Consider the following 60,948-nt stretch of genomic DNA (forward strand, 5'->3'; position numbering starts at 1 on the left):
GCCGCCAAGAAACAGAGAGACACGGACACAAAGGGGCAGAGAGTGTGTCCAAGACAAAGAGAAGAAAAAGGATGGATGTTTAGATCAAGAGAAAGGCACGGAGCGAGAGACGAAGAGACGAGAAATAAGAAAAAGTGGAAAAGGCGGCGGAGATGAAAAAGGGATGCCTGAAAAGGAAAATTAGAAGGGAAAGTAGAGAGAAGATAGAGAAATTAGAATTTGAGGGAGAGATCGAAGGAGCAGGGGCGCGATGGGGAAGAGTAGGAGGGGGGACAAGGAGAGCGCGAGGGGAGACGCGCAGCGATCTGAGGTGCCCTGGCCGCGGGGGTCCCGGGGGGCGGGCCCTCCTCCCGGCGCCTCTCCCCGCCGCGGCGGTCCGAGTAGCCACATTCCTCCGGGTTTCCCACACACTTGCCATCAAAGAGTCCCCAAAGCCCCGGCTTTTCCCGCGCCCCTCCCCCGCCAGGGCCGGAGAAACTATTTTTCACCCCCTCCTGGTCTTTAATCTGCTGTGGGGAAAGAAAGCGGCTTTTGTTGGGCAAGGGGCTGCGCGGAGGGCGGGGCGGGGGCGCCGGCGATTGTGTGTCCCGCAGCTGCGCGCCTGGGGCCGCCGGGGTGGGGCCGCCGGGGCGCGGGGCCGGAGCGCGGGCGCTGAGGGCCCGGAGGTCGAGCCGGGCAGGGGTGGGGCGCAGGGGCGCGGGGCGGACGGCCTGGGCAGGTCGACGGGCCGGAATGGGGGCTGCCGGGGCGCGGGGTGCGGGCGGGAGGGTCGCAGGGGCTGAGGGGGTGGAGAAAAAGGCCACCCGGGCGCGCAAGCCCATTGTCCTCTTGGCCCTGTTCTGCACCAGGGCCGGAGATTGGGGGAAGATGGACACTCGTTGAAAGGGCAGATGGGGAGAAGGCTGCACACCCGGAGGAGGTCGTATACTCAGGCAGGGGGCCATGAGAACTCTGGGAGACACACCACACATTTAAGCAACAATCAGGGAGACAAACACACACACACACACACACACACACACACTCTCTCTCTCTCTCTCTCTCTCTCTCTGTTTCTCTGTCTCTCTCTCTCTCACTCTCATCAGGGACACAGACACACAACCCTGAGGAAGGATCCCACAGCCAGAGAGAGGCCAACAACACACACTCAGGGAGGAACACACATTCAGAGAACAACCCACTTACTCAGACACACACACACACACACACACACACAGCCTAACGCCATAAAGCTCTGTTGAACAAAATGGATTTCCGATATGAATTTCCTTCTCCTTCCAGCCCCAATTTCTCCTTAAGACAGGCCCCCATTCTCCAGCATTTGCTTCCTTTCTCCCTCCAGTTGGTAGCCTGGCTCATGCTTCAAAGCACAAGCTCTGGACTCAGGCAGCCCTGCTCTGCCTCCCGACAGCTGTGTGACCTTGGGCAAGTCACCTCACCACTCTGAGCTTCAATGGATACGAGAGTTGAGAGAGATAATATAAATAAGATGCCTGACTCGTTGTTGGCACTTGACAAAAGTTATCCCTTATGAGCCTGCTGATGCGTGGGCTGCTGTAATGATGACACTCAAGGGCGGCTTTGGCCGGCAGGAGGCTCTCTCTGAGCTGCAGCCTCTGCCTCTGCTTTCTGGCACCCCTGCATTTCCACCTCAGTGCCCCATTGGGCGTGGGGGAGACTTTTCCTCTCTGACAGGGTCAGCTCTGTCCCCAGGCCAGATCCCTCCCATACCTACCCTCACAGCTTTTGAACTGCTGCTGGGATCTAGGCCAACACAAGACAATATCTGAGCAGGGTGAATGTTGCTTTTCAAGGCCTTTTTTTTTTTTTGCCTTCATCTTTTCTTGCCTTGGATTCCATCATCTTTCTAAAGCCTTTCCTGAACCCCATTAGTGGGAGCCCAAATCCAACTGTCAGCCTCTGTCTGCGACAAAGAACATCCCCTAAGTGGTCTCCCAAAAGTGATTACTGGGGTGGAACTTAATTCAGTACATCTTTACTAATTGCCCACTCTGTGCCAGGCACTGTGAGGGATACTGAGACCAGGAAGACAGATATGACATGATTACAAATCAGGTGAGCTATAAGCCCCATATGGTGGTTGGAAGTGTTCAAAGAAACCATGAATGAAAGTGCTTTGGAAACAGCAAGATCTCTGCAACATATTCGTTGCCTTTTGCTATTTGTTAAATCAGAGTTAGACTCCTACATAACTTACTGATGCTCTCCAAAGTCTAGAAGTTCCAAACTTTTCTTAACAGGGAAATGAGGTTGTCCCTGTCTGTCCTCATTAGCCTAGAAATGCTAGGATGAGGAAACTAGCCCTTGTGTGTCTGGACGCTGTGTGCAGTTTGGATGTTTGTCTCCATCCTTGTATGCATCAATGTTTGAGCCACAGGCTTGAGTTCAAATTTTGATTATTGGAGTTTTGTGCCTGCTAGCTCTGTGGACAAATCTCTTTGACCTCAATACCTTTGTCATGATATCTACCCCAAAAGACTATAGAGAAGATTATATGAAATAGAATTTATACAGCAGCAGCACAAGATAGGTTCTCAGAAAACAAACTCTTCCTACTTTCCTGTGGTTGTCCACCCACACACACCCCAGATGCCAAGCCAGCCCCTGGACATCCCATGGTCACTGCCTACCTGCTGACATAAGGGGTTAGTTAACTTCAGGGTGGTATGGCTGGACCAAGCTAGTCTGGCTTTGGGTTGAAAGAAGGAGAGAGGGAGGAAACTCAACTCCCAAGTTGACTCCTAAAAACAGGAGTAGTCAGCCTGCACTTTGTTTAAGAATAAACATCCCTGAAAGCATGGACAGGAAGGTTTTTCGGGGGGGAAAAATTTCCAAGAAATTTCCAATGCTCTCTGAGTCTCCCTACTTAGAAGAAATTTCCTAATACCTTGGTGTCTGTCTTCCAACCAAATGCATGCCCCCCCTTGCTTTTCTCTATCCGGTGGAATAAAACCCTCTCAGGTCCAAACTACCTTCCTAGGAGGTCCCTTGAAAGGGCAGAAGGAAAAGCATAAACACAGAAGGATAAAAGTTTTGAGACAGGCAGACCTGGGTGCAAATCTTAGATCTGCAACTTATTAGCATGTGACTGTGGGCAAGCACATTAACCTCTCTGAGCCTCAGTCTCCTGGTGCATAAAATGGGTCAATGAGATAATGTATGAGAAGGCAAGTGGGACTTGGTAAATAGTTAAGATTCAATGAAGGATGATGATGATGGTGGTGGTGGCAGCGGCAGTGGCGGCACCAAGACCTTTGAACTGTAGAGTAGCCCATCTTGGAGGCCCCTGAAATCCCCATTCCTATAAGGACTCATGCCTTAGATCCAGATGCTCACCATAGTCCCCTTTGCAGTATTTCACATGTTCCTGAGACCAGACTCAGCAGGAACCATTAAGCTCACTTCGTACCACCTATCTCACTCACCAGGGGCTACATCACATCATAGCACATGAAAATAACTAATTGGTTCCTACGACACTTTCCATCCCTTGTTCTCTTGATCCTCCCAGCTGTAAATAAGGTCGGTGGATATTATTTTTCACCCCACTTTACAAGGAGACAACTGAGGCAGAGGGAAGAATAAGTAGTCCATCCAAGGGTTTGAGCCTTGATTCTGAATTCCCCGTGCTCTTCTTGTATCACATGAGTCTCAAGCAGTAGTTTGAGGTCTAGCCTTGCTTGGGGGAGGAGAAGGGGTATGTTCTAAGTGTATGGCTGGGAAGTCCTCCGCACACCTTTACATGTACTTTGCGAGCCAACAGTTACATATTAAAAATTGCAGCATCTGGGGATGTCCTGAGACTACAGCAGACCACCCTAATGCTAAGGAGAGTTAGAGGGCAGAATGGACAGGAAGCCAAATGAGGGGGAGGTCTGGGTCCTGGCTACATGTCAGCAACTGACATCCAGAGTAACCTTGGGCAAGATTTGGAAGTTCCCTTGATCCCCACTTTCAACATTAATGGCAAAAAATAGAAAGGTAGACAAGTAGATAGAAGCTCAGTTTAGGCAAAAAGACATCTGCAATTCTCATCATCATTATTTTGGCTTTGAAATCGACAGCTCAGAGACCCCCGACCACTTTTCAAAATTTTAAAGACAAAGCAGTATAACTTAATAGTTCTGCCAACTCTTAAAAAAATCAGAGAGCACAACACTGACTTTTTTTTCCTTTTCTTCTTCTTCTTCTTTTTTTTTTTTTTAAATTTTGGCAAAGAAAGATTCAGTTCCTGGAAATGCTTACAAAATGATTCCTGACACTGGGAGGAGATAGTTAAAAAAGGAAGAAGACGAAAACTTATAAACATATATAGATAAAGGCAGAAGGTGGCAAGAAAGAGAATAAACAAAAGAAAGAAAAGAAAGAACTAAAAGAGATAGAAGGAAAAAAGACTTTAAAGGGCCCCAATTCAAGAACGTTATCAAGTTCTCAGCATCTGCAATTCACAAGCCGCTTGCGGGTCGGGGCGGCGCAGACCCCTCCCCTTTCTCGGGTGTCGGACGCTCATTGGTGGGGACGGCAGTCGCCGGCCGGTGACTGCCCGAGGAAAGGTTGCCTGGGACACGCATCCCTGTGTGAACGCATGACGTCCCACCCTGGCGCCAGGCTGTCTGGGGCTGAGTCTTAGATCAACACAGCTGTGGGACCGGGACCCACAGCTGGGCAAAGGAGCGGATTCCTCAACAAAAAATAGGATTGTGAGAAAAGTTCTGAAACAAAAACAGCGCAGACAAAAGCCTTAATGACATCCTTTCATAAAAATAAAAAATGCAAGAGGGGGGAAAAAGCTGGTAAAAGGAGCAGAACTGGGAACAGAAAGTTCAGAGGCATTTGGAATAAGAGACTGAGGCCCCACCACCGCTAAACAAGTTGCAGAAGGCCTGAGCTAGCCCTCCAGTCCGCTGTAGGGAAAAAGAAGTCTTTTGGGCTCAAACTTTATTCAGTGTTCTCAACCGTAACCCATTTCTTTCAGAATTAGAATCTTACATTGGAGAGTACCCTTAGAGGTCATTTGTTTCCCCCTCCCTCAATTTTACAGAAAATGAAGCCCAGGAAGGAAAGAAATTCTTCCAAGGCCACATTGCAAGTTACTGACATGACCAGGACAGAATTCTGCTTGCTGATCCCGGCATCCCTCTCCTGCCTATGTCACCCAGCTCATGGGCATTTCACCCTGAAAGCATCTTGGGAGATAATGTGAAGGTGCTTTGCAAATGGCTGCACAAGCCTGAGGCAGCAGTGGGTAGTAATGGGGGAGGGAAAAGGAGAGAGGGGAATCTGTGTGGTCCTATGGACTGAGCACAGACCACTCAACCGGCCACTTGCTGGGTCCTCGGGCACCAAGGAGACTAATGGATGTGAGGGAGAGAGTATGTCAAGCGCCTTGCAGAGAAGAGGCGTTTAGTAATTATTTGTTGAAGGAATGAGGTAGGTCTAGTTAGCTCCATTTTATAAATTGGAAAATTGAGGCACAGAGGTGACTTACCCAAAGTTCACATTATTAGTAAAAAAGAATGGGAATTTGAACATAAATCTGCCTAGCTCTGAAGGCCATGATATTTTCCAGAACATGGGCTTGACTATTTTGCACAAACCACGGAAGTCTGCGTGACAGAAAAGTGTTTTTTATTTGGTCATTCAGGAGTCCGCATAGCCACCATATTCCCTTCCCAAGACCAAATAGCTGGCATGCTCTTCACTTGACATCTGTAGCCTATATAGACTGATCTGTCCATTCATGGGATATTTTCTTATACCATAGAGCCTGTCCTGGAAAACATTTATATTTCAGGAAGAAGTCTTTCAACTCTTTCTTGGGACACAGAGTCCTGTGGTATGACAGCGAAGAATAAGGATTCAGGGCTGGCTCTACCATTACTTGTGGTGTGACCTTGGAAATATTTTATAACTCCTTTCTGTACCCTTTACCATCCCACACCTGCCTGTCCAAATTTCATAAAGCATTAGACTTCTAGAGCTGGAAAGGATTTTAAATAATCACTTAGCACCATTTCCCCATTTTGTTCACAAGGTGACTAAGGCCAGGGTACCTGGGCTTGTTCAAGATCACATGACAAATTATTGGCAAGGCTGGCATGTTGAATCTAGGACTCCTAATTCCCAGTCCAGTGTCCTTTTTACTATGACTATTTTGAGACTCTCCTAGCTCTGAGCTCCCATTGTCCTGTTAATCAGTGCCACATACTATAGAACTCTTAATTGTTTCCTGTGTTAATCTTGTCTCTCCAAATTGTGAGATTCTTGAGAGCAGGAGCCACTGTTTTATGTGAAGCGACTCCATAAATATTTACCAACTGACTGATTAAGGAAGCAACCATTGGGGGATCCCACCTGGCCAGTTCCATGATGGAAACCAGCATTCTGAGGCTGCAGATTCCCAAAAGTCCTTGGAAATGACAAGATGACAAGCAAAGAATACTGAATGCAATGTCCCGTTGCGATACGGGGCTTACTTGCCTGTCCCGTAGTCCCTTTCCTGGACTCTCAGATAGAGCTGGAGCCATTTCAGCAAGGGTAAGAATAATCCAGTCCAGGTGGCCTGCCCTTCCATAGCAGTGAGGGATAGACAATAGAGTGATGAAATTACCAAACTATTGTTTTCCGCATAGAGGTGTGTGGAGAATGGGGGAAGGGAGAAGTGAGAGTTAAAAAGAGATTTGCTGACCTAACGGGAGCTCCTAAAAAGGTTATTTAGAAATCATCCCTTCTGCACCCCCATTCAAAACCCTGTCCAAACTTCTAATCAAACTCACTTCCAAAATATAACTGGGCATATATTTGGCTCCTTATGGAGTGCATGGGGCCAGAGAATGGGAGCTCTCTTCCTTCCCCATGCAAAAAGCACGATTCAGGCTGCTGTCTTCTTTTTTTTTTCTTTCCCCCTGTTGCTCAAATAAATAGTGTTCTTTGCTCAAACCCCCTTCCCCTCCTCCTTCTGCAATCTCAGCGCCTAGCCCAAATCTGTTTTCTTCATTGTAACCTCAGCTTCACCGCAATTAATTTTTTCCCCCTCTGGTCACAAGATAATTCCTGACGCCAGTGAGTCTGGAGGTCAGACGAACAGCAAATTGGGGAACAAGGCGGCACTAATTCCTTACAAGTTTCCCTTGAAAAATCTTTTGCTTACCAAAAAAAAAAAAAAAAAAAAAGCTTCTTTGCTGTTCGGGGATTTACGACCTCGGAGGACTGTGAGTTCGAACCAGTGTTGGGCTGTGGGTGGACTGGCAGGGGGCAGAGGAGCTCTAAGATCTGGGGCGCTGCCAGGAAAAGGCAAATTCTTAAAGTTAATGGTTTTAAGTGATTTTTTAAATCCTTTCTGGCAAAGAGGCCCGCCTCTCCTCTGTATCAGCGCTTCCTCATTCTTTGAATCCGCGGCTCCGCGGTATTCGGCGTCAGACCCGCCAGAGGAAGCCTGTTTGCAATTTACCCGGGCTGTGAACGCCCAGGGTCGACGGAGGCGGGGCCAAGGCGGGCTGTTTTGCATAAAGGGGCGTGCCTTCCAGGCGGGCTCTATAACTGCGGTCCTCCGTGAGAGTGCGCGCGTTGCTAGCTGCTCAAGGGGTTCTTTGGCTTTTTTTCTTCTTTCGGCACTTCCAACCTCATTCCTCAATATGAAGGCGCTGAGCCCGGTGCGCGGCTGCTACGAGGCGGTGTGCTGCCTGTCGGAACGCAGCCTGGCCATCGCGCGGGGCCGCGGCAAGAGCCCGGCAGCTGAGGAGCCGCTGAGCCTGCTTGACGACATGAACCACTGCTACTCGCGTCTGCGGGAACTGGTACCCGGAGTCCCGCGAGGCACTCAGCTTAGCCAGGTGGAAATCCTGCAGCGCGTCATCGACTACATCCTCGACCTTCAGGTGGTCCTGGCCGAGCCCGCTCCTGGACCCCCAGACGGCCCGCATCTTCCCATCCAGGTGCGCGTGGGCGTGCTTGGAGCAGGGGCGGGGCTGAGCTCCAGGGCAGGGATGCTGCGGGACCCTTAGAACTTCCTAGCGCCGTGCATAACTCTCCCGTTTTCCTTCTCTCAGACAGCTGAGCTTGCTCCGGAACTTGTGATCTCCAACGACCAAAGGAGCTTCTGCCACTGACCTGGACGTCCTGGCGCCTCCAGGTGAGTATCCACGCCTTCTCCCGGGGGCGGGGAAGGGAGGGCAGCTGGTGCTTAAATGGCAAATCCTAGAGTTGGTAGGCCTTTTAAGGGATTACCGCGCCCCCTCGGTTTAGGGAAACCGAGTCCAGAGAGGTGCAAGTGACTTGCCCGTGGTCACATCAAATGAATGACGGAACCAGTTCCCATCCAGTGTTCATTTCAACCTTAAACACACGGTGTCCCTGCCTTCCCTAGTGGCCAAAGACGCGAGAAAGTAGGCGCGGGTCCGACTAAATAAAATAGCCAGTCTGTTTGTAGCTTGGAGTCCTTAAAGGATCCGTGTTTTCTTCAGCCCCCTCCCAGCTAGTGTTAATTCCAAGAGGGAGGGATGGTGCAAGCTCCGCCTGTGGTCCTTTGGCGCCAACTGGGTGGGGGCAGCGTGGGGCGCGGAGTTATCAGCTGGAGGTAGAGACCAAGTTTCCTCCTTGGCGCCGGCCAGTCTGCGGCCGGCCCCCGCCTCGGCGCGCTCGGCGGAAACTGACGGCTCCCTGGTCTTCTTTCCTCCCCCGCCCAGAACGCAGGTGCTGGCGCCCGTTCCGCCTGGGACCCGGGACCCTCTACGGCCGGAAGCCCGAGGGCATGGATGGGCCCCCACCTCGCCCTGCCCACTTGACTTCCCCAAACCCCTGCCTCGAGGCTGGACCTGCGCCCGGGAGCGAAGGACTGTGAACTTGGGTGGCCTAAAGAGCCAGAGCTAGCTCTGGGCACCAGCTGGGCAACCTCCCCCAGCCCTCACCCCACCCCCAAGTTTAAAGACTGTCTTTCAGTGTGTGGAGGTGTATGGGGGGCGGGGCTGGCTGCTCTCCAAACTCTGGCAAGGCAGCGGTAGAGCTGGTCTTCTGGTCTCCTTGGAGAAAGGCTCTGTTGCCCTGATTATGAACTCTATAATAGAGTATTTAGCTTTTGTACCTTTTTTGCAGGAAGGTGACTTTCTGTAACCATGCGATGTATATTAAACTTTTTATAAAAGTTAACATTTTGCATAATAAACGGTTTTTAAACACTTGTGTATGTAATTTGATTCCTTAATGCTAACACTTTCGCACAAGACTGAATTTAGGGGGACTAAATTAATGTCTTGGAGCTTGGGGAAAGCAAACTTGCTTATTCCCTTAAAAGGGAGATGGGAGAATACCCAGCTAAGGCTGGGGAAGGGGGGGAGCCCCACATCCATTGGGTGCAAAGAAGAGCCTTGTCCTGTCTCATTTAACAAGTGAGGGAAGACTGGAGAAGGGAAGTGACTGGCACAAGCTCACCCAGCAAGTTGGGGGCTCAGGATAGAAATCGGGTCTCCTGAGTCTCAGTTGTTAGGTACTTTGAGAGCTGTTTTGCTAACTAGCAGATGGCTGTCTTCTTCAATGCCATTAATTATTCATGATGTCTTTCTAGCAGGGGATGTGGAAGAGAAGCCTCACCTGGTGCCCAGGAAGGGTTGGTGGTTGATAGACCCATTTCAGAATTGAATAAATGGATCATTGGGCTTGGTTTCATTTCCCTCTTCATGTTCTCTGTTTTAATTTTCTCTTGGGCTTTCAAAGTTGGAGAAAATAGGAGAGGGGTCTCTTCCCTCAAATCCTCAGCCACTCTGATCAGAAGGATTTTGGTGCTGGTTGGGAAATATGGGAACAAATCCCTCTACCAGCAGGTAGTTGAAGACTCTGAGCCTAGACTGGGAATTTGAGGAAGAGGCCCTACAGCCCTTATTTCTGGTATATCCTTCTCATAACATCTCCATTGGGAGCCTATTCTGTAAGCATCTTTAGCCCTATTTCAGAAATGGAAAATTGAGACTCATGGATAATGGGTTGGAGCCAGGTTCACACAACCCCTTGAGAGGCAGAGATGGGATTTTAACCTTAACTACAGTGACTATGACAGTAGTGGACGGGAGCAGGGTCTGAGACTGGCTATTCCATGGAGCCAGGCCTGAGAGTCAGGCAGAGGGCAAGACTCCCAAACCATGCCACCTTTGCCCCCACCTGGCACTTCCCCAGGTGGGTTCCACCAGGCACCTGGCCTCTCTAGACTCCTGTTTATGATATGATCTCACATGTGTGTTGGCCACTGGCATGAGTTACTTCAATATTTCATAACAAACAGGTCACGTCATCACCCACCTTCATGCCTTAACCCTGGTGAGCTTTCAGGGGCGAACAGGGGCATGTGGAGAGGAGGCAACCTTTGTCTCTGCAAACCACCCTCCTAGCTGACCAATGTTCTTAACCTGTTTCCTGGTCTTCTCCGATGATCTGATGTAAGGTATGAATGCTCTCTTCAGAAGATACACAAACTTTGCCGAGCAATAGCATACCTCCAATGCCCTGGGAAGCCCTCACACCCCATGTGAGGAACTCTTGCTTCAAACCAAGTAAGTACAAGACCCAGGCTGGGTCTACCTTGGATCATTTGTTCGGTGTCCTCTGCTGGCTCTGGAGTCAGCCACACAAGGGTGCAAATCCTTGTCTGCCACATACTAGCAGTTGGACTGCAAGCTAGCAACTGCGTCTCTTCAGCCTCAGTTTCCACATCTGTATGAGACTGCTGATATTGAGAAAACAGTTCTGAGGCACCCGGCCCCACATTACACCATTAATTGCAGTAAAGCCAGGCACTGAACTCAACGTCCTGTGCCCTTTCTGCCACAATGTGCTGCTTCCTGCTTGGAAGTTGTGGGACTGTGGAAGGCTGGGAAGAGCTGAATCGCTCATCTGCCATGTGAGCTTGAGCAAGACACCTCACCTCTCAAAGCCTCTCTCCTCCCTTGCTCAGCAGCTGGTCGTTCTTGTACTGCTGCCTCCCTGGACAGAGATAATGGTGGGAAAGTTCTTTGAAATGCATCACACACCTACAAGGTATTATTAAGCTAATTCCAAGGAAATTGCCTGTAAGGTCCTCCAAGACTGAGCTGGTCAGGTGGCTGGGACAAAAGCCGAAACCAGCACACCAATTCATTAGTCATTAGGGAGTGAAAGCAATTTGGCCCTAGGTGAGAAAACTCAGAGAGGATAGTTGTCTTCTGTCATAAACACCTATCAAATGCCTACCAGGTGCCAGGCTCTATTTTATCTTAATTTTTTCTAATCCTCACCACAACCTAGCAAAGTGGGTATCATTATTCCCATTTTACAGAGGAAACAGATTCAGAGAGGCTGATTAACTTGATCCAGGTCACAAAGCAAGGAAGTGCCACAGCAAGCCACCATCCAGCACCATCTAGCTTCGAAGTCCATGTTCTTACTTCTACTTCAGGCCAATTTTTTCCCCTCACCATTCCCTTTACCTGGCACATATTTGGTCCCCAGTAAGTGCTTGCTGAATGAAAGACATAAGCCCGCCCCAGGTCTCCCTCTTATTTGTGAAATGGGATGATGGTACTCCCTTTGCAGGTGTGTGGTTCGGATTAAAAATAACATGCGTAAAGCGTCTACCAGGCTCCCTGAAAATACAAGATTCACTATTAACTGAGTCTTACAGTTCACTATTGCATCAGCTCTGACAAACGGACTTTTGGAAGAGATTCTTACTGTGTAAATAAAAAAACAGGTTCAGAACAGGCGAAGTAACTTGCCCGTGGCCACACGGCTCCTAAGTAACAAAGCAGGGATTCAAATTCATGCCTGTGACACCGGAGACGGTGCCCTTTCCGAGAAAGCCAGTTACAGCTCTCCTTAGCTGTGGATGTGCCGGACAACCGTTAATTATCTGTCTTCCCGGTCTCATCACCTCTCACGGCTACCACTCTTATCCATTCCCCAGGCTACATCCTAAATCCTCCTTTCGCTCTCTCTTTCTCGCAGAACTGCGCCTCCGGGTCCGCTCTGCCCGCTCCCTGCTCCGCTGGGAGAGGCGTTCCCCGCAGCCTCTTCTCTGCGCCGGGGCAGGGGCGGAGCCTCGGCCCACGTGGCCCAGAGCCCGGCTGGGCGGAGCCTAGCTGGCCCCGCCCCCAGCCTGACGACCCGCGCTCCCCCCGCGGGCCCTGGGGGCCGCTCGCAGGTGTTCGCTGGCGCCCGGATGTCTGAGCGCTGGCTCCGCTCTGGCTCCGGCTCCCTCCGCAGCCTGCGGGCGGGGCTCCCAGCCCATCCGGAGCCTCGCGGCGCCCCAGCCACTCTGCCAGCAGCGCGGCCTCCCGGTTCCCAGCCTCCCGGCCTGGGGGGCCCCCCACCCAGCGGAGTTGCTGACCCGACTGCTCTCCCGCTGCCCCCAGCTGCGCTTGGGCCGCTGCAGCCTCGGCGCGCCCCCACCCCGCTTCCTGCCTCGGCAGCTTTGCCCGGGCCGGGCTGCCGCCCTGGATCGCACCCCGTTCCTTCCTTCCTTCATTCTTTCAGGCAACTCGCATTCCTCGAGCGCCTGCGACGTGCCCCGCACAAGGCCTCTCCGACCTTCCGAGTGTGGCCCCAGGCCCACCAGGGTCCTCCGGGAAGCCTGTGCCCTCCGCCAAGCCTCTGCCCTCCGCCCAGTCTCCCTCCCCACCCCGCCCGACTCTCCTCCCTGTCTATTTCACTTGGAGTTTAGCATTTAATTGTTCTCTGATTATTTCTGCTGTTAAGGGTCAGTCAGTGGCAAGGTCAGGGGGTCACTTTGTGACCGAAATCAAGGGTCAGTCTGAAAGTAGAGTGAGGGGTCAGAGTGTGGCCAGAATTGGGGTTCAGCCAGACTGGCAAGGTTTGGAGATAGTGTGGGTAGAAGTTGGCAGCCGTCAGTCTGTGGCTGGACTTAATAGACAGGGTGTGAGGGTTAGTCTGAATAGCATCATCGGCCAAGGCTAGTGAGTCAGTCTTTGGGTAGAATCAGTGGACAGTCTGGATCAGGGTAGTAGGTCACCCAGAGACCAGGATTTAGGGGTTGCCTTTGGTAAGCCAGATAAGGGGAAGGGGGCGCTGTAGCTCTCTGAACTCGGATTCATATCCCTCTATGGCTGGGGGCTGACCATATAGCCTCTCCCTGCATCACCCAGGCTGTGGAGCTGCCCTTCCAACTGGGACACTCCCTGTCCTCAATGCCACCCTGCTCCTACCTTGTCCCAGAGCCTGGAGGCAAAACCCTCCTCGGGCCAGACCGTGGTCAGACTGGCAGTAACACTGGCCATGGCAGGGAGGCCTTGGGCTTCCAAGGGATCCGGCCTTGGAGCCACCCATGTTTAACGGGTAAGTTGATGCTCTTCCCTGTACCTTTCTGTCATTTGTTCATAAACCTAAAGGCTGTCAGGGATGGAAGGACCCTTAGAGGTCACACATGTGGCCCAAGAGGGGAAGGAGCCTGCTCAGGGACACACAGCAAACTCGTAGTCAAGACAGAACTTGACGGAATTCCCTGGCGGTCCAGTGGTTAGGACTCAGCACTTTCACTACCATGACCCAGGTTCAATCCCTGGTGGGGGAACTAATATCCTGCAAGCTTGGCCAAAAAAAAAAGACAGGACTCGAACCCATGCCTCCTAACTTTGTATCTAGGAAACTTCGTGTGATACTGTGCCTCCCCAGCGCAAGGATTGTTACTCCCACTTTAGAGGTGGGGCAGCTGAGGCCCTGAGAGGCTTCAGGGATCACACAGCTCTCACAGAGGGACTGCTGGGGGCTGGTGGACTGCGCAGACCCCCACATGAGGATGTGGTAATGTGAAGTCAGGGAATGGTGACTCCCTAAAGCATTGTCTCCTTGTCATTGCCACCCAGCCCCCTCCCTCGCGCCCTCATTAGGAGCAAATGAAACAAGGGTGGCCAAGTGAAGCCAGGGAGGAGAGAGAACACTTTTTAAGAACTGCTGGGGAAGAGCTCAGCTGGGTTCTTATGGAAGCATATGGAACTCATTACCCTAAGTCGAGGTGGTCGCTGGCCAGCTGGCCGTTGGTCAGTTTGGGGCTAAAAGTGTGTGTTGTGTGGCAATGGGGGTACCCAAGGCAGACTCCCCAGAATAACCTGCCCGCTCACCGATCCAGGTTCTTCCTGAACCTGGTTTTGTTTCCAGCCTATGCCATTTTTAGCATTTAAAAAAAAAAGAAAAGATTTCAAGACACTGGGTACTCGGCCACTATAGGTTCTGGGGGGAGGAGACAAGTACTTAGGGACCGTCAAGACAGTCCCCTCCACCACCGCTCACACACGTCTCTTCCCCACCAGGGCCCCTGGCAGTTCTTGCATTGGGTCCAGATGCATGAAGGATTGATCCCAGCTTCCATCCAGGGTTCATCCAGGTGGGCCCTGAGGGACCTAAATGTTGGTCCTGACTCCTGTCCATCACATTTCCCTCGAAAAGTTTGACTCCACATTCAAAGACAGCAGCAAGAAAGTGTTCAAAAGAGGCCATTCACTAGTACACAGCATTTTAGTCTATGTGGTAATGTGAGACCGGAGCACTGCCTCCATTTCACCCCTGTGAGGCTCACAGATATTAAGGGATCTGCCAAAGGTCCCTGGAGTAAGTGTCAGAGCCCAGGTCTCCGACATAGCTTCCACATCCAGTCGTGTTGATGTCTGCAGTTTTTAATTTTATTTAATTTTATATATTTTTTTGGTCGTGCCGCACGGCTTGCAGGATCTTAGCTCCCTAGCCAGGGACTGAACCCGAGCCACAGCAGTGAAAGCGCCGAGTCCTAGCCACTGGACCGCCAGGGAATTCCCTGCAGTTCTTTTAACTTTGTACAAACCAATGGCCACACAGAATTGGCCTCAGCCAGACCCCACAGCCCTCCCGTACTTTCTGTGAGTTTGGGAATCAGACAGATGCTGGCTGAAATCCTAGCTTTGTCACGTATTAGCTATGCCATCACAGGTAAGTTATTTATCCTCTCAGAGCCTTAGATGGCTGCTGTGATGTTTAAAGCAGACAACATATGTAAAGCGCCTGGCACTTGGTAGGCCCTGGGTGATGCCATCCGCAGAGCTTGCTGGGTATGGTTGTCAGATTCCTCATCTTTCCGGGTGGCAGTATTGTTGGCATAATCCAATCCCAGCATCTCAGCACTGCCTGTCTAGCATGTGTGTTCTTCAGAGGCCTTTCACATATCCACAGGAGTATCTGATCAGCAGGACAGCTTGGTGCCTTGAGGAATAGTGCAGGGGCTTAAAAAGCAGGGCTGCAGTCCAGCATCTCCACTCCCAGGCTCTGCCACCTTGGACAAGCTCCTTTACTTCTCTGAACCTCAGAGAACCAGCACAGAGCCACCACAGAGTCCTGCTGAGTATTTAGTGAGGAACTAAAGGTAAAGCACTGAGAAGCCTGCCAGCACATGGAGGCACTCAGTAAGTCACAGATGGAGTTAGGAATAGTCCCGTTTCACAGATGGAGAAACTGGAGTCCCAGAGGGGGTAAGCAACTCATCCAATGTCATAGGGAAAGGCCCCCTCACAGACCTAGAGATTAAAAACCAGATCTTCACACTCCCAGTCCATGCCCAGCTACTACTTTCTCATTATTGGGATTTGTAATTATTTCATGACAAATGTGTTTTCAGCTGGTGGAAGGACAGAGCTTTAGACCCAGGCCCAGCTTACTCATGAAAGCACCCCTTTTTAGAATAGAATGGGGGTGTGGGGTTTGGGGTAGGAAGGACATGACCCAGAGGCCAGAGGACCTGGAGGCCGAACGTGGCAGGAGATCTGTGATCAGACAGACCTGTCTCTGCCACGTCTTAGCTGTGTGACCACCTCTCTGAGCCTCAGTTTTTCATCTGAAACTCCCAATAGTACCTCTTTCCTAGGGTTGTTGTAGGAATTAAATAAGACAGCAGAGATAGAGTACCTGGCACAGATGAGATGCTTGAACTTGGCAGCCCTTATAATTTTATCAAGATCTAGTGGGGCAGGACCCACCTGCTTCTTCGTCATCATCCTCATCTGTGAATCTTTTTGGATTTTTTTTTTTTTTTTGGCCCTGCCACGCAGCATGTGGGATCTTAGTTCCCTGACCAGGGATCTAACCCGCACCCCCCTGCCTTGGAAGCATGGAGTTTTAACCACCGGACCGCCAGGGAAGTCCCTGTGAATCTTTTAGTAAACTTTCAATTGAACATACAATATTTGGCTACTGAAATGCCTATGAGTGCCTGCAGTCCCCCACAAGCAGTGTGAACTTGGACAAATTCCTTAGCTTCCTTCATCCTCAGTGTCTGCACCTATAAAATGGGGATAATAAAAGTCCCTACTTTGTGAGGATTAAATTAGTTAACGCATAGCACTCTCAGTCTAATGCTTGACACGTAATAGGAACCCCCCCAAATGCTAGCTGTCATTCCTTATCTTAGCATACCATGTGCAGTGTGTTCTCATACATTCTATAGCCATCTGTGCTTGTATATAGAATCGTAATGTCTCAATTTTTAAAAAATAAAATTGACATTTCAGGAAGAAGTACAGATAAGTAATATGGTTTTGTGAGACCCAGAGCCCAGCCAATTTCACACACAGCCACACATGGGCGTGTACACACACACATACATGAAGACACACGCACACACACTGTGAAGAAGGCCATGCTGTGCTGTGCTGCTTCCTCTTACCTTGGAGAGCTGCCTGCACCTCCCTCCCACTCACTGTGCTCTGTGTAGGGAGACAAGAAGCTGTGCTCACCCCTCAGCAGGAGATTTCCTTGGCAAAACTGACCTGGGAGGAAGCCCGGGCTCTAGCTGGTAACCTGAGTATCAGAGCCCAGGTCTCAGTCCTCGTTCTCTCCCCTCCTTGCTGTGCACTAGCTTCACCTCTCTGAGCTTTGGCTTCTCATCTGTGAAGGGGGCGCTAACCGTTTCTACCTTTCAGGGCTGCTGTGAGGATTAGAGAAATGCACAAAAAGTGCCTGGCACGTAGTCATTGCTCCATAAGTGAGAGTTCTTCAAAGCCTGGCTGGTTTTTTAACTCAGTAAGAGGTATCTTTTTTATATTCTTTAATAAAACAGGATTATGGTCTTTGTACCTTATATAATTAATACACTTTATTGCTTTGTTTTTCTTTATTGCTTTTTAAACACATCTGTTAATCCAATAAAGGTGGTTTTCCTCCTAAAACTATCTTCTTTCCTTTTTTATTCATATTTTACAATGTCTGGGCAAGTCATTGGAGCCCACTGAGCCTCAGTTTCCTTATCTCTAAAATGGGAAAAATGCCTTCCTCATGAGATTGTTTTGAGAATTCAGTGAGATGGTGCATGTAAAAGTGGTTTGTACATTGTAAAGTCCAGCAGGTGTAAGAGATTATTTTTTGCACCCTTCCTTTCCCTCTCACTAGGCTGAATTCCTCAAAGACAAGAGGGAGTTTTATTTACCTTTGTATCCCCTGCATTGAATGTGTAGCAGTAAATTTAATAAAAACAGTAGTGGTGATAAGAACTTTCATTTCCTGAATACTTACTGTGTGCAAGACTCTGGGCTAAGTGCATCTTAATGGAAGGATGAGTGATAGACATTTAAAAGTTTTTGATTCCCTCTGCTGATTATTTATTTTAGAAATATGTATTTATTTGGTTGCACCGGGTCTTAGTTGTGGCAGGTGGGCTCTTTAGTTGCAGCACGTGGGCTCCTTAGTTGCAGCATGCGAACTCTTAGTTGCATCATGCAGGTAGGATCTCGTTCCCTGACCAGGGATCGAATTCGGGCTCCTTGCATTGGGAGCGCAGAGTCCCATCCACTGCGCCACCAGGGAAGTCCCTCTGCTGATTATTTAAAGGTGAAGGGATTGTTTTACTTCTCCCTTCAGCAAGTTCTGTCTTCCATTCTGCAGGCAAATTATTTTTATTTTGGGGTCTTATACATTGGCTGGCCAATCCAGTTGAATAACCATAATAGCCATCTTTAGTTTCCTTATCTATAAAATGGGGCTAACGATCAACTTAACCTCATTTAAACGTGTCCCATAAGTGACAATAACTTTCCCTTACTCCTTCCTTTCCTCTCCACCTAGACACACCCTTTCCTTGGAGAAGAAGCTGGTGACAGGACAAGGTGATTAAACTGGGTGGCAGAGAGCTGAGTCCCTTCAGTTCTCTGTGCTTTTTTTCTTTTTTTTTTTTTTTGGCTGTTCCCTGAGGCTTGTGGGATCTTAGTTCCCCCACTGGGGATCAAACCCGCGTCCTCAGTAATGAAAAGCAGGGAGTCCTAACCACTGGACCGCCAGGGAATTCCCTCTCTGTGCTTTTGTTTCTTTTGTTAATCAGGGTGGCAGATCTTTCTGGAATAACTCCCTGATTCTGAGACCCTGCATGTCCCGCCTCCTAAATAATCTTCCTTTTCTGCCGTAGCTCCAAAGATTCAACTCACCCAAGTGCCACATGCCCCCTATGATCATGTGCTGTATATTACAAGTTCCTTTAAGTCCTGGGAGGCAGAGTTGTGTGTTCAGGGTTTGATTTCTATCTTTCCAAGCATTTTCTTATCATCATTTCATCTCATCCTTGACAAACCTTTCAAAGTCCCCAAGTCACACATGGGGCAGCTAGGGCCCAGAGAGGAGAAGGGCCTTGGTTAAAGCCACAGAGTGAGTGACAGAGCTGGTCCTATGACCCGGATATGCTATGAGCCCGTCTGAGCTCAGGTCCTCTCTGAGCATCTTGACACCAGGCTTTGTGCTTAATGCTTCCTCACAGTAATTTTATAAAGCAGGTGCTGCCCCCACTTTCCAGATGAGGAAACTGAGACTCAGGCAGGTAAAATAACTTGTCCAAGTCAGAATCATGATATAATCAGGGCTGACTCCAAAGTGTGTGCTTTTTATTGAACACCCTGTGGCCTCTGCAGCTTTGCTGTCTTGGAGCCTGAAAGATGGCCTCTCCCAAGTCTTTGCAGCAGTAGTGTTGTACCCTAAAGCAAGGAGTGATTGCCAAGGCTGACCCCCATGCCCCAGTCTCTCAGCCCCAGCAGCTGGGGTCAGGAGATTCACAGAGCAGGGCACACAAGGGCCCTGCTGCAGCAGTGATCTGCATGGAGGGCCCCCCCATCCCTAAAGCCCATTGTCTCCCCACGAGACAATACAGATAAAGGACCCAGCCTAGTGGTCTGCCGGCATCAATCTGTAACCATGGAAATCCCTAGGGAGACAATTTCAAAGCCCTCCCTGCCACCCTTCACCCTGCAGCTGTGGCTCCAGGAGCCCGGCCTCCAGCAGAAGGGGCACTACTGATAATCACCACCCCCCACCACTGCCACCACAAAATGGGACACAGCTGGGCTCCCCACAACATACATCCTCCCAGAACTGGTGTTGTCAAAGGGGCCTTGGATGCGTTTAAGGCCTAAACCTTATTTCTTTTGCAAGAAGGTTAGTTCTGTGAGGTTCTGCACTGGTGAGATGTCATTGATTACAGGGTTGGGCACAGGGAAAGTAAGGTCTCAGCGGAATTCTTAACCATGGAACCAGGGCCTGGGAAGGTATTAGGTCTTCAGCGCACGATTTCCCCCTGGTGGCCAGTTGCTGCAATTGTCAGCTTCGGTTCTAAAGAGGAACAAAAATTATTACCTCTTTTTCCTTGGTATCTAGTGTGTTCCAGACGCCCACACGCAGATCTAATCCTCACAGCCACTCTGAGATGTGGGTGTTCTTATCTTACTTATACATGCTGAAGCCAAGGCTTTCAGACGATATCCAGAAGGAAGGAAAGGTAGCAGAGTGGTTGAGAGGGTGAACCCAGGCTGGCCTGGCTCAAAACCTGCTCCACCATCACCAGCCCTATGATCTTGGGAAAAGCACCTAAACTCTCTGAGTCTCAGTTTCTTCATATGTAAAGTGGGAGTGATAACAATACACACTTCATAAGGACGTTATGAGGATTATTTATAAGCCTTAAGAACAGTGACTGGCACATAGTAAATAAAATTCTGTGCCCTGATACTTCTTAAGCTGTGTGCCTTCAGGCATATCTTGAACTACTCCTGGCCTCAGTTCTTTCACCTGTAAAATGGGGCTAATTGTGCCTTCTTCTTAGGGCTGTGGTACCACTTCATTGTAACTGAAGTGGATTTGGGGTATGAACATACTTGCTTTACCACTATTCACATCATTTTTGTCTGCATTTTGGGGGAGGAATGATCATGGGGGCAGAGGGATGGGCAGAGGGATACTTCTCCTCTCTCCATAAACCAGGAGTAGGAGATACCTGAGAATTCTGACCCTGGCGACCTCTTTGGCTTGCAGAGTCACAGAGCCTCTCACAGTGGCCAAGTGGCCTCTCAACTATTCCAAAAATCTTTCACTGAGTTCAGTTCAATAAGCAATTCTTGGGCTTCTATTCCACGATGGGCACTGGGCTGGATACTGGGGTGTGAAGATAAAGAAGACGAGGAGTGACTTAAATCTGGTGGGGAAAGACAGAACAGAAAAACAATTACAATATGAAATGATGACAGATTGAGATTCCTAACAGGAGGTGGGGAGCAGGGATCAGAGTCATCTTCTGAGAAATGGGTGCTGTAAGCTATCACCACCCATACTCATACTGTGGCCAATACCACTTGGACCCCAAAGACTGAATGTCTTGCTTATTTCAAAATACTTCTGAGTCTTATTTTTTTATGTTAATAATTGATCTGGATTCTTGATGTTGCTGTCCCAGGCTTCAATTCTGTTCAACTAAAGAGTTAAAATACACCCATTTAAAAAGAATTTTTATTTTATATTGGAGCATAGTTAATTAACAATGTTGTGTTAGTTTCAGGTGTATAGCAAAGTGGTTCAGTTTTACATATACATGTATCTATTCTTTTTCAAGTTCTTTTCCCATTTAGGTTATTACAGAATATTGAGCAGCGTTCCCTGTGCTATACAGTAGGTCCTTGTTGGTTATCTGTTTTAAATATATCACTGTGTACATGTCAGTCCCAGACTCCCAATCTATCCCACCCCCTGGTTACCACCTTCCTTCCTGGTAACCATAAGTTCATTCTGTAAGTCTGTGAGTCTGTTTCTGTCTTGTAAATAAGTTCATGTGTATCTTTTTTTTAGATTCCACATGTAAGCAATATCATATTATATTTGTCTTTGTCTGACTTACTTCACTTAGTATGATAATCTCCAGGTCCACCCATGTTGCTGCAAATGGCATTATTTCATTCTTTTTAATGGAGGAGTAATATTCAGTTGTATATATGTACCACATCCTCTTTATCCATTCATCTGTCAATGGAAAATACACCCATTTTTACTAAGCATTGTTTGAGATCACACGTGCATATGGGGTATACAGCATTCTCAATGAGCTGTGTATCTGAGAAACTTGTGTCTGAGAGCAGACCTTTTTTTTCCTGGTAGAAGAGGTGGAGAGAAGCATCCCAAGCAGAGAGAATACCGTGAGCTTACAGGGAGAGCAGGGAGGTCAGAGGGGTTGTCGGAAAAAGTGTGTTTTATGAGAGCCTAAGGTCCCTGTGTGAAGGATGCTGAAGATCAGAGGGGCTGGCAGGGGGTGGGGTGCTCAGGCCATGCTGGGAGCTATTTGCAAGACCATAAGCAAATGTGTGTTTTAAAGAGTCCCTTCGGGGGACTTCCCTGGTGGTCCAGTGGTAAAGAATCCGCCTTACAATGCAGGGGACGTGGGTTGATCCCTGGTCAGGGAACTAAGATCCCACTTGCAACGGGGCAACTAAGTCCGCGTGCCACAACTACTGAGCTCACTCACCTCAGCTAGAGAGCCCCCATGCCTCAAACTACAGAGCCCACACGCTCTGGAACCTGTGCACCACAACTGGAGAAGAGAAAACCCGCCGCCACAACTAGAGAGAAGCCCACGTGCAGCATCGAAATATCCCGCATGCATCAACGGAGATCGTGCGTGCTGCAAGCAACTAAGACCCGACGCAGCCAAAAATAAATAAATAAATAATAAAGAAATCTTTTTTAAAAACCCTAAAGAGTTCCTTCGGGAAAAGGAGGGAATAAATTGATAATCCCATGAATTGTAGGTTGTGCTTCCCCAAGCTCCTCTGGACACCTCTACAGGGACCTAAATCCGATTGTCCTCCTCCAATGAGACCCACAAGACTCAACATCTGTGAAAAACATCTACAGGGTCTGGAAACATCTGGAAAGAATTTGGCCAATCTGGTAGCCCTGGCTTTCCCAGCGGGGCTGCATCTTTCACATTCTTTTTCTCCTCCCTAAGTCCACAGGGGGTTAACTTGTTAATAGATAGCCTCGCAGGCTTTGGGCAGGTACTGGAGTTCACCGCTAGATGGCAGCCTTAACCCTTCAACCCCACCAGCTTCCACCCAAAGGCCAGAGAGAAGGGAAAATGAACTAAGAAATATGAAGGATGTGCAACCACCCTTTCAGGTGCTCGTCATCACCTCCATTTTATAGATGAGAAAACGAAGCCTCTAGGAGGTGAAGCCACCAGTCAGTCCAAAGTCACACAGATAGGTGGGCATAGTGGAACTTAGCCTCTCTAAGCTTCAGTTTCCTCATCTGTAAAATGAAACCGACCCACACGGGCAACACTAATCAACTTTCTGTCTCTATAGGTTTGCCTATTCTAGACACCTCACATAAATGTAATAATATAATATGTAGCCTTTTGTGTCTGGTTTCTTTCACTTAGCATAATGTTTTCAAGACTCAACAACATTGTAGCAGGTATCAGTACTTCATTTCTTTTTTGCTTTGTTTTGTTTTAATTAATTTATTTATTTGCCTGCCTCGGGTCTTAGTCACAGCATGCAGAATCTTTGTTGCGGCATGCAGGATCTTTAGTTGTGCGTGTGGGCTTAGTTGCCCAACGGCTTGTAAGAGTCTTAGTTCCCCAAGCAGGGATCAAACCCACATCCCCTGCATTGGAAGGCAGATTCTTAACCACTGGACCACCAGGGAAGTCCCCTTCATTTCTTTTTATGACTGAATAATATCCCTCTGTATGGATATACCATATTTATTTAAGCAGTCATCAGTTGATGGACATTTGGGTTGTTTCCAAGTTTTGCTTATTATGAATAATGCTGCTATGAAAACATCAGTTCTCTTGGGACTATATCTAGGAGTGGAATTCCTAGGTCATATGGTAACTCTGTGTATAACTTTTTGAGGAACTCCCAAACCGTTTTCCAACGTTGCTGAACCAATTTACATTCCCACCAGCAATATATGAGGGCTCCAATTTCTACATGTCCTGGCCAATACTTGTTATTGTCATTCTTTTTTTTTTTTTTTTTTTTTGCGGCACTCGGGCCTCTCACTGTTGTGGCCTCTCCCGTTGCGGAGCTCAGGCTCCAGACGCGCAGGCTCAGCGGCCATGGCTCACGGGCCCAGCCGCTCCACGGCATGCAGGATCTTCCCGGACCAGGGCACGAACCCGCGTCTCCTGCATGGGCAGGCAGACTCTCAACCACTGCGCCACCAGGGAAGCCCTGTCATTCTTTTTGATTAAAGCCATTCTAGTATGTGTGAATCTTGTGGGGGTTTTTTTTGGCCTCTCCGCGCGGCATGCAGAATCTTAGTTCCCTGATCAGGGATCAAACCCATGCCCCCGGCCGTGGAAGTGCGGAGTCCTAACCACTGGACCACCAGGGAAGTCCCTCTTGTTGTGGCTTTGATTTTCACTTCTTAATGTCTAATGATATTGGGCACCTTTTTATGTGCTTATTGGCCTCTGTATGTCTTCTTTGGAGAATTGTCCATTCAAATACTTTATCTTCTCAATACATTTTGGTAATATTATGCCAAACGTGTTCACACACACACACACAGACACACACACAGAGCACATTCTCGTACCATCCCAGATTTACTTCAACTATCACAACAGCTCTATGAGGAAGCCATGATTTGCGCCACTTTTCAGGTGAAGGAACTGAGGCTCAGAGTAGTGCAATGATATGCCCAAAAGCCCACAGCTTACGGAGTGTCAGGGCCCAGAGTTTTACTTACTTAAGAAACATTCATATAGTATTTACTATGTGCCAGTCCAGAGCACCTGTGAACCTCACATTCCAACAGTTTTCCAGTGAAAGGATCATTATCAATAGCAGAACTTCTCTGAAGCAGCAACTTCCTTCTTTTTTTTAAAAAAAAAAAAAACTTTTTCTCTCCAATTACCAAAGTAACACATTTTAGAATAGTTGGAAAAGACTTTACAGAGAAGCACAAATATGATGGAGCAGAGATTTTTTCCTTCTTCCTTCCCACAGCTCTGATTTGGCTTCTGTCTGATTTTGGATTTATGTGAACAGGTAACACAGTGGGGAGCCCCAGAACAGGAGGTCTGTGCCTTCACGAAGTTTCTATCAAGCAATTTATATTTTGAAAAGTAGGGCTTTGAGTAGAAGGTATCAGAGGCATTTTTCAGGAGAAGATATACCAGGGATGAGGTACACCAGCTGCGATGGAAGCTTGCTTTGGTTTGGGGACTTTTCTAGGGCTTTTGGGTCTGGCTGGAACAGGGCTTTCTCCCTTACCAGCTGTACCGTCTCATTTAATGTCCCCCGTGCCTCAGCTTCCTCATCTGGAAAATGGGACTAAGCATCCCTAACTTATCTAGTTGTGGGCACACTCCTCCCACCCTCAACGATGCCTGCAGCACTGGAACTCTGGGTTCACTGGCAGAACATACCCTCCTTCAATGGGGTTGGTTCTGGGGCTGAGTTCTTTGTTCAGAATGGCTCAGTGGGCTTCCCTGGTGGCGCAGTGGTTGAGAGTCTGCCTGCCGATGCAGGGGACACGGGTTTGTGCCCCGGTCTGGGAGGATCCCACGTGCCGTGAAGCGGCTGGGCCCGTGAGCCATGGCCGCTGAGCCTGTGCGTCCGGAGCCTGTGCTCCTCAATGGGAGAGGCCTCAACAGTGAGAGGCCTGTGTACCGCAAAAAAAAAAAAAAAAGAGTGGCTCAGTGCCTTGGGAGATAGAGATCTGAGTTCAGATCCTGGTCAGATCCTGGTTCCTCTTTAACCAACCCTTGCTCAAATCCCCTACATGTTTGAGCCTCAGTTTCCTTCTTGTACCTACGTTATAGGATAGTTGGGAGGTTTCAATATAGTAACGCATGTAAAGTGCCTGTCTGGTGCTTTACACTGAGGAAGTGTTCAGGAAACGTGAGCTCGTAACACCATCATCACTTACTGCAGACCTACTGTGTGCCCGGCACTCTCAGGGAGGAGGACATGAAGGTGAAAACACAGCATGGGTCGTGTTCCCAAGGACTTTGAAGATGTCTGACTTCAGACTCTTTTTTCCTGTCACGCCACCATTTGAGTTGGGCCTTGAAGGGCGGGTCAGATTTGTCACTTGGGGTTGGGAGGGAGAAGAGGCCTTGTGGATGTGGAGCCATGGAGGCCAAGCCTGGGAAATGGGAGAGTGTAGGGCGTGAAGGGAAAACTGCAAGTATTTTAATTCAGTTCCATGTGAGGGCCTCTTCAGTCCATCTCACACAAATCTCAGTGAAAATATATTAAATACCTGCTACGCACCCCTCTGAGGACTTTATATCCAATCCCTTATGGAATCTTCACGGTAAATGGAAAGGTCACTTTGCCATTCCCATTTCAAAGATGAGTAATTTGAGGCTCAGAGAGATCCAGCAACCTGACTAAGAGCCCTACACTAGGAATGGATGTGGCAGGAATTCACGTTCAGGGTGACCCAGTGCAGATCTGCATCTCACACCTCTGGCAGGAATTAGTTCCCAGGCAGTGAAACTCTAAAGCCAGCCCCAGCTGCCTGGTTCTCAACTATGGAAAGCTGGCTCACGGCCCCCTTGCTGGCTCCCTTCTTTCGTCCCAGCCCCACCCTGCTACCCCCATTTCCCTTCCTGGCCCTGAGGCCCTGCTCCTTCCCCAAACCTATTCTGCCACAATTCCTTCCAGGTTCCCTCATCTGTAAAATGGGGTTAATAATAGTGCCTGTCCCAGAGGGGTGACGTGAGGATCAGAGGAGATGCCCAAGTGCTTGGAGCCCAGCACACAGTAGGTTCTGTAAATATTAACGATCATCATCACCATCATCCTCTTAATGATATCCCTGATGTCCTGTGACATCGGCTAAGTGGAAGCATTATCGGTATTTGATGGTTGAGGAAATTGATGTTGAGAGGTAGACCAGCAGCCTGTCCAGCGGCGCTCAGATGGCAGGTGGGGAGTGGGACTTGAATCTGGGCCTGCTGAGCCTCTGACTTCAAATCTCATTAACTTCTGCCACTCTTTGCTGGGAAGATGAATGAATCATTTAATCAATATTTATTTCCCATCTTCTGCATGCCACGCCAGGCCGTAGATGCTGAGGGGCATTCAGAGAGAGATATCACCTGGTCCCTTGAGAGAGCTTAGAACCCAACAGATAAACCAGGCATGAAAACAAAGCCTTGTTTTTTGAGGCAGAACACACGAAGGGTCCTAAGAGGGCGAGAGGCACTCTGACTGGGAGAGGGGAGGCAGGCAGGGAAGGCTTCCTGGAGGAGGTGATGTTTAAGCTAGGCTATGAAGCTTTTTCCCATGTGGCCACTAAGAAAAGAAGGCATCAGAGACACCATCAGCTGTGTGGGCAGGGCAGCAGCGCCTGGAGGCCTGTCACCAGGCTCTTCAAGGTGCAACAGAGCCTATGAGTTGAAGGTGAATGAAGGTTGTCATGATAAGTGTTTTCCAAAAACTTGTTGTAGAGGATGGCTGTGAGAAAACCACTGGGAGCACAACTGCATGTAATAAGCGTATAGGGACTTGCAGATGAATGTTTAAGTCCTTGGCTGTGGTGTTTAAAAATTCATTGCCTGAAAGGTGTGGCATACAGTATTTTGGAAAGAAAAATGAAGAATTGGTCAAGAAGACATGAATTGAAGCAAATGATGAAAATTAATATTTTAGTGAACACTGATCACCTCAATAAGTTATGTAGAAAAATACATGTTCAAATGGTTTTAATTGTTGGGCAATAAAGTCTATTTTCTTTCAAATAAAATAATAATAATAAATAAACTGGGCCATGAAAGACCAGTGAAATGTGTAGACAGGAGTAAAGGGGTCTGTGTACTGGAGATAAGGCCAGAGATGTAACCACAGCTGCCATTTCTTGGGGTTCCTTATGAACCACACTCTGTGCTGAGTGCTTTACATGCATTATCTCATGAGATTTCCCCACAACCTTATGAAGTGAGTGGTAAGGGATAAGAAAACCAAGCTCAGAGAGTTTACAAAACTTCCCTGGGGTCACACAGTTAGCAAAGTGGCCAGGCCTGGATTTGAACCCAGGGTTGTCTACTTCAAGGTCTGGGCTCTTCACCACTATGCATTATTGCTACCTCATCCTCCAGATCTGAGGATCAGGTATTAAGCTGGGGACTGACTCGGAAGGGCTCTGAATGCCAGGCTCAGCCTTGCATAAAAATCACACAGCAACAGGCAGGAATCAGCAGACCTGGAATTAAGAAGCAGCTTTTAGCAGCTCTGCCACTCACCAGCCAAGGTCCCTTCTCTGAGCCTTGACGTCTCTAAACTGGAGAGATGAGGAATGTAAATGGATTATCGGCAATGAGGGAGGGAAGACCCGTGACAAAAGGATTGTTGAGGAGAAGCCTGGAGATGTTCAAATATTTACTGAGTGTTGGGCTCTGGGAATACAACTGTGAACAAATCAGAACTGTGCACCCTGGACCCCCACCCAAGCCTGCAAGGGGCACAGCTTGGGAGAGCAGGGGAGGAGCCTCTTATTGGAACAAGCAAGGGCTCAGGACCGGGCCTGTCCCAGACTGAACTCAAATCAGCGAATCTCTCTGTGTGACCCTGGGCAAGTTACCTAGCCTCTCAGACTGTCCATCTTTACCACGAAGATCATCATTCCTCTTCTGACGACTGTTGGCTCAAATTAAATAAGATGTAATCATCTCCAGAGTGCTAGGCATACTGTGGGCACTCAGTTGACATTAGTACCCCCTATGAAGAGGTATAAACGTTAGGCTCCGTCCTCAGCCCCCTTGCCAAGAAAGAGAACAGTTTCCTGGCTTTCATTTTAGCGGGGGGGGTAAAACGATATAAATACCTATATGTTATCGTTGGCTGACCTATAATGCAAACTAGCAAAAGGTCTGTGGCCTGGGCAATGTAGTGCTGGGTCTGGGCTCAGGTCAAGACTCCGCGCCAAAATGTTGCCCCCACCCCCAGGGAATTCGGGCCCAGTCCTCAGCTCTGTGAGGGAACCACCCTCCCAGTCTGTTTCTCTGGCTGTCAGCGCGGGCGGGCGCCGGGCGACAGCAGCTGTGGCGTCCCCTTTAAGCATCCAGCTCGTGTTGCAATCACCGCCTCGGGGACGGGTCCTTCCGGGGGGTGGAGCCTGTGCCTGTTGCAGCGACCAACCGAAGCGCAGCATTTTCCGCGGGAGATCCGAATTTCGCGGCACGCAGTTTCGCGCTAAAAAAAAAAAAAAAAAAAAAGCAGAAAAAAAAAAAGCAGAGAAAAGCTCAAGGACTCGAGAGCGAGGCGAGAGGGAGTCGGTGCAATCGGTCCCCCTCCCCCGTCCGAGCGCAACGCGTTTCTGCTGAGCCCGTGGGCATCCCAGAGACCACTCCCGAACGGGGCCAGACCCCAGGTGCCGAAGCCTTAGGGGGCGCGGGGCCCTTGCTGGTCGCAGCAGCCCTCGCGGCGGGGCATCCCCTGGCCGTGCCGCCGCCGCCGCCGCCGGCGCGGGGCGATCTCCAAGCGGCGATCTCCAAGCACTGCCCGGCTCGGCGGCGGGCCAGGAGGGGAGGGTCCGGCCTTGCCCGGCCTCCGCGCCATGCCGCGGGCCGTGTGAGCCGCCGCGGGCTCCGAAGCCCGCAGGTGCCGGCGGGCGCGCCAGGCCCGGCTGGGGAGGGGGGCGCTGCGCTCGCCATGCTGCGAGGGCCGCGGGCCCTGGCTCCGGCCGCGGGGCCACCCCCCAAGGGGCTGCACGCGATGAGCCCCACGGAGCTGTGGCCGCCCGGCCTCAGCAGCCCTCAGCTCTGCCCGGCCACCACCACCTACTACACCCAGCTGTACCCGCAGACTGTGCCTCCTGCTGCGGCGCCGGGCACCTGCCTCGACGCCACCCCCCACGGACCGGAGGGCCAAGCTGTGCGATGCGTGCCTGCTGGCCGGCTGCCGGTAATGCTGGGGACCACCCCGCCCCCGCCCCCGCACCGCTTTCCTCTCTGCTTTTACGGGGGTGGGACGGGCGGGAGGGACGCCTGGGAGCTGTCTGAGTGAGGCAGGTCGAGTCTGGGGAGGGAGAAGGGGAGCTTTCAGCTTCCAGAACAACCCATTGCCCCAATATCTAAGTAGAAGAGCCTTTCATTTTCAGACTTGGGATGAAATAACCTCATCCATTGGGGTGGAATGGAATGAGCACTGGATCAGGAGTGTGGAGACCCAACGCCCTACGCCCAGTGCACCCTGTGACCTTGGGGAAGTCTACGGAGTCAATTTGCTGTCATTCATTCATTCTTTCATTCATTGTTTGGCCCAGAAACCAGTACTGGGCACCTGCTATTGTCCAAGCACAGAACTGAGCCTGGGGATACCATGGGGGCTTTAAAATAGGGGGAGGTCTCTCAGGTCCAGTTTGGCTGAGACGCCTCATTTTCCATCCGGCCAACTCTTTCCCAATTATCTGCCCTAGGTCCTCCCCCAGGCCGTCTTCTGTCCCAGACAGCCAGTAGCAGGTGCAAGGTGGGGGCAGCCCTCTGAGGTTCCTGTTCAGATTGACTGTTCTTTTCTCAAAGCGGCAGGACCGTTGCCAGGGAGGGCCCAAAAAGTGTGGTGGCGCCAGGCACAGGGTGTGTTTTTTGGGAGTGGAATTCCTGGAGCCCGTGAGAATCGAAACAACCATAGGGTGGGGTGGAGTTGGAAGAGCCCTGGGAGGTGGGGGTGATAGTTAGAGAGCCTGATTTCTGGTCCTGATTGCCGCTAATTCACTGTGTGTCCTTGGACAAGTCTTGGCCCTGGTCTGGGCGTCAGTTTCCTTGTCTTGAAAATGTGTGCGTGCACGGAGTAGCTGTGGGACTAACTCATCTCAAGTCTCTTCCAGGTCCTGGGTTTTGGAAGCAGGATCCAGGAAGGGGAGATGGGGATGTTGTAGGTTGGCTTTGTTGTGAGTGGTGAGTTAAGTTCAAGTACAGGGAGAAGACCACCCCCTCTGCCCTAGAGGCACTGATCTGACCTGTGTCAATCAGCAGGCTTGGCCTCCAGCCACCGCTGGCTGCAGGCAGAGAGCCCCACTCCCTGCTACTGGAATCCTGCTTTGCCAATGCTCAAGGCTTTAAACTTTCAGAACCCCTTCCTGTACATTATTTCCAACTAGGAGGAAGGCGGCAGGAGTGCTATTCCTATTTTACAAGTCAAGCAGCCAAGGATAACCGGGAGTTTTTACTTATCTTTAGTTCAGCATTTTACAGTCTAAAATAGTTTTCTACCCTATGAAGTGGATGGTTTTAGTAGCTCCATGTTGCAGGGGGAAACTGAGGCTCAGAGAGGGGATGTGACCTGTCCAAGATCATATAGGGAAATATATGACCCACAGGGCAGGTTATCATTATTAGTCTCTTCTCTGCAGCCTTGACTTTCCCCAGTACCACCTGATTTAGGAGCTGGGTGCCCCCAGGGAGGGTGCTCAGTGGTGGGCCCAGTCTCTCCTCTGGCCAGCTGCTTTCAGGAGACCCGGCAGAGTTTCAGTAACAGCTGTGGTTTTGAACTGCTTCCCTCCCAGAGGAGCTGAGTGCATCTGTCTGTACCTCCCTCCCGGAGGGGCTCAGTGATCACAGCAAGAATGGCTCTTTTACTGAATGCCTCTCGTGTGCCAGGCACTGCTTGGCACTCTTCACATTCCTTATCTTGGTCAAGATGCCAAGATGCCCGGGATGAGGTATCTTACAGATGAGGAACCTGAGCAGAGACATGAACTCATTTGTCCAAGTCCTACGCCAAGACGCGAGAGCATCTCTTTGCATCAGACCACCCTACAGGCCTCTGGGGCCCAGAGCCCCCTTTCCTGTCAGTCCCTGGCTTCCCTGTGCCCCAAAACCCGGTGGGCAGGCCTTGGCCCCCTGCTTACTCATTTTAACAGGGTGTGACCTGGAGCAGCTCCAAACCCAACCCTGGGTGTGGCCACTTGTTTTGTGCCCAGGCTGCAAAGTGCAGGGTGAGCAGGATTTGTTGGGGAACTGCTGTTTAAAGGGACCTTAGGCACTGCCCAGGGACGGTGACCAAGATCAACGGCAGAATGAAGGCGGGAACCCAGGTCTCCTCACTCCCTGACTAGAGCTCTTTCCGGCACCTCTGGAGGAGGCGTGGGATGTTCCTGCCCCAGCCGGGCACATGGCCTCACTCTGTGTCATTCCTGCAGGAACCTGTGAAGAGGGTGGGATTCTGCAGAGTTCTCCTTTTCTTTTCATTTGTCTGTCTTTTCCAAATTTCCTCTGAGAACCAGGGAAGAAAATGAACATTTTAATGAACAACCGTACAAGGTGGGTCAGATGAGGAAATGTAGGCTTAGGGAGGCAAGGCAGAGAGTCCCTCCCAGGCCACCACGAGGCAGAGCGGGGATCTGGAAGCAAGGCTCTCAACTCCTTCCACTGGCTCCTACCCCCACCGTCTAACTTAGGGCTTAGGAGAGACCTGGCTCCACTCCCTGTGTGATTTCCGGCAAGTCACTTCCCCTCTGAGCCCCGGTTACCTCACCTGGCTGCCTGCAAGGGGGTGGTGTCTGGGGCCTCTGGCCCTCTCACTTCTAGGGCTGCCTGAGGAAGGAGCTCCGTTCTTCTCTCTCGGGGTTGGCACGGTGGGCTCGAATCTTAACCAGGCCTTTAAGAAACAGCCAAAGGGTCTGCCTAAGAGGGCCAGGTTGGAGCCGAGCTGGCCTTTGCCCTCAGCACGTCCCTGACGCTTTTCAGCTCAGCCCTGAACCTCCCCCTCGGTGGTGGCCCTGGTGCATTAGTGATCGCAGCTCCCCCGCGTGAGCAAGCGCTTTGCTGCCCCCTCACTGAATCCTCCAGGAGGGAGGAGCAGAGCACCCCCTTTTACAGGTGCAGCTCAAGAGGTCAGCGGACTTGCCCAGCTCACCCAGCCTGGATGGGAACCCAGGCAGCTCTGACTCCAAGGCCTGTGCTCAGCCTCTCCTTGGTCCTTGTCCTCCTGGGCTTGTCCTCTGCCACTTCCGTTCTGCAGGCTCAGGCCCATCCATGATGAGCTGACTTTTCTCTGGGCAGTGCTCAGAGGTGTCAGAGAGATGTCCTCAGCTGGGGGACAGTTTGCTGCTTAGGGACCCTGACAGTGCAGGATAAGGGTGAAGGAGAGGAAGAAAAGGGAGGGGGCCAGTGTGTGTGTCTGTGTGAAGTAAAGTGATGGGGGCCGGTGGACATAACCAGGCCTCGGCTCAAATTTCAGCAAGTTCTGGGGCAACGTGTATGGCATGGAGCTGAACAGCCCAATACCTGGTTTTGGAGTCAGACAGATCTGGGTTCAAACTCTGGCTCTGCTCTTTGTCTGTGTGGCCTTGGGCACGTGGCTTAACCTCTATGAGTCTCCATTTCTTGTCCACTGAGAGAGAGTGCAGTACTGAGTTAGGACTGATGAGCACGTGATAGGCCCTGCACAGGTACTCCGTTCAAGGCCCTCCCCGCCTCCCTGCTCTGCAGGTAGTGAGGTTCTTCCTGGTGTGTTCTGTGAACTCAGTAGGGGCTGGCTTCCATCAGGTGAATGTGAGTGGGGCTGGGGAGACTCTGGGCTGCCACCCCTGCCTCAGGTAGAACTCAGCCTGACTTCCCTTCCTCTCCTTGTCCTGGGCTCACCAGGTCTCAGTTGCTTCAGCTGTAAAATTGGGATTCATGGCGTTGGGAAGATTCAGTGAGGTGATGAACATTGGGGCTTGGTCTAGGGCAGGTGGAAGGTCTCAGTGAATGATTAGGACTTTTCCTCTAAACAAGATGGGACTAGAGCAGGTCACTTTCCCTAGAATCTAGCATCTCACAGGCTGGGAGGTTAGAAAAGGAATATTTTCCAGAAGGACTTAAAGAGGAATGAGCAGGGAGATGTGGTGTTTGGATCATGTCCAGGTCTGGGTGGAGGTGGAGGGGAGGATCCTCTTATCCAGGCTCCTCCAACCCAGGAGCAGGGCTCCTCAAATCAGTCCAGGAAGACTTCCTGAAGGAGGCATGAGAAGGGGGAAGGGAGCTGACAGAAGGAAGAGCCATCACTACCTCCCACACGTGTCAGCCCACCTGTGCTCAGCAGCGGTTAGAAGTCTCAGCCCTGCTGAGCATGACCTCACCATCAAAAGTTAAAATAGACCTCTCTGTCCCAACTAAGGTAGGGGTGTCTGGGTGACTGGGGGAAGGGAAGAAGGAAATGAGCTCAGTGATCCCCAGAATAGTTTGTCTAGGAAGAGGCCGAGTTTGGATTTTAGGGAAGGGACTCTGCATTTCCTGAACACCTACTGAACGCTGAGCCACGGGTTGAGTGCTTTACAAACGTTATCTCCTTGAATCCTTACAACAGCCCCTGGCGGTGGGTATTTTCCACCCCATTTTACAGAGGAGGAAACTGAGGCTCCTAGATGTGGCGCATTTCCTCAAGTCACACAGCGAGCCCGTGAAGGAGCAGGGAGATTCATGCCTGGGTCCCTGACCTGTGCCCCAGTGCCCCAGCCCTGCCTCTGCCCAGCCCTAACAAGGAGAGAGGCCCCTTCCGGGCCAGCCCAGCTTCTGGGCGTAATTGAGGCCGGGTGGCAGTGGGGTGGAGAGGAGCAGATGGGTCTGTGGTTTGATTTCCCCAGCAGGTGTTTCCCAAGCTTGGCGGGAACAGGGAGGGGGGAGCAGGGGGACCTCAGCTGCTTGTCCTTAAGACACAGGGGAAGGATTCATTGTCTGCCCCTCTCAGCAAAGAAAGAATGGCAAATAGAGTCTATTCAGGAGGCCCTGGGGCCCTTGAGCTGGAGCCCAAACGGCGGGGTGGGGGATGTTTGCACTGCTTCCCGATGTGGACACCTCCCTGGGGTGTGGCACTGAGCCAGGAAGTCCCCTGGGCCTGGGCGGATGCCCAGCCCCACCCTGATAAGGGCCAGCTGTGAGCCTGTGATGGGCACCCAGTCTGGCTGAGCCAGCTGCTTCTGCAGTGGAGGTGCGGACGCTCTCCCCAGCCTGATGTGCTTCAGGCCCTCCCCTCTCCTTCCTCACTGTATCAGCCTGGGGGAGGGGGGTAGAGAGGCGGGTGTCGGGTCCAGTTATTAAGGAAGCCTGTATTAAAACCCAGACTGGCTTTGGTAGTCTCAAGTGCCTGAGCCTCGGAAGATGGGAGTGTTGTGTGCCCCTCAGAAATAGGACTTCCTTCCCCTGAAAGCTCATTTTTCAGGTCACTGATATTTCCTTACCAGGTACAGTGACTTTTTTCACCCAGGACTGGTGGCAAATTGAGGCAGGCGGTGGCTGCTGGTGGCCTCAGTGCTTTGGCCCCAAGTCGGGGAGAAGCTAAAGGACGAATGATTCTCAAACGCTGCCTCTCTCCCCTCTCTCTCCCCAAGGCCAAAAGGAAGCTGGACCTGGAGGGGATCGGGAAGCCTGTGGTCCCTGAATTCCGGACTCCCAAGCGGAAATGCATTAGAGTGGATGGCCTCCCCAGCCCCAAAAGTAAGCCACGCCAATGGGTTACCTAAGGGCAGGCTCAAGAGACTGGAGGTGGGGTGGGGAGGGGCAGAGGGCAGCAGCCCTGCCCAGATCACCAGGGCTAATATCTGTAGCACACTTTCTGGTTTACACAGCAGTTTCCTGTGCCTTCTCACTGGATCCTGCCAGGCAGGTGGATTATCCCCCTTTTACTGATGAGGCAACTGGAGACTCAGAGTTTCGGTGACTTACCCAAGGTCACACTGCTAGTCGGTGGAGTCAGGACCAGAGCCCAGTTTCTGCCTCTTGATATTTTCGGTCAATATTCTGGTTTGGGAGGGAGTTTAAGCAACTGCGTTAGGGAGGAATTCTAATTCAGGGGGACAGAGACCTAATAAAGAAGGTATGTTATTGGGTGGCAAGCTTGAGGGTCTGGTCAGGACTCTGTTCTCACCTGACTGGTCACTCCTCTTCTGTGAACCTTAGCTGTCTCATCTGCAAAGCAAGGCGCAGCTAGATCGGGAATAGCAAGAAAGTTTCCTCTCCAACTGATTAGTAGGGGCTGCCCAGAGCTCTTTATTGAAGGACCCCAAGTGCACTAATCAGTTAGTAATGTCTGCCATGAATGCAAAAATTGACAACACTGTCTGTGTGCCAAATACTTGCTGTCTATCTATTAAGGGATTCTAAAGTCCCCTTCTAGAGGAATCTGAGACTCTCTAAAATTCAGTTTCCACAACTAGTTTAGCCATTAACTTGCTATATGACTTGCAAGTCACTAGATTGCAAAAGTCTTCTTGTGGTTTAAGATGCTGCAGCTGAGATGTGGTCTTGTGACATCGACCTCATTAAGAAAGGGACCTTTTTCATGAACCTGCCACATGTGACATAATAGGACTGATTCCTCTCAGATAATCATTGCATGACACATAGAAAGAAAGAGCAAGTCTGTATGTCAGTGCTGTATGTCAATTATATCTCAATAAAACTGGAAGGGAAGAAAAAAACATGTCTATAAACATGTTCTTGTCATTCCCTCCCTACCCTAATTCCAAATTCCTCACATAACTGGCAGGATAGGGTAATGGTTAGGAAGGGAGACTCTGGAGCCAGACTGCCTGGATTTAAGTCCCAGCTTTGCCACTTTCTAGCTGAGTGAGTTGAGCAAGTTACTTAATCTGTCTGTGCCTCAGTATTCTCACCTGTAAAATGGGGGTGGTTACACACCAAACTTATAGGGCGCTGTAAGGATTAAATTTGTTATATATGGAAAGTGCTTAGAACAGTGAGCTACACACAGTAAGCATTTGTTGTTGTTAGTGGTGGTGGCGGTATGGCTGCCCTGAGCTTTGGTGGAAAGGTGCGAACCAAGAGTTAGAATATTTGGTTTCCAGCCTCGACGCTGCCCCCGATTGTGAAACCTTAAGCAAGTCACTTTGCCTCTCTAGTTATCAGATTCCCTGTTTGAACAATGGTGGTGAATGACCCCCTCCCTCCCAGTGCTCTGTAAACTGGAAAGTGGGTGCTTACATGGAGGGTGTAAACTGGAAAGTGGGTCCAGGTCAATGGAGGAAGTCCCCCAGGGGGCCCTCTCTGAGCAATGGCTGAGCGCCTTTCCTCGTCAGCCCCCAAGTCGCCTGGGGAGAAGACTCGCTATGACACGTCGCTGGGGCTGCTCACCAAGAAATTCATTTACCTCCTGAGCGAGTCTGAGGATGGGGTCCTGGACCTTAACTGGGCTGCTGAGGTGCTGGACGTGCAGAAGCGGCGCATCTACGACATAACCAATGTGCTGGAGGGCATCCAGCTCATCCGCAAGAAGGCCAAGAACAACATCCAGTGGGTGTGAGTGCCTGGGCTGGGGCCGATGGCACCAATGAGTGCGCGTGCTGTGGGTGGAGCCAGGGGCAATACCCTGAGGTTGTGAATGTAGGGGGCGGGCCTGAGAGCAACATCCAATGGGCACAAGTGCTGGCGGGGGAAATGAAGGGCAACATCCAATAAGCTTACACGCTGCGGGTGGAGCCAATGTATTTACGAGGGGGACGGAAGAGCAGGTGTATATGCTGAAGTAGTATTAGGAGAGCATGGCAGGGTCAGAGAATGATTTATAGGACGTGTAAAGGCTAAGAGGACCCCAGATCCTCTTCAGTCAGGGGTCCCAATATTGCCCTCTTCTAACTTAGGGAAGTCCTCTGGGATCTGCGCAGTAGTAACCCAGACTCCTTCCAGCTGAGATATAAGTACTACAGACTCCGTTCCTCACTTCTATAAGGTCTTAAAGAACAGACCTGCAACCCCTGGCGTGAACTCTAAGAGAACGCAGGCAGAGAAGTCCGGAGTGAGGTCACTCCAGCTCCCTGCCATTTGGGGGAGCCTGGGGCATAGGGTGGGTAGAGTTGAAAGCCCCCCAAAAGTGGTGTCAGGCCCTGACTTGTTTCTTTTCCCTAGCCCAACCCCCAAACATCAAGTTCCAATCCCTGGCAGCTCCCTGGGAGCTAGGCAGGACCACTGATTTGTACAAGCCAGGAGGCACCATCATAGACCATGTGAATGGCCTCTTCCTGGAGTTTTGCCCACATCGTCTGTGCAGCTTTGCACAGCAGCCCTGGGGTTGGGGTCCCTGGATGTAGACTGAGACTGACACTGGGGGACTGCTCTGTCCCCAGAGGCAGAGGACTGTTTGAAGACCCCACCCGGCCTGGGAAGCAGCAGCAGCTGGGGCAGGAGCTGAAGGAGCTAATGAGCATGGAGCAGGCCTTGGACCAGCTCATCCAGAGCTGCTCTTTGCACTTCAAGCACCTGACGGAGGACAAGGCCAACAAGAGATATCCTCTTTGGTTGGGAGGAAGGGGTCCGGGAGCAGGGGGCCTGTTGCATGCTCATAACTACCCAGAGTTGATGCAGTACCTCCCTGCAGGGACTGATCCACCCTAGGGGTCTCGCATATCTGTTTCTTCCTTCCTCAGTGGCTTTTCCTCTTGGGTCTCTTGAAGTTACTTTCTCATTATAAAAATAAGACAAGTACATTTCTATAAATCTGGAAAATGGAGAAAAGAAAAAAGAGCTGCCACCCGAACACAGCCATCATTCCTTAGCTACACACAGGGTGTGTGTTATTTAAATACTGTGTGTACCTGCTGTATACAACGTTTTATATTCTGCTTTTCTCCACTTAGTGTACTACCATAGGTGGTTTTTATGTTGTTACATGTCCTTCCTAACTATTTGGTTGGTCCACATGAAATTGCTGATGTTGCAGTTTTGTATGGTTTAACATCATATATATTTTTGTTTGTTTGTTTGTTTTTGTTTTGCCACACTGCACGGCTTGCAGGATCTTACTTCCCCGACCAGGGATCGAACCCGTGCCTCCTGCAGTGGAAGTGCAGAGTCCTAACCACTGGACCGCCAGGGAATATTTAAATGGTTTGAGAATGTCCTACTCAGACCACTATGGTTTGTTGATAAGGCCTAGAATGGGCATTTAGATCAATGCTAGATTTCGGTTTTATAAAGTGACATTGTGATGAATATCTTTATTTATTTTTATTTTTTTATTTTTTGGCTGCGCTGGGTCTTTGTTGCTGTGCCCTGGCTTCTCATTGCAGTGGCTTCTCTTGTTGCGGAGCACGGGCTCTAAGCACGCAGGCTTCAGTAGTTGCAGCACATGGGCTCAGTAGTTGAGGCACATGGGCCCTAGAGTGCGCGGGCTCAGTAGTTGCGGCACTCGGGCTCTAGGGTGTGCGGGCTCCAGTAGTTGTGGCGCACGGACTTAGTTGCTCTGCAGCATGTGGGATCTTCCCGGACCAGGGCTCGAACCCGTGTCCCCTGCATCGGCAGAAGGATTCTTAACCCCTGTGCCAATAGGGATGTCCCAAATATCTTTATAGATAGAAACTTTTCTCAAGTTTTTTACTTATTTCCCTAGGTTAGATTCCTAGGATTGAAACAATGAGGTCAAAGAGCATAGACTTTGCAATGGCTTTACATATACTTTTTGCAAATGGTTGGACCATCTAATTGGTATTTGGATCTGACCTTGTATTTCTGGAAGGATAGTAGGCATTGTGAGAAATATAAAGAAATAAGACATGTCTTCCTGCCCTCTCAGAGCTAAAAATCTAGCTTGGTAGATGAAGCCTTTATGTAAAAAGCTGATATAAGGCAGCATTTTTTTTAATGATTCATACCCCCATTTCTAAAGGGGTCCAAGGTAGTTTATGAGATTAAAAGAACAGGTTACAGTTTTGGAGTGTTCAGAGTCTTTGAGAGGTGGGTTAGATCCCTTCCGAGTAGGCCGGGAGTTTTAATTTTGACCAGACAGTCACTTCTCTTGACTCTCCTGCCCCTACACTGGCCTACGTGACTTACCAGGACATCCGTGCTGTGGGCAGCTTTAAGGAGCAGACGGTGATCGCTGTCAAGGCCCCTCCGCAGACGAGACTGGAAGTGCCTGACAGGAGCGAGGTGAGAGGGGAAGCATTTAGTGGAGAGCAGGGTTAGGAACATTCCAGACAGCTCTGCAGTTTCCGTTCCTGGCACTGCCTAGTCCGAAGCTTCCCTGGTCCATGCTGGTGGCCATGGCAAGACTGATGGTCTCCAAGCTGGGGCAGAAGCGGCGGAAGCTGGAAAGGGCATCAGGCATTAGGTACCAGCTGGAGAAAATCTCTGTTCCTGGTTCCTCTCCGCATCCCACCAGCCCCTGCGTTCCCATGCGCAAGCACACGTGCACTCACGCACAGCAATGTCAGTACTCACAGTAATCCTTCCATGTTAACCTAGTTTAAAGACCAAAATTCTTACACTCTCTATGAGGCTGTCTGTGCTCTGACCTCACCCACGTCCTCTCGCATGCTGACCCCCTTCTGTCTCTACTTCAGCCACACTGAACTGCCTGCCGTTTCCCCACCACACTAAGCTTGACCTCAGTACAAGACCTTCTCACACGCTATTCCCTCCAGCCGAAGTGCTCTTCCCTCTCTCTGCCTGGTTTACGGCTATTCATCCTACAGGTCGCAACTTGAACATCACCTCCTCAAGAAGCCTTCCCTGATTACCTCCAGACTTCATAACCACGTGTTCTTTTCCATCGCACTTAACCTCCATTTGCCGGGATATATTGGTGATTACATAATTATGTTCTGCTTCATCTGTTACAGTGTAACCTCCACAAAGCCGTGTTCCACCCATGTGGTACCCCCAGCCCAGCGTCTGATAAGGGCTCCAGAAATAATCTGTTTAGTGGAAAAGCATTAAGCTATATAAGGCCCATAGGGGCCGGCAAAGGGACTGCCTGGGCGCAGGCGTGGACACCTGAATGCGATCGGCAGCGGCATGTGCGTTGCCGGTTGTGGCTCAGGCTGTGGGTACGAGGTGGGCAGGAGGCAAGGGCAGGAAAGCCAAGTGTCAGTCTCTTGGTTACAAATAACAGAAAGCCAAGTCCGACTGGCTTAAGTGAGGGGGACCCGGGGGGAACCAAGTGACAGGTCCAGGGGGAGATTTGGGGATTGCAGGCAAGGCTGGATGCAGAGGCTCAAACCGTGTCGTAAAGGTGGCCTCACACTCCATCTCACTCTGCCATTTTCTGGCCAACTCCGTTCCCAGGTGGGCTCTCCCCTTACCGTGGCAAAGATAGCTTTTATGATACCAGCTCAGGCCTGAGAGTGGGGGAGGAGTGATTGCCCAAAGGAAAATCAAGGCACTCTCCCTAAAAGAAGGGGGTCTTGGGGCCAGACAGATGTCTACCACAGACCACATGGGGCAGGCCCAGCACCCAGCTCAGGAGCCGAGCGTGCTCATGTGGACGGTGGGAGCCTCATGTGTCCGTCCATACCCACTGAGCCATGAGTAAGTCCAGCTGCCCAGAGCCATGACCTGGCTTCTCTTCCTTCTCCAGGAGAACCTGCAGATATATCTGAAGAGCACGCAGGGGCCCATCGAAGTCTACCTTTGCCCAGAAGAGGTGCAGGAGCCCAACAGTCCTGCCAAGGAGCCCCTCCCCTCCACCTCCGCCCTCAGTCCCAGCCCTGGCCCCACCCAGCCCAGCAGCAGCATCAACCCTGGAATCACGGAATCCACGGCATCCTCAGGTGAGACCCTCTGTCCAGAGGGACAAGGGATGCCGAGAGGGACCAGCCTTAGAGTTTCCCTCCTCCTTGTCAGCATTTGTTGGGTACCTACCTTCTACCCAGCAGCAGGGGATACAGTCCTTCTCCCACACACGTGTGCATTGCCCTTTACACTTTATAAAGCACATGCACGTTCCTTGTCTCAGTGGGGAGACTGTTGCTGCTCTGGGCAGAGGAGCGCCTGGGTTTGAATCCCACCTCTTCCACTTACCAGCTATATGATCTTGGACAAATTACTTTACCTTTCTTTGCCTTAATTTATGCATCTGTAATTTGGGCATAGTAATTAATAGTATCTACTTCATAGTTCGTGAACATTAAATGAGTTAATATAGGTAAAGCATTTAGAACGGTGCCTGGCAATAACTGTTAGCTATTATTATCATTATTACGGCCACCGCCACCAGTACTGCTACTTCTGTAACAGCTCCTAACGGCAGAGCTCCTAACACTCAATAAGCCCATAGTAAATGGAAATTATAGGTTTTCTGAGGAAGGCTCAGCACTTTCTTAGGAGATAATAACTAAGGTGTTTTAACCACGACTGTGTACCAGGTACATCCATTATCACATTACTCCTCACAGCGGTTCTTGAGGTAGGTTTTATTGTTCCCAGTTTAGAGATAGATAAACTGAAACAGAGGTGATGGGACCTGCCCAAGGCCTCCTAGCTGGGAGGCAGCAGAGCTGTGTCTTGAACCTTGGTCTCCACACTCTAGCCCAGGGCTCTCTCCACGAGGCACAGAACAGATCAAGGAAGGACGGTGGCTGGGAGGTGGGTGGTAGAGCTAAAAGCTGTCTATGCCGGGCAGGAAATAGTATGAGGCCGTTGCCAAGGAGTAAAGAGGTGGGAGAGTCCCCGAGGTCTCCCCAGGGAGACTGGGAGTTGGACAGGAGTAGAAATGGGAGCCTATGAAGGCCCCTCCCCCAGAATGGTTTTTGCCCTTTACTGAGATCAGGTTAGATCGGCAGGATCCTTCGAGGCCATGTAGGCCAGTGTTCCGCTTTTGTTTTCTTAGCAGCAGAATTCCCCTAAATAGAGCCCTAGTGTTTTAAACAAATGCAGAGCTAGAACTGGTCTGGTGGAGGAAGCTTTTTGTGTGTGTGGTGGTGGAGGCAGGTGTCCACAGAACCCAGATTGCATTCCATTTCTTTAACTCAAGGGTTAATAAAACTATTGCCTGCAGGCCAAATCTGGCCTGTTTTTATATGACCCATGACCTAAGAATGGTTTTCACATTTTTAAAGAGTTGGGGGTTCGGCGTAGGGCAAGTGACGGTGTGACAGAGACCATACGTGTCCTGCAAAGCCTAAAATACTATCTAGCCCTTTACAGAAGTTTGTTGACCCCTGATTTAACTCAACACTTCATTTTACACATGAATAAACTGAGGCCCAGAGAGGACAAGTGACTTTCCTAAGGTCACACAGCAAGTTAGTGGCAGAGCTCAGACAAGAGCCCAGACTCCTAGTTCTTCTCTAGCCATCTCTCCTGTGTTCCAGCCCAGTCCCAGGACCAGGGCTGTCCCTGAACCGACCATCTGTCCCTCCGGGAACCTCCCAGTGCCTATCTCCCAGTCCAGACCTGTGCCCCACCCTGTTCTCTCTCCTCCTCCCACACTCTGCTTTCTCGCTGCTCCACTGTCAACAAGTGCACGGCTCTCCAGAGTTAGAACCTTCAGTTGTCATCTGAGACCTTGGGCAGAGGTGGAGGACCCTACCTCATAAGCAAGGACAAGGATTTTACCTCAGTTGTACAAGTTAAGAGGCTGAGGCCCGAAAAGCCTAGATAGAGGCTTACGGAACAGTAGGCGGAGGGGCCAGCCCAGAAGTCAGCTCTGTGCCAGGGCCCATGCCCTTGCTGCCCCTCTTCGCCCTGGCCACGTGGTCTCTTAGTGATGTCCCTGCTGAAAGGAGCAGGAGGAAGTTTTCCAGAAGGTGTACACACACACACGTGCACTCGCACGTGCTCCATGTTCTGGCCTAAGATACAAGCACCAAGATACAAGCACCAAGGGCCTGGTCCAAAGAGGAGGCCACTACAGTCTTAGGACCCAGGCTCCCATCCTAGTTCTGACGCCACCAGGGGAATCATTCTTGTTTGGGGACCTCGTTTCCCTCATCTGTAATGGGACGAATCTGAACCTGAGTCATTGAACATCTCTCCGGGCTGTGACTTTCTGACTTAAAACTACATGTGGCTGAGGGCACAGGAGCTGAAGTTGGGACGCTCGAGTGTGAGTCTGCATCTCACCTCCTTTGATGGGGTGACTGTGGGGGAGTCACTTTAACCCCTCTGAGCCTCTGTTCCCACGTCTCCAAAAAGGGGGACACTAAATAAAACTCCCTCATGATTATTGGGTGCGTCTCAGGTGATGATACAGCGTGAATGTGACTTTTTAAAAGCTTGTGTGAACTGGACACCTGTTATGTGTGGGTTTGGAGATATTTAAGTGAACATGAGCCATTCAGGGTGCAGTGGAGGCACAGATGTTACAAAGAGCAGTTCTCTTCTGGATGTGATACAGTGAGACAGAGAAAGAGGGAGAGAGAGAGGATGGATGGATGGATGGAGGGATGGATGGGAGGGGTCGGACCTGAGGTAAAGGCTCTCACATGTGATAGCTCAGTTACTGCTTCCACAACTCAGGGCGGTGGGTCCTTAGTTTTCCTACTGGGAAAACTGAGGTGCCGGGTCCCGTAGCTGGTGAGGGGCTGGGGACTGAGCCCACAGCCTCTTCCTCACTCCCAAGCCAGGCCTCGTACTCTAACACACGCAGGCCTCTGCGATGTGCTAAACAAACACTTGATTGTTTTTCATTCAAATACTACATTTAGTTGGCTTCTCTGAGCTTCAGTTTCCTCATCTGTGAATAGACATAACAACAGTGCCTCCCCCTGGGGCTTCTGGAGTGTCCAAGAAGGTGAAACAGGCCTCTCCTTGAGATCAGAGCTGACGGAGTAAGCCCTTGGGAAATGGGAACTATTTTTAAGGACAGCCTGCAGACCAGCTGTTCTTTATCTGCACTTACCATTTAAGCCTCTCAACAACCGGAGGCAGGTATAATCATCATCCCCGTTTTAGGGTGAGGAAACGGAGACCTATGAACGTTGTCGCTTGTCCACAGTTACTCAGCTAGCTCGAGGTTGATCAGGCGGTCTGGCACACTGACATGGTTGTATTTTCAAAGCAATGCTTGGCTGGTAAGGAGCGACCCAGATGGTGAGATTCTGGGCGTCAGGGTGTATTTGGCAGGAGATTTCCGGCGCCCTGCTCCACGTGCCTGTGTAGGGAATCACGTCCTTACCTCTAAATGGAAATGAGCTGGTGTACTGAAGAGTAGGTGATAGCCAGTGTGTCTGGAGAGGTGAGCGTGAGCTATGGGAGGGAGGCGGGAGAGGGACCAGGAAGGAAGGCCGGGACCAAGTCGCGCCGGGCCTGCTCAGTCCTGGTGGGAACTTGGATTTTATTCTAAGCCACTTTTTTTTTGGCCGTGCCACTTGGCATTTGGGATCTAAGTTCCCCGACTAGGGATCGAACCCGCGCCCCCTGCATTGGAAGCGCGGGGTCTTAACCACTGGACCGCCAGGGAAGTCCCTCTAAGCCATTTTTAAGTCACAGCACAGACTGCAAAGGCCAAGAGTCAAAGCAAGGTGACTGGTGAGAAGGCTTCTGCAGGGGCCTGGGTGAGAGGAAGGGGCGAGCCGCAGATCACAGCAGCGGGACTGAAGAGAGACGGGGAGCTTAGAGGGTTGATTTGGTTGTGGAGGTGACCGAACCTGCTGCTGGGTCAGATGCGGGGAAATGGCAGGATTACAGGTGATTCTTGGGCCTTCTGGCCTAAGCAACTGAGTGGGCGGGGATTCATTAAATACAATGGGGGAAGACTCAGGTTTGGTGGAAGCCCGGGAGTTTGGTTTTGACGTGCTGAGTTCTGACCTACCATAGCCATCAAGTAGCGATGTAGCAGGAGCCCAGAGCCGGGGGGGGGGGGGGGGGGGGGGGGGGGGGGGGGGGTCTGTGCCAGAGGCATCCACTTGGGGGCAGTAGATCTGGAGACGGATTTCAAGCCATGGGGCCCGCTGAGATCACCTGGCGAGGAGTGCAGCCAGAGGAGAGAAGAATCGGAGGATGGAGCCCCTGGGCTTCAGGGCTTAGAAGTTGAGAAGACGAGGAGGATCCAGGAAAGGAGACCAGGAAGAAGCAGCCAAAGAGGTAGGAAGAAAACCAGGAGAATCTAGTACCTCCGAAGCCAAGTGAAGATGTTTCAAGAAGAAGGGTGTGAACGACTGCATCAGATTCTGCCGGAATGTCACATGGGATGAGGCCAGAGAACTGACCCCTGGATTTAGCAACATGGAGGGCACTGGTTCAGACAGACCCCAGGTTGGAGTGGGTTGAAGTGTGAATAGTGGTGGGGAAGTAGGGAGTGAGCACGGGTACCTCTTAAGAAACTTCACTGTGAAAGGGAGCAGTACAATGGGCTGGTAATTGGAGAGAGTCATGAGGTCAGGGGAGAATGCTCTTTAAAGATCAGAGTTATTAGGGACTTCCCTGGCAGTCCAGTGGTTAAGACTCCACGCTTCCAATGCAAGGGACGTGAGTTCGATCCCTGGTCGGGGAACTAAGATTCCACATGCTGCATGGTGAGTCCAAAAAAACATAATAAAGATAAGAGTTATTAGAGGATGTCTGTGTATTGACAGGAATGATCTAGGAGAGTGAGAGGAATTGATGATGCAGGAAAAAGACATAGTGACTTCAGGGGCCAGGACCTTGATGGTGAAAGCGGGTAGGGTGACTGCAGAAGCTGGGGGTGGGTGTGGAGACAGGAGAGGGGAGGGGAGAGAGTGTGGGTGAAGGAAGGGGGCTGCTGGAGCTGGGGCGGGAAAGGGCAGGGTGTCCTGTGCTGTCAGGCGTGAGCCAGGGTAGGAGAGACCAGAGGCTGTTTTTGTTCTCGGAGGTCTGACCAGAGGCTTTCGGGCACCAGCATCAGACATAACCCTTGTCGATTTGTCTCCAGCACCAGCGCTGACGTCCCAGCAGGTCCTGCCACCACTCCCGCCGTCCCTTGTCCCCCTGGAGGCCACCGACAGCATGCTGGAGCTGCCACACCCACTCCTGCAGCAGACAGAGGACCAGTTCCTGTCCCCGACACTGCCGTGCAGCTCCCCTCTGATCAGCTTCTCCCCGCCCTTGGACCAGGACGACTACCTGTGGGGCCTGGACGGCGGGGAGGGCATCAGTGACCTCTTCGACACCTATGACCTTGGGGACCTGCTGATTAACTGAATGGCCCCTGCCTGCGCCCCGGCAACCCCTCCAGTCTCTACCTCCTCACAGGCAGACTGACAGGCCCTCTGCCTGCACAGGATGTGACACGAGGTGCTGCCCTCAGGGTATGGGGGTCCCCCCTTTTCCTTTCCTACCTACCACCTGCCGGCCAGTGCTGTCGGGGGAATGTGGAGGATACGGGGAAGGAGCCTGTCAGGGGTTGGGTCCTGTCCTTCTTCATGGAAACTGGGCCTGGGAAGACCCAGCCAGTCTTCTGACCTCTGATCTCTCATGTGAAGGGCCACAGGGGAGGTGACCAGGTCCAAGGAGAGTTCCCGCAATTGCCTTTAGAGGGGCAGTTAGGACCCTCAGTTTATCAAGAAGCACTTAATGCCTTTGTATTTATTTCAGGTTGAGTATTGTTTGTTTGCCTTCCCTGAGTTTTAGCAGGGAGGTTGTTCTAGTTCCTAGGAAGACGTCTCCTCAGACAGGTCCAAGGGCAGGCCGGGGCTTGCAGGGGCCCAGGCCAACTCCCTGACTCCCCCCAGCAGTGGGGGACCGGGCCTCAGGGGCCGTCCAGTCTGCTGGAATGCCAGTTGCACTTCAGCCTCCTAATTCTCTCGAGCGGGGGCTGCGGGATTCCTGGTCTCCTCTGTCCCAGAGCTGGTGCCAGGGAGTCAGCCCAGAAGAGCTCCCGGGGAAACTGGGGCACGAACATGGAAGCAGCTGTCCGCTGCTGTGGGCACCTTTCCTCCGTTGTTGCCTCTTGCTGGGACAGGGGCTGTTTTACACTGAGGACCTGGGCGGTAGAGACAGGCCCGCTAAGGACAAGGGTGAGCAGAAAATAAGAAACTGCCAGGAAGCACCTCTGCTGGGAGCTGCTGGTATCGTCCTCCCCTGCCCTGGAAGGATTTTTTTTTGCCGCATCTGTTGAAGGGGGTGATTCTTTAAGGACCTCCCCTTCCCCCCAGCTCTCACACAGACCCCCAGGGACAGAAGTGACCACGGCTTGGTGGCATCACAGGATGCTGAAGGGGTGACAGGGAGCGTCTCCATGGCAGACCAGACATTGGCAGCTAATGGGGAGACGGGCTCATGTTACCTCTTCCGGCTTAGGGTCCTAAGAAGGTCTTTTGGCCTCACCCCATCCCCCAGAGACTTGACCATCCCACATTGTCCCCGTAGCCCAGCTGGGTATGGGGCAGTCAGCTCTCCTCCCCCGCCCAGCTTGGGGTGGGTGGGGGGCTCTGGGCTGAACCAAGGCTGTACCTTCCTGAGAGAGGCAGCCAGGGGTGGTGGTCTGAGAGACCCACCACCCACCCTCAGGGAGCTAGGTTTCCTCAGGGGCTCAGCTGGGCAGCACTTTTATTTTTTTAAGTTTGTAGCATTAAGTTGGTCTCAAATATGAAGTTGGCTCCATGGGATTGCTCCTGAGCTGACCTACTGGCTTCTGAAGCTTGGAAGGTGGGCTTCTTTGGGGGTGGGGTCCAATGTGAGCTAATGCCCAGCCGGGGACAGTCAGGCCTTGTCATTGGCTCAACTTCCTGGGTCCCCAAGTTAGTGGCCTCTCAGGAATGGTCACAGATACCCTGCTCTATAAACAGGGCTAGTTTTGTTGTGCTTTACAGAAGTGACTTTGGTCTCTACTCTATAAACACTCACAGGGGTCTCAGCCGAAGGCAGTTTTGAAGCCCAGGATGCCTAGGGCCAAGGGACCACCTTGGCCCTTGGGTGGGGGGAAGGGGTGCTGCCTGGGATGTGGTTTGGGGCGGGTGGGGCTGGAGATGGCATGGCTGTTGTGAGGTCTCTGCTGGGCTGCCATCTAGCCATGCGCCATCATATCTGAGGACAGAGCTGTCTGACTTCCATGCCTTGGGCTCTGTCTAGAGCTTTCTCCTAGAATTAAATCATAGAAAAGGGAAATGAATTTAATGGTGAAGTCCAGCCAGAATTGAAGCTCATTCCCCAACGCCCAGCCAAAGGTCTGGACAGAGAGGCTGTCCCTTGGGCCCATGGCCTATATCCAGAGCAGCTGGCGACCCCGCCATCCTGTCCCCTCCACACCTGTCCTGGCCCAGTGGCGGGATCACCAGGCCAAGCCTCAGGCTTGGTGTAGGAAACAAGCTTGTGCCTCTTTCTTCCCGATGATGTCTGAAACCTCCCAAGTTCCGTCAAGTACTTTAAGAAGCATTTTGAGTGGAATTCCCTTCAGGGCCCAGGTAAACTTTAAAACCAGGGTAGAAGAAAAGCCAGTTTCTTTCTGAGGTAAACTATTCCTGCCAGGAAATTTCCCAGCCGCTCTGGCAGCCCCCACTCCACCCCCGTCACTCATGTCCCCAGGGGCATCAAAGGCTCAGGGACTCCCAGGAACCCAGTAGCATTAAATTGTGCAGTAGACGGGCTTCCCTGGTGGCACAGTGGTTGAGAGTCCGCCTGCCGATGCAGGGGACACGGGTTCGTGTCCCGGTCCGGGAAGATCCCACATGCCGTGGAGCGGCTGGGCCCGAGAGCCATGGCCGCTGAGCCTGCGCATTTGGAGCCTGAGCTCCGCAACGGGAGAGGCCACAACAGTGAGAGGCCCGCGTACTGCAAAAAAAAAAAAAAATTGTGCAGTAGAGTTGGAGATTCAGAGAGATTTCTTAAAACCAGAGTAGCATCTCTCCTCCACAGCCACGCTATGGTCTGAGCAGTGCGGCTACAGGGAAGACGAGGGGGAGGGCAGAGGGTGTTAAAACTGGCTGGAGCGTGGTTTTGACTTTATTTCCTCTTTCCAGGTGTTCAGCCTCAGTTCTGCGCCGTGTTTAGTTTTTAGTGAAAGAGTTTGGGTGCTCCTGCGTCCAAGCATTGTGTGGCTTAAAGCATGTGAAGTGAAAGACTTTTGGGGTTGTTTGCAAGCAGATTTCTGGTTCTCATCACTGTGTCCTGAGGTCCCCACCTCATCCTAGGACCCTAGCCTACCATGGGGACCCTCGGTGAGCAGAAGCCCAGCCAGCCTGCTGGCTCCTGGGTAAGTGCTGAAGCCTTGCATGTGTCTAGAGGGACCCTGGTTTCTGTGCTGGGATTCCATGCGGGTCACTCACCTCTGGCCGGGTTTCTGGTTTTGCCGTGTGTCCTGCCTTGACGAGCACCGTGTAAGCCTCCACGTGTTGTGATGATTGGGCATTAAATGACAGACTTGGGCCCCTTGTCTCTGTTGTGCTTTCTGAAGGTCATTACCAAGTGTGGGTCTGGTCCTCCCAGGCCGGGGGTGGAGCCTGTTCTGACCAACTGGCTGATCTATGCCCAGAAACAGGCTCCCTTCCCCACGTTGACTTAGTACCATGCCTGAAATCTCACCAATAAGACCCTGAAGTTAGCAGCACCCAGATCTAAACTGGGAGCCCCTGCCCTGCGTCTGCCTCCATCACCTCTCACCTGAGCAATTTCAGTAGCTTCCTTAATATTCTCACCGCTACCCATTCTTCTCCACCCCATCCTCTGTATCAGTGGTTCTCAAAGTGTGGCCCTCAAACCAGCATTCCCTGGGAACTTGTGAGACATGCATATTCTCAGGCCCCACACCAGACCTTCTGAATAAGAAACTCAGGGGGTGGGACCCAGAATCTGTGTCTTAATGAGCCCTCCAGGTGATTCTAGTGCAGGTGAAGTTTGAGAACCATGACCCCACTAATCCAGAGAGATCCTTCTAAAACACAGCTCTCATCATGTCACTCCCCTTCTTAATGGATGGCTTCTCTCTGCCCTCAGGATAAAGTGCCCTTTCACTTGGTGTGAACGTCCATTTCTAACCTTGCAACTGGCTTACCCTACCTTTCCAGCCTCACTGGCCACTCCTTCCCACCACCCATAGCCACACTGGACTTCTTTGTCAGTTCCTGAAAACAACATGTTTTCCCCCTTCTCTGCAATTCACCTGGGCAGGCTCCTGCTTACTCTTTTTTTAATATAAATTTATTTATTTATTTATTTAGCTGAGTTGGGTCTTTGTTGCTGCACACGGGCTTTCTCTAGTTGCGGCGGCGAGCGGGGGCTGCTCTTTGTTGCGGTGCGCGGGCTTCTCATTGCAGTGGCTTCTCTTGTTGCCGAACACGGGCTCTAGGCATGTGGGCTTCAGTAGTTTTGACACGTGGGCTCAGTAGTTGTGGCTCGCGGGCTCTAGAGCGCAGGCTCAGTAGTTGTGGCGCATAGGCTTAGTTGCTCCACGGCATGTGGGATCTTCCTGGACCAGGGTTCAAACCCATCTCCCCTGCATTGGCAGGTGGATTCTTAACCACTGCGCCACCAGGGAAGCCCTCCTGCTTATTCCTCAAGGCCCAGTTCAGTTTTTTTGTAGAGTTTTTCCTTGACACTAATATGTAGCTGTTAATACTTTGTACACAGATATGGCCATTTATGGGTTATTGAATACCTACTGTGTGCTAGGAACTGGGGAGATAGAGATAAATAAGAATAGTCCCCATCCTCAGGATGCTCACAAGACACAGACACGTAAAAATATAATTACAGGGCTTCCCTGGCGGTCCAGTGCTTAAGACTCCATACTTCTAATGCAGGGGGCGCGGGTTCAGTCCCTGGTTGGGGAATTAAAGATCCTGCATGCCGTGCAGCATGGCCAAAAAAAATTACAAATGATGTGTCAGTTGCAATAATATACATTATAAGAGTTGGGAGGGGAAGTCATTAGGGAAGGCTTCCTGGAGGAGGTGATGCCCAAATTATGTCTTAACAGATAAATAAGACTAGCCTGGAGTAACGGTAAATGAGGGATGGGAGACTTCCTTCCAAGCAGAGCAATCAATACCTTCTGTCCTGCCATCCAGCAGACAAGGGTGGCATCACAGAGCACTGCCTGCTGCCCCAACTCTGCCAATTTGGAGCTCTTGCCCTGGGGAAACCTGCTGAGCCAAAGTGGTTGACACAGACCTTAAGGGCAGTGGGATCGGGAAACTAGGTCTGGGGGTCCTGTTAGACCACAGGGGACTGATTAATGAGGAGGGTCTTGAACATGACACCAAGATGTCAGTTTACATGGAGGGCATGAAGACAATCCCATCCATGTAAGCAAAGCAAGGGCTGAGGTTTGAGACATTAGCATAGACAAAGGAACAAAAAAGACACCATGTTTTAAGCCTTCACATGTGTCTGGACACAGCAGTGTGCTCAGTCCTTCACATATGATAATTTCATTTAATGTTCACTTTATGAAGTCAGTGTTATTATTATCACCACTTTATAGATGAGGAAACACTCCGTTTGAATAAGTTCCCAGGTCACCCTTGTACTTTGCTCCTAGGGATATAACATGGTAGAAGCTAGTTTTGAAATTTGACAGTTTCTCAAAAATAGAAAACTACCGTAGGACCCAGTAATTCCACTCCTAGGTGTCTGCTCAAGAGAAATGAAAATGTGTCCATGCAAAGACAAGACTTGCACATGAATGTTCATAGCAGCATAATAGCCCAAATGGGAAATATCTAAATATCTATCAACCGGTGAAGAGAGAAACTATTTGATCTAGACAAAGGAATAGTATTCAGCCACAAAAAGGAATGAAGTACTGACGCAATATGGATGAGAGTGTCTTCAAAAACAATACGCTAAGTGAAAGAAGCTAGTCACAAAAGAGCACCTATTGTTAATTCCATTTGTATGAAATGTCCAGAATAGGCAAATCTATAGAGACAAAAAGTAAACTGGTGGTTGCCTGAGACTGGAGGTGGGAATGAGATGAACTGTAAGTGGGCACGAGGGCTCTTCTGAATAGAAATGTAAAAATCCTCAACAAAATACTAGCAAACCAAATTTATCAACATATAAATAAGGATTATATACCATGGGATTTATCCCAGGAAGGCAAGGTTGGTTAAAAATCTGAAAATCAGTAATGGAATACACCATATCAATAGAATAAAGGTCGAAAATGATCATCTCCATAGATGCAGAAAAAAACATTTCACTAAATTCCACACCCCTTCATGATTTTAAAAAAAACACAAAACTCAGCACACTAGGAATAGAAGGAAACTTTCTCAGTCTGATAAAAAGCATCTATGAAAAACTCACAGCTAGCACCAGACTTCATTGTGAAATACTGAATGCATTTTCCCATAGACCAGAAACAAGGCAAGGATGTCTACTCCCTCCATTTCTATTCAACATCGTACTGGAAGTTCTAGCCAGGACAATTAGGCAAGAAAATAAAAGGCACCCAGATTGGAAAGAAGAAAAACTAGCTTTATTTGCAGATAACATGATCTTGTGTATAGAAAATCCTAAGGACTCCATTAAAAAATATAAAACTAATAAATGAGTTCAGTAAGGTTGTAGGGTACAAAATCAGCATACAAAAATGTTGTATTTCTATGCACTAGTAGTGTACAATGCAAAAAACAAAATTAAGAAAACAATTTCATTTAGAATAGCATCAAGAATAATGAAATACTTGGGAATAAATGTAACAAAAGCAGTACAAAACTTATGTTCTGAAAATTACAAAGCATTGTTGACAGAAATGAAAGAATATCTAAATAAGTAAAAAGACATCTCATGTTAATGGATTGGAAGACTTAATATTGTTAAGATGGCAATATTCCCTAAATTGGTTTGTAAATTCAACCCAGGCTCCATCAAAATTCTAGCTGGTTTCTTGGCAGAAATCGATAAGCTGATCCTAAAATGAACATGGAAATCCAAGGGACCCAGAACAGCCAAAACAATCTCAAAAAAGAAAAAACACAGCGTTGGAGGACTCACACTTCCCCATTTCAAGGCTCATTACAAAGCTACAGTAGTCAATACAAGCACGAGGATAGATAGATGAATGGAATAGAATTTAGTGTCCAGAAATAAGCCCTCACATTCACAGTCGATTGTTTTTGCCAAGGATGCCAAGACAACTCATTGGGGAAAGAATAATTTTTTCAACAAATGGTTCTGGGACAACTGGATATCCATATGCAAAAGAATGAAGTTGAACCCCTAACACACACCATCTACAAAATTTAACTCAAAGACCTAAATATAAGGGCTAAAACTATAAAATGCCTAGAAAAAAGGCATAAATCTTCATGGCCTTGGATTAGGCAATAATTTCTTAGATATGACACCAGAAGCACAAGCAACAAAATAAAAAAAACAGACAAATGTGACTTTATCAAACTAAGAAGTTTTTTTTTGTTGAAAAGGACATCATCAAGAAAGTGAAAAGACAACCTACAGGATGGGAGAAAATATTTGTAAATCATATATCTAATTAGGGACTTGTATCCAGAATATAGAATGAACTCTTACAACTTAATAATAAATATATATATCACCAAACTAAAAAAAACATGTACAAAGGATATGAATAGACTATTCTCCAAAGAAGATATACAAATGGCCATTAAGTGCATGAAAAGCTTCACAACATCATTAGCCACCCATCAGGGAGATGCACATCAAAACTAAGAGATACCTCATGCCTACTAGGATGGCAATAATCTAAAAGACAGATAATAACGATGCTCCAGTGAGGATGTGGAGAAATTGGAGCTCTTATACACCGCTAGTGGGAACGTAAAATACGACAACCACTTTGGGAAAAAGTTTGGCAGTTCCTCAAAAGTTTAAACATAAAACCACGATGCACCCGAAGTAATTCCACCCCATACATACCCAAGAGAACTGAAAACATATTCACACAAAAACTTGTGCACACATGTTCATTGCAGCATTATTCATAATAATCCAAGAGTGGAACAACTCAAATGTCTATCAATTGATGAATGGATAAATAAAATAGAGTATATTCATATAGTAATGGAACATTATTTAGCAAATAAAAAGACATGAACTACTGATATATGCTACAACATGAATGAACCTTGAAAACATGCTAAATGAAAGAAGCCAGACACAAATGACGGCATAGGATATTATTTCATTTATATGAAATATCCAGAGTAGACCTATCTAGAGACTGAAAGTAGATGCGTGGTTGCTTAAGGCTTTGGAGGAAGGAGGAAGAGGAATGACTGCTAATGTACAGGGATTTATTGAGAGGGGGCAATGGAAATATTCGAAAATCGGTGTGGTGACGATTGCACAACTCCATGAATGCCCTAAAACCCGCTGAATTGTATACTTTAAGTAGTTGAATTGTATGGTATATGAATTATATCTCAACAAAGCTATTGTTTTACAAGTGGACATAGGGACATGAAAATTTATGGTAATAGTTGTAGTTACTTGATACAATTTCTAGATATCAATGCACTGTACACCCGAAATCGGTGAAATTTAGATTATGTAAAATATACCTCAATAGGGCTTCCCTGGTGGCGCAGTGGTTGAGAGTCCACCTGCCGATGCAGGGGACGCGGGTTCGTGCCCCGGTCCGGGAGGATCCCGCATGCCGCAGAGCGGCTGGGCCCGTGAGCCACGGCCGCTGAGCCTGCGCGTCCGGAGCCGGTGCTCCGCAACGGGAGAGGCCACAGCGGTGAGAGGCCCGCGTACCGCAAAAAAAAAAAAAATAAAAAAAAATAAAAAAAAATATATATATATATATATATGTATACCTCAATAAAGTTGTTTTTAAAAAAAAGAGTTCCCAGATAACACAGCCAATGAGAGGCAGAGCTGAAAATGTATGTGAAAGGGAAAATTTTCTGGAAAATAATAAATTTACCCAAATCGTTAACTAGCTTGAATGGGCATTCAGGAGTTTCTGACTCCAAATGATACCAGAGCCAGATGGAGTTTACAAGTTTTATTAAACCTTAATCTTGAATTTACACATTTTTCAGAGAATGAGAAACAAAAGTCATTTAATGTGTTTCATGAGGCTAGGATAACCTTGATCCCCAAGCCAGACGAGGACAATGCAAGAAAAGAAAATGCCAGAGGAATTCTCTCAAACGTAGAGACACAAATCCTAAATACATATTAACCTGTTAAATATAGCCTTGTAAAATAAAAATAAATCACAGCCAACTTGGATTGACCCTAGGCATGCAAACATGTTGTCAGCACATTTGCTGCAAAACTCCAAGCTTTTCTTATGTGTAGAATATGAACTAGAAATGCTACTTTTTTGGGAAGTTTTCCTAGGAATCTGTTCCTCGTTTATTCATTCAGCAAACATATTTAGGTGCCTATTAAGTGCTGGGTGCTGTTCTGACACCACGCATAACACAAACTCCTGCCCTCAAAAATGGAAAGAAAGCAATCTATGCAATTCCCATGTTAACAAACTAAAGGAAAAACCCATGTAATCATCTCCATAGATACAGGAAAAACACTGGAAAAATTCAACACTCATTTATGGTTTTTAGAAACCCGATAGGTAAATCAGAATACACAGTAATTACTATTCCACAGCAAATATCATACTTAAGAGTAAAACCTTAGAAACAAGACCAGGACACCTACAACTCAACATCATCCTGGTGATCCTGGACAAAGCAATAGGACAAGAGGAAGAAAAAAGCCCAGATCTGATGGCTCAAAACCCATGCAATTAACTACAGTGTACTCTGCCACGGTGCCAGGGTAGGGTCATAACTACTGCTACTTCTTTGTCAAGAGTGTGTTGACCTGCTTTAGGAGCTGGCTTCCTCTTTCCATGAATGGACAAGGCCTGGCAGGTGTGCGTCTGCACACAGAACTCTTAAGGTGCCTGAAGTTCTAGATTAGAGCAGGGATAGAAGCCCAGACCTCTCAGGGGGTTGTAAAGGAGAATTTCTGATGGGGCTTAGCAGTATGACAATACTAGTTTGTTATGTATATTCATATATTTCATTTGCCTCTTGATCCTTCCATCAATCCTGGGAGAGAGGACAGGTAATAAAACTGAAATTTGGAAAGTTTAAGATACTAAGAACCACAAAAAGAACTGGAAGGGATTTTCACTTATTTGTTTTACAAACATTTTTTGAGCACCTACTATGTACCTGCATCTGCTAGGTGCTAGGGAAACCATGGCCCCTGCTGCCTTCATGGAGCTTACAGCCTATTCTAATTCAAATCACATATTTTACAGGTTGGTACATCCTTTTAAAGAAACACTTCTGAGCCTCTATGTTCTAGGCCAGTGGATCACAAACTTTAGCACACATCATAATCGCCTGGAGGGCTAATTAAAGCACAAATTACTGGGCCCCGTCTCCAGAGTTTCTGAGTCAGTAGGTCAGGGGTGGGACCTAAAAATGTGCATTTCTGACAAGCTCCAAGGTAATGCTGAGGCTGCTGGTCAGGGGGGACCCTACTTCGAGAACCGTTGCGCTAGTAACGTGCCCACACTGGGTTTCAGGCATTACACAATATAAAAAAGAAAGAAAACTTCCTACCCCTGAGAAGCTTACAGTTCCATGGGGTTTGTTTGTTTGTTTACTCCTAATTTATACCTCCCTTTCCCCTTTGGTAACCATAAGTTTGTTTTCTATATCTGTGAATCTGTTTCTGTTTTGTATATAGATTCATTTGTACTATTTTTTAGATTCCACATATAAGTGATATCATATAATATTTGTCTTTGTCTGACACTTCACGAAGTATTATATTCTCTAGGTCCATCCATGTTGCGGCAAATGGCAATATTTCATTCTTTCTTATGGCCGAGTAATATTCCATTGTGCGTACATACCACATCTTCTTAAACCAATCATCTGTTGATGGGCACTTGGGTTGTTTCCATGTCTTGGCTATTGTGAATAGTGCTGCTATGAACATTGGGGTGCATGTATCTTTTTGAATTAGAGTTTTCATCTTTTCCAGATATATACCCAGGAATGGGATTGCTGGATCATATGGTAGCTCTATTTTTAGTTTTTTAAGGAAGCTCCACACTGTTCTACATTGTGGCTTTACCAAGTTACATTCCCACCAACAGTGTAGGAGGGTTTCCTTTTCTCCACACCCTCTCCAGCATTTATTATTTGTAGACTTTTTGATGATGACCATTCTGACCAGTGTGAGGTGATATCTCATTGTGGTTTTGATTTGCATTTCTCCAATTAGTGATGTTGAGCATCTTTTCATGCGCCTGATGGCCATCTGTATGTCTTCTTTGGAGAAAAGTCTATTTAGGTCTTCTGCCCGTTTTTAAAATTGGGTTGTTTTGGAGTTTTTTTATATTGAGTTGTATGAGCTGTTTGTATATTTTGGATATTAACCCCTTGTCAGTCACATCTTTTGCAAATATTTTCTCCCATTGCATAGGTTGTCTTTTTGTTTTGTTGATAGTTTCCTTTGCTGTGCCAAAGTTTTAAAGTTTGATCCGGTTCCATTTGTTTGTTTTTGCTTTTATTTATTTTGCCTTGGGAGACTGATGTAAGAAAATATTGCTATGACTTATGTCTGAGAATGTTTGCCTATGTTCTCTTCTAGGAGTTTTATGGTATCATTGTCTCTCTCTCTCTCCCTCTCTCTCTCTCTCTCTCTCTCTCTCTATATATATATATATACATGTATATATATATATATATATATATATATATATATATATATACACTTTTTTTTTTTGTTTGGCTGAGTCGGGTCTTAGTTGCAGCATGCGGGATCTTCACTGAGGCATGCAGGATCTGTTGTTGCAGAGCGTGTGCTCTTCGTTGCAGCATGTGGGCTTCTCTCTAGTTGTGGCATGAGGGGTTTTTTCTCTCTCTAGTTGTGGTGTGTGGGACCAGAGCGTACGGGCTCTGTAGGGTGCAACACGCGGGCTCTCTTGTTGAGGCACGTGAGCTCAGTAGTTGTGACGTGCGGGCTTATTTGCCCCACGGCATGTGGGATCTTTGTTCCCTGACCAGGGATTGAACCCGCGTCCCCTGAATTGGAAGGTGGATTCTTTACCACTGGACCACCAAGGAAGTCCCATATTTATCTTTAAACCATTTTGAGTTTATTTTTGTGTATCGTGTGAGGGAGTATTCTAATTTCATTGATTTACATGTAGCTGTCCAGCTTTCCCAACACCACTTGCTGAAGAGACTGTCTTTTCTCCATTGTATATTTTTGCTTCCTTTGTTGTAGATTAATTGATCATAGGTGTATGGGTTTATTTCTGGCCTCTCTATTCTGTTCCAATGATCTATATGTCTGTTTTTGTGCCAATACCATGCTGGTTTATTTTGTTTGTTTGTTTGTTTTTAAGTATAGCTGATTTACAGTGTTGTGTTAGTTTCAGGTGTACAAAAAAGTGATTCAGTTATGTGTGTATATTGAGCATCTTTTCATGTAGCTTTTGGCCATAATACCAAGCTGTTTTGATTACTGTAGCTTTGTAGTACAGTCTGAAGTCTAGAAGGGTTATGCCTCCAGTTTTGTTCTTTTTCCTCAGGATTGCTTTGGCAATTCTGGGTCCTTTGTGGTTCCATATAAATTTTAGGATTATTTGTTCTAGTTCTGTGAAAAATGTCATAGGTATTTTGATAGAGATTGCATTAAATCTGTAGATTGCTCTGGGTAGTATTAATATTTATCAATATTAATTCTTCCAACACAAGAGCATGGGATATCTTTCCACTTCTTTGAATCATCTTCAATATCCCTTATCAATGTTTTATAGTTTTCACAACTCCATGGGTTTTAATAGGCATTCACTCACTCACTCATTCATTTGTTCATCAAACCAGGGCTTTGCATTCATAATATTGTGTCGTTTTCAGGAAAACCCTATGTGCTGAATATTGTTATTAGCCCCATTTTACAAATGAGGAAACTGAGACTAGGAGAGGTTAGGTAATGTGCACACAGTTACACAGTAAGTGACAGAACCCAGGCTGCAGGTCCCCAAGAATCCTTACTCTTAACCTCCAGTTAAACTGCACATAAGTAATTTAATGGGTGTTCTAAATGCTACCATTAAGGAGGCAATAGAGTGTTTTGGGAACCTAGATGGACTCCATCTATGGAAGAATGAACTCAGAGAGGGCATGGTGGGAGGGACCTGAATAGGACATTTGCTAAAGCAAAGAGGGGGAAAAGGCTGCACAGCAAGCAGAAGGAACCACTTTGGAAAAGGCCAGGTGTCCCCATGGTTAGGGTATAAAGAATAGAATGTCCCAGTAAATGCCAATTCACTGGTCTCAGGCTCATGCCAGTCCTCAAGTGACCACAGAGGAGAGTGACCAGCAGGATGCTCATCTGTTGGCCAGTGGCTGTGTTGACCCAATCAAGGCCACATATCCTCCTTGTGTACGTGTGTGCAGATGTGTGTGTGTGTGTGTGTGTGTGTGTGTGTGTGTGTGTGTGTGTGTGTTCCTTCAAAGGAATCACAGATCACCAGGCAGGTTATTTTCCCAGCATGGGGACGACTGCCCTCTGGTGGCCACTCTGCCAAAGGCCGAAATTGGGAAAACAACTCTCCCCATAGAGACCCTTCAGGACCGGTTTTGTTTTATCTCCCCAAAACCTTAAAGAATAGGTATTATTATCCCCAGTGAGGCTCAGGGAGATGAAGTTACTTGCCTGAGGTCACACAGCTAGATGTAGTAGACAGGATTGTGACTAGGGTGAGGCAAGGGAGAAAATGGGATGGGACTGGAATCTGGTCAACTGAACTCCAAGACTCATGGTCTTAACCATCATGGGCCCAGTCTCCTGATTGGCATTGTGGGGGTTGCATTCTGACCTTGGACGTTTCCTTTGTGTGTACCATGCTAGATGCTGGGGAAACAGACACAGCCCTTTGCCCATGAAGATCAAGACTTGTGTCCGACAAATGTAAGTCGGGAGAAGATGCTCTGCTCCAGGAGCCGCAAAAGAAGCATGGGGGTGTGTGTGTGTGTGTGTGTGTGTGTGTGTGTGTGTGTGTGTGTGTGTTTGGCATCCTAAGGGAACAGGTCCTCAGGGAAGCTTGAAGGCAATGTCCCAGCCACAAGGAGTCTTCTTCTCCAGGCAGATCATCCCCTGAGCCAAGCCAGTGGGCACCAGGCTGGCTCCTTGGAGGTGCTGGGGAAGCATTTGTTGGATAAATGCCCATGAACTTAGAACACAGTTGATCTGCAGTCTGTTGTGACGATACACATGATTGTTATTGTACTGTGTGGTCACCAGTCATGGAAGGAAAATGCTCCCCAGTGTGAAGGTAATTAGGATTCCTTTGACTCAGACATAGGCAACTTGGCTATTTTAGCTCTTCTCATTTTGCCAGCATTTTTCATCAGGGTCCAAGTCAGTAGTCTTCCCTAAAACCAACTCACAAGTTTTTATTGAACACCCACTAGGAAGCCAAAATACAGGGAGAGGGCAATTATAGACATAGAGCTCTATGCCATTTACTCAGTACCAGAAAGGTGCATAGCACTGTCCTAAGCCTGTTACTCCTTACATCAACCCAACGGGGTAGGGAGGGAATCCAAATGCAGGGAATCCTTTTAGAGATGAGCGAGCAGCTCAGAGAGAGCGAGGGATGTATCCAAAGTCGTGCAATGAAAGGCAGAGCTGAGATCCAATTCTAGCCTCATGCCATCACCTCAACTTCCATGCTTGTGGCTCTTGAAGCGTGTTCCCCAGACCAACAGCATCAGGGTCACCTGGGCACTTGTTAGAAATTCAGAGTTCCAGGTCCCACTGAAGATCTGCTGAATCTGAAATTCTGGATGTTGGGCCCTGAAGCCTATATTTTAACAAGCCCTCCAGGTGATTCTGATGCACACTCAAGTGTGAGAACCACAGACGGTTGCTACAGTAGTCTCTGTACTTCAGCTGCCCATAGTCAGATGGGGACCAACCCAAACCGGGACAAACACAAATAACTCCAGTCCAGACATTCTGTAATAGTGTCAGAGGAGGGAGAGTCATTCTGGGGGTTCTGAAAAGGTTTCACGGAAAAGATGAGATTTGAACTTGGCGATGATGAATGGAAGGACTTGAATTATCATAACTGG

General features: G+C 49.2%; 2 protein-coding genes across 5 annotated transcripts; both read left to right on the forward strand.

Moving 5' to 3' along the window:
* Nucleotides 1-7,550: 7,550 nt before the first annotated feature.
* On the forward strand, nt 7,551-9,194 carry ID3 (inhibitor of DNA binding 3). Its single transcript, XM_004316214.4, has 3 exons — nt 7,551-7,955; nt 8,070-8,152; nt 8,706-9,194. Exons 1-2 carry the CDS (start codon nt 7,656-7,658, stop codon nt 8,127-8,129), a joined length of 360 nt encoding a protein of 119 aa, XP_004316262.2. The 5' UTR covers nt 7,551-7,655; the 3' UTR covers nt 8,130-8,152; nt 8,706-9,194.
* Nucleotides 9,195-28,541: 19,347 nt separating this feature from the next.
* E2F2 (E2F transcription factor 2) lies at nt 28,542-49,264 on the forward strand. Of its 4 annotated transcripts, none has more exons than XM_033841430.2 (7): nt 28,542-29,189; nt 34,597-34,702; nt 36,304-36,517; nt 37,348-37,506; nt 39,034-39,148; nt 40,578-40,770; nt 45,834-49,264. In XM_033841430.2, exons 1-7 carry the CDS (start codon nt 28,938-28,940, stop codon nt 46,100-46,102), a joined length of 1,308 nt encoding a protein of 435 aa, XP_033697321.1. In that variant the 5' UTR covers nt 28,542-28,937; the 3' UTR covers nt 46,103-49,264. The 4 variants fall into 4 exon arrangements, with proteins under 4 accessions (XP_033697321.1, XP_033697315.1, XP_033697326.1 ...); XM_033841424.2 differs by having other exon boundaries at nt 28,544-29,189; nt 36,304-36,523; XM_033841435.2 differs by lacking the exon at nt 28,542-29,189 and adding an exon at nt 29,409-31,440 and having other exon boundaries at nt 36,304-36,523.
* Nucleotides 49,265-60,948: the final 11,684 nt, after the last annotated feature.

Source organism: Tursiops truncatus, chromosome 1, assembly GCF_011762595.2.
Source record: "Tursiops truncatus isolate mTurTru1 chromosome 1, mTurTru1.mat.Y, whole genome shotgun sequence".
Lineage (NCBI taxonomy): Eukaryota > Metazoa > Chordata > Mammalia > Artiodactyla > Delphinidae > Tursiops > Tursiops truncatus.

What these genes read in the sequence shown, in the direction of transcription:
- E2F2 (XM_033841424.2), top strand. Translation starts at nt 28,938, where the DNA reads ATGCTGCGAGGGCCGCGGGCCCTGGCTCCGGCCGCGGGGCCACCCCCC. An exon ending in AAGTGCCTGACAGGAGCGAG is followed by an intron (nt 39,149 to 40,577) that starts GTGAGAGGGGAA and finishes TTCCTTCTCCAG; the next exon opens with GAGAACCTGCAGATATATCT. An exon ending in GGAATCCACGGCATCCTCAG is followed by an intron (nt 40,771 to 45,833) that starts GTGAGACCCTCT and finishes ATTTGTCTCCAG; the next exon opens with CACCAGCGCTGACGTCCCAG.
- ID3 (XM_004316214.4), top strand. Translation starts at nt 7,656, where the DNA reads ATGAAGGCGCTGAGCCCGGTGCGCGGCTGCTACGAGGCGGTGTGCTGC. An exon ending in GCCCGCATCTTCCCATCCAG is followed by an intron (nt 7,956 to 8,069) that starts GTGCGCGTGGGC and finishes TCCTTCTCTCAG; the next exon opens with ACAGCTGAGCTTGCTCCGGA.